Source organism: Abrus precatorius, unplaced genomic scaffold (genome assembly GCF_003935025.1).
Source record: "Abrus precatorius isolate BTA unplaced genomic scaffold, Abrus_2018 Scaffold2, whole genome shotgun sequence".
NCBI classification, from domain to species: domain Eukaryota; kingdom Viridiplantae; phylum Streptophyta; class Magnoliopsida; order Fabales; family Fabaceae; genus Abrus; species Abrus precatorius.
In genome coordinates this window covers 15,755,732-15,827,820 of record NW_020874362.1, presented here as the reverse complement: position 1 = coordinate 15,827,820, position 72,089 = coordinate 15,755,732, and the positions used below count along the sequence as shown (strand labels likewise).

General features: G+C 35.6%; 1 protein-coding gene and 3 non-coding genes across 4 annotated transcripts; all 4 read left to right on the top strand.

Moving 5' to 3' along the window:
* The first annotated feature begins 5,110 nt into the window (after positions 1 to 5,110).
* On the top strand, positions 5,111 to 5,217 carry LOC113860392. The gene has a single exon (XR_003503845.1). It is a non-coding gene; the product is annotated as a small nucleolar RNA R71 (small nucleolar RNA).
* A 25,446-nt stretch (positions 5,218 to 30,663) lies between these two features.
* On the top strand, positions 30,664 to 30,770 carry LOC113860482. Its single transcript, XR_003503934.1, has one exon. It is a non-coding gene; the product is annotated as a small nucleolar RNA R71 (small nucleolar RNA).
* An 8,830-nt stretch (positions 30,771 to 39,600) lies between these two features.
* Positions 39,601 to 40,590, top strand: LOC113859517 (uncharacterized protein K02A2.6-like). The gene is made up of 2 exons (XM_027492269.1): positions 39,601 to 39,939; positions 40,348 to 40,590. The coding sequence occupies exons 1-2, from the start codon at positions 39,601 to 39,603 to the stop codon at positions 40,588 to 40,590; spliced, it is 582 nt and encodes a 193-aa protein (XP_027348070.1).
* A 17,768-nt stretch (positions 40,591 to 58,358) lies between these two features.
* Positions 58,359 to 58,465, top strand: LOC113860503. Its single transcript, XR_003503955.1, has one exon. It is a non-coding gene; the product is annotated as a small nucleolar RNA R71 (small nucleolar RNA).
* Positions 58,466 to 72,089: the final 13,624 nt, after the last annotated feature.

The following is a 72,089-nucleotide window of genomic DNA, read 5'->3' as shown; positions in this document are numbered from 1 at the left end:
CCTGCGTGGCTACTTTAGGCATTTAAAGTAGCTACGCGCATCTGACCACATCTGTACGCTGCTACTCTACCCATTTGAAGTGGCTACGCGCACAGGTCAGTAGTTTACGTATTCACTTCAAACACTTAAAGTGGTCACGTGATTTACACATTTCCATTTAAGTAGACACTTTGAATGCTTAGAGTGAACACGCTCACGTTTGAATAATTACAAAATTTCCAGCGTGTCTACTTTCCCTATTTAAAGTGTCTACTCACTCTGCGTAGCCATTTAAACCTTTCAAAGTGATAATGCAGAGGCATCCAAACCCTAACCCTGAAACCCAGCTCTAAAAATTTGATTTTCCTACTCATTATTCACTGTATTTTTGTTGATTATTTGTTTCTTCATCATCTGCGAGTAGGATTACATCATTTCTACACTTCAAATTTAGGTAATTCTCCCTCTAATTTTGAAATTTCTGATTAGGGTTCTTCAGAGCGTGATGTTGGTTGGTTTCACTTCTTCTATGCCCAATTTCTTCATAATAGCTAAAGGCATCAAGTTAATGCTTGCTCCCAAGTCACACAATGTTCTTCCTATAGTAAATTGTCCTATTTCGCATGGTATGCTGAAGGATCCTGGATCTTTGAGTTTTTGAGGAAGTTTTCTCTTAAGAATGGCACTGCATTCTTCTGTCAATGGCACTGTCTTATCATGCTCTAGCTTCCTTTTTCTGGGGAGTAGTTCCTTTATAAACTTTTGATGAATCCATATTTTGACTGATATTTTAGCATAATTCTAACACAAATGATAAGAAAAATATATAAAGAAAGCAGAAAAACTTAAAAAAAGAGAAGGAATTGAATTTTGTTTACATATGTAGTTATTTTAGCAATCGTGAAATTTTTGCTTAGGAATTAAGTTTTTAATCTTGTTTTTGTAGGAATAAATTGAGCAAGGATCATATTCTTGGAAGTTTGATGACAAGGAAGAGGAAAGAAGCAAGTCTGGACTCCAAAAACTCAAGAATAAGAAATTGCAGACTGGGCGTGATCACTATTGTCAGTGAAAGTGATCACTTCAGAGCTCAAAGAAGAAGTGAAGTCTGGGCGTTACCACTTTTATCATTAAAAGTGATAGTTCCAGAGAGGCAAAATATCAGGAAAGCTCTGCGTAACCACTATTGTCATCAAAAGTGATCGTTCCAGAGAGTCTTCAACTTGGCGAACTGCGCGTAGTCACTTTTATCAGAAAAAGTGATAACGCGCAACTATCTTGGCTCTGCGTTGTCACTTTTATCATCAAGAGTGATAGTTCCAGAGAGCTCTCAATATCAGAAAAATGCGCGTGGCCACTATTTTTGGGAAAAGTGTTAACGCGCAACCAAAAACTCTCTGCGTAACTACTATTTCTCATAAAAGTGATAACGTGAAAATCTGGGAAATTTTATAAATACCAGAAGCGATCCGGAAAAAAAGGGATTCTGTTCATTTTTCAGTTTTTTTAGTTAGTTCCTGGTTAGAGGAAGTGAGAGAGAGGAGTGGGGATTCAGATCTTGGAGCTTCACGAAGAGGAATTGGAGTGGAGCAAGCTTCTATGGCGTTTCTGAGTTTCTTCTTCTCTTCTTCTCTTTCTTTTTCTTCTTCTGCTGCCATGGCTGTGTAATTCGTTCATAGTTAGGGATTGTAGATCTGAAATGAACATGTTGAATTGATTTGGATCTGGATTTCAAGCTTTGGAATAGATTGAGTGATTGATTCTGAACTTCACGTGTGAATTGAATGGAAATTTGATTAACTAAATTCAGAGGAACCTTTGTCAATGGAAATTGAATTTGTTCTTCAGATCTGAACCAATCACCGAGATTTTAGTTTTCTTAGGAATAAGGAACTTTGATCTTGCAATCTTTTGGTTTCTTACACTTAAAGCAACATTGAATTGAATTAGATCTAAGGAATTAGAATGGTTTAATTGAATGTTAGGTTCACTGAGTTAAGGAATTAACCTCTGAATAGTATAAAGTGAAACTGATTGTCATTCTTTCCAATTGCTTGTTAATTCAGAACTTTATTGATTAAACATTGGAGTTTTGGTGAAGCAATTCCCTAGCTATGGTTTCTCCCTCTGTTATCATATAACTGTGTGTTCATTGTCTTGTTTTCTGCAAGTTCATTTTACTTTTAATTGTTCTAGTTTGCTGCTGTTATATGTTACAAATCTCATTCCAAAATTCGTATGGCTCAAATGGTTATAATCCTGTGAAGTGGTACTTGAAACCTAAATTCCCTGTGGAGACGATATTTGGATCTTAAATTTACTCATCATGTCACGACCCCTTTTATAAGGAACCGAGAACATTGTTTCTACATCACAAACTTATTTGAAATAAAGTATAGAAAATGTAATTATGAAATTCTCTTCTCATTCAAAATAAAACAGAGTTTCTTACAACAAATATCCAACAGAACAACATAATATTACATTTAGTTCATAATATTCAAAAATACCCAAAATTATACTACGTAGCTCCCTCTACATGAGGTCTCAAAATATAGGAAAAAGGACTTTGATGCAATATTACTCGACCCCAGCTTCAATCATTTCTTCACTGGCCCCTCAGCCTGTGAAGTAGATGCAACACCTGCTACATCTGCTCACGTACCACCGTACGATCATCGCAGTACACACGCACACAACGACATAGAAAGAAATGCAAGGGTGAGCTTACAAAAATAAAATAAAATCATATATATAAAGTAAAATATTTCTCACAGCAATAGCCCCATGCATTTCCAGCCCATCTAATGCACAGCATGAAAACGGTTTCCAACTGGTTTCACAGCCTAAGTAATCCAGAAGGAACCGAGCCGGTCCGGGAGCGACCCATTCCGGTATCTGGATCCAGACAGCACAGCACAGCAGCTCAGCATGAACTTACCGTTACACGTCTACCCACCTAAACATGTAACTCGGCTCTATAATGATGCAAAACATATATCTCAGTATGATGCACACCGCCAAAATTATTTTAACAGCTCAGCTAAGGCAAGTTTAAGATAGATCAGCCAAAATCTCAGCATTTTAAATCAATTAACAGCAGTTACAGCTTAGAAAATAGCTTTTATTCAATAGATCTAACAAAATCATATCAAAACATCTTAAAATAGCATATTAAACCATTCAAAACGTAGTTCACAGGTTAAAGTAAACTCCCCTTACCTCAGAACGACGATTCACACTAGATCTACCGAATATTACTTGTTTTATAGCAAGATTCACCGAAGATTTGGCTTTAGAACGGAGTTTCTCTTAAAATCCTTCAGAATAGACGTAGGATCTCAGATCTGGCGAGAAATCTAAGTTTAGGAAGGTTTAGTATGAGAGAAATGGTAGTTTTTGGCCTTAGAACCTTTGAGAACCTTGGATAGGGGTGAAGAAATGAAAATTTCGTGTGAAGCCCCCTTTTTATAGAAAATTTTCAGAATTTACTATTTCACCGCCGGAATTTACTGTTCATCGCCGGAAACACTGTTCACCGCCTACTGTTCACGCACTGTACGCGTACTGTACACGTATGTACGCGCGTATGTGACGTCAGCCATGACGTCATGATGATGTCACTGATGACGTCAGCAGTCACTGTACATACGCAGTTTTCACTGTTCATACGCGGTTTGCACTGTTCATACACGGTTTGTACGCGGTTTGCATTGTTCATAGGCGGTTTTACTGTTCATCCGACACTGTTCATACGGTACTGTTCACTTTTTTTTTTTTTTTAAAAATAATTTCAAACTCCATCTAAATCTATTCCAATACCAAATAATCCTTCAATTAACATTGAACAAGTATAAAATATTATAGATTACTCAATAATAAATCTCTAGCCTGACACATCACTTGCTGCAATCCTAGTGCACTTGCTAGTATAGATTGCTAACAACAACTTTGCATATGATGGCATTTGCTCCAAAGCTTATGTAAAAGGAATATTAATTTATAATTTCTTAAAAAATTCAAAAATCTCTCAAATTGTTCCTCTTGTTTAGGATTTTTGACTCTTTGAGGATAAGGCAGCCTCTTGTATTTTTCTAGATCTATTGGCTTGCAAGCATCTTCAAAAAGTTGTTTCTTGGTCTACCTCTTAGAATTTATAGCAACTTCTACCTTTTCTTCTGAATGGTCTCTCTTCAATAATTTGAAATTTCCTTGTTGTAGATCTTGTTTAATTCTTCTTTCTTCTGCTACATCACTTGCTTTCTTTTCTGCGAATTTAGGACTTGCAACCACAGCTCCACTCCTTGTAGTTATGGCTTGACATTACTCTTTTGGATTTATTACTGTGTTGCTTGGAAATCTTCCTTCATCTCTGTTGGATAGTTGTTCAGCTAGCTGTCCAATTTGTGTTTCCAACTTCTTCATAGAAGCTTCTTGATTCTTGAAACTTGTTTGGGTTACTTTTATGAATTGCAGCATAGTTTCCTCCATCTCAGTCAACCTTTCAGTCATACGCTTGGAGAACTTCTGATTTCCTTGAGATTGAGTAGCTGTATTCCTTTGAAAATAAGGTTGTTATGCTGCTGGACCTGCATTAGAAAAAGGTAAAGTAGAGTTAGAATTCTTGGCAGCAGAATATTGATTATTCCAAGTAGAATACTACTGATTTATATTGTTTGAGAATTGAAATCCAGGTGGGAATAAAGGTTGTTGTCACTGAAAATTTCCCATATAATTCACTTGCTCTTGTGGTTCACTTGTAGATGCGTCACATGCACCATTGGCATAATTTCCTCCACAAAAATCATAACTTAGTTAATTTATTCCCACACTTCCAGATTGTAGATTGTTGATCTGTTGAGTCAAGGCAACTATTTGTTCTGAAAACATCTGGTTTTGCAGTTGATTCTGTGCAAGAAAAGTTTCTAAAATCTTGGCTTCATATCCAGTACTTCTCCCTGCATTTCTTCAGTTTGAGTTCTGGTACATTGATGATGCCATCATCTCAATGATTCTCTAAGCTTCTTCTAAAGATTTCATGTTTAAAAAGCCTCCTGCAGCTGCATCAACCATGGTTCTTGTTGCTGCATTCATCCCATTGTAGAAAGTCTCCAACTGCATCCAATCTGGAATACAGTGATGTGGACACCTTCTCAGTAGTTCCATATATCTTTCTCATGCTTTATACAATGATTCTCCTTCCTGCTGCACAAAAGATGTAATTTCTCCTCTCAATTTGGTTGCTTTGGATGGAGGGAAGTACTTGGTTAGAAATTTGTTCACAAGCTCTGTCCAAGTTGTAATACTTCCTTATGGTTGTGCTTGTAACCAGCATTTAGCCTTGTCTCTCAAAGAAAATGGAAACAATCTCAGTCTTATGGCATCTTCACTTACTCTATTCATTCTTATGGTATCACAAAACTGCAAAAATTTGAAATATGCAGCTTATGATCATCAGAAATTCCACCTGAAAATTGGTCTTGTTGCACTGTATGTAGCAAGGCTAGTTTAATTTCAAAGTGATTAACTTGAATGGTTGGCCTAACTATTGAAGAATTATAACCCTGCATGTTTGGAATTGCATAGTCTCCTAATGTTCTCATCCTATGTTGCTCTGCCATCTCTATTTCTGGAGTTAACTGTCCTTGAGGTGTAGGTGTTCCTTTTTGGATAGGAGTATTCTGAATCTCTAGAGATTGCATAACCTCTAATTCACTATCACTTCCTAAGAAATTTTCCACTCTAGCCTCTCTTCTTAATCTTCTCAAAGTTATATCTATATCAGGATCAAAGACCAAAGTTGATTTATTTTTATTTTTGCTACGCATATACCATTAAAAAAATTACAGATATAGTAGAGGAAAACAGAAAACTGTACTAATTCACAATATACAAATGCAAAGTAACTACTTACAACAATATAAAATCAATCAGAAATTAGAACTACACAAATACGAAATTAACTATTTCAACTGATTGCGAACAGAAAAATTCTAAATGTAATCTAATATTGCAGACACTTTAAAAGAATGAAAAATGCTTAATCTAATTACTTTCTTGTTACTAATGATATTGAAAACAATATTCCCCGGCAACGGCGCCAAAAATTTGTTAGACTTCTAAAGAGAAGTAGATTTGACTAGCAAGTGTACTAGTGTTGATTTAGCAAGTTATAAAAATGATAGAACTATATTATAGTCCCAAGTATCGATCTCAGGGAATAAAAGTGTTCAATTTTCACTTCAAAAGGCCACAATTAGTTGAGCTTCACTAATTTCAGAGAGTGTTTGGAATCAAAATTGGCAAATATTAAAATCAGAAGAAAAACAGAACACTAAACATACAAATGTGTGATGAACAGATATGGAAGACATAGATAGGGAGTTTTTTCACCAAAACATCAGTGTTGAATCAATAAAGTTCTGAACTTTCAAGAAATTAGAAAGAATGACAATCAGTTTCATGTTGTATTATTCAAAGGTTAATTCCGTAACTCAGTGAACCTAACATTCAATCAAATCATTCTAATTCCTTAGATCTGGTTCAATTCAATGTTGCTTTAAGTATAAGAAACCAGAAGATTGCAAGATCAAGTTCTCTTATCCCTAAGAAAGCTATAATCTTAGAAATTGATTTAGATCTGAAGAACAAATTCAATTTCCATTGATAAGAGTTATTCTGCAATTAGTTAATCAAACTTCTATTCAATTACTACGTAAAATGCAGAATCAACCACTCAATTCATTCCACTACTTGAAATCTAGATCCAGAATCAATTCAACACGTTCGTTTTGGATCCACAATCCCTAACTATGAAGAAATTACATAGCCATTATAGCAGACAAAGAAAAAGAAGGAGAAGAAGAGAAAGAACGCATAAGAAGTATCTTTAACCGATCTTCAATCCGATTCCTCTAGGTTAAAGCTCGGTGTTCGTCCCCAATCTTTCTCTCAGACTCTCTCCACACCATGAAACAAAGTGAAAATGAAAAATGAACAAAAGATCCAAAGTTTCTTCAATTTATAAATTTTCTGTCATGAGCGTGTTACTACTCTTCTTCACCAGAGTAGCCACGCAGAGGCTTATCTGGTGTTCTCTAAGACTAGAACGATCACTTTCCTTCATAAAAGTGGTCACGCTGGAAGTCAAGTTGTGCGCGTGTTCACTTTCATGAGTAAAAGTGGCCACGCGTAAGTTGCCTTGCTACATGTCTCTCTGAAACAATCACTCTTGTTAGCGAGAGTGATAACGCACTACTCGCTATGTATGGAGCTTCTCTGGAACATCCACTTTCACTAGCGAAAGTGGTAATGTGCAACTCTACTAAGATTGAAGTCCCTCTGGAACGCTTACTTTCACCAGCAAAAGTGTCAACGCACATCATGCAATGTTTGGAACTTGTCTGGAACGCTCACTTTCACTAGCGAAAGTGACAACGCGCACTGTGTTCTTTTGAGAAACTTCTCTGGAACACTCACTTTCACTGACAATAGTGATTACGCCCAGCTCAAACTCCATAAACCTTGTTCTTTGAGTCCAGACTTGCTACTTTTCTTCTATCTTTTCATTGATCTTCCATCTTCATGAAATTTGCTTAGAATTTTCTACAAAACCATGATTGAATTATTAATTCCTACCCATAAAATTCACAAATGCTAAAATAACTATATATTTAAAGAAAACCTTTAATCATTCTATTTTTATAATTTTTTTTGCTTTCTCCAACATATTTTCCTTACCAAATGGATTAAAACTATGGTAAAATACTAGTAAAAATATGGATTTATCATGAACATGTTGCTGCACTTGTGCTTGACTATGAGATCTGATTTTTGAAGCAAATTCTTGTGAAATTTCTGCATTTTAATATCTGAAATTGCTGGAAATATTCTGAAATATTTTTTTATTAATCAATTATGCAGAAAAGGGTTTTTAGAATGAATTTCATAAGTACTGAAGTGATTTTTAGCAGTGAAAATTTTTGAGCTGATTGTTCTGAAATTTTTCATCTAATGCACTACATTGATTGATTCTGAATTCCACATTTTTATCAATAAATGTTGATTCTGCACATGTTGCACATGAAAAATAGGGGTTGAGCTAAGCATGAACATACAATGTGCACCTATACATTGCTACAATTGTAATGAATTGTTGATGAATTGTTTAAATTGAATGTAGCCCTTGGACATAATATTCTCTATGCTACAAATTAGAAAAATTGTTGAGATTGCTGTAATACTTGTTACAATTTTATTAAGTTCTGAAATTCATATCTGTTATATTAATTTATGATTTCAGCAAAAAGGACATGGCAAGCACACCTAGAGGAACTCCAAGATCTAAGAGGGGAAGATTCTCAACTGGTCCTTTTTTAAGGACTATACCTAATCATGATCCTAGATTCAAGAGCATTACACATGAGAACTACTTTAAGGACAATATCTTGAGGAGGAAAAGAGTTTAAGATAGGAATTTTGATCTAGCTAAAAGAGAGCACCCTAAATTTTTTGAACAGATTCAGAAAAAAGGATGGGAGATTTTTACTACCTTAGCTGGAAAAGGGTCCAAGGATATTACACAAGAATTCTATGCTAATGCCTTTGTAAAAGTATGGAGTATTTTCATACTCAGTTCATTTATGCCAGTGATTCATAGCTCCACCATTGCTGTCAAGAGAGTTGAACTCATTTTTGCCATAGTGAGTGATTTTTACATCAATGTAGGAGAAGTGATCAACAGCTGCATGAAAACAATTTTGAAAACAAAAAGAGACTCATTGGGATTTCCAGGGCTGATTACTCTACTTTGTGAAGATGCTGGAGTAAATTTTGGGGAATATTATGAGAAGAGTAAGGTCAATCCTCCTATTACAACAACTATGGTAAAGGAAATTTATGCCACCACACTAGTCACTGTTGCCTCACCAATTCCTACAAAGTTTAAGAAGGATTCTCTTCTCAAACTCAAGCCTCAATTGCAAAAAAATTTGGACAAATAAGACTCCTTGGCTGAGAGGCAGAATGCCTGACAGGAGAGCAACAAGGCTGGAATTCTGTTGATGGAAAATATAATGTTGAACATTGGTAAAAAGATGGGCATGACAAAAGAGCAACTTTATGAGTTAAAAGTAGAAAATGTCCAATGCCTTAGAGCCACCACATTCAACAATCTACCTCTTTTCAACACCTGCTTCAACATTCCCCCAAGAGCTAAAATGTAAGAAAATAATAAGAGTGAAGAAGAAGATGATAAAGAGTTTTCAGATGAAGAGGATGCAGAAGAGTAGTTTAGGAATTTAGTTTTCACTAGCTTTCTTTTATTTTTCAGATTATGTAATTTTTAGCATTTCGGAACTTTAATTTCTGCACGTTAGTAGTTAATTCTCAATTGTTCAGAACTTATTTTAGTACTTTTTCAGTAGTAATGAAGTGTAAATTTCATTTACTTTTATATTTCTATATTTTAACTATTCTGTTTTTCTGTTTAACTATTCTGTTTGTGCAGAATATGTCACCATTACACAACACCCAAGCACTTGGATTTGACACTTGCACAAGCTGCCATGAAAGTGAGGTGAATTTTGTACCTCTTATTCATGAGTTTAGCTTCACATACACTGAAAAATTCCTAGAAAAAACACAAAAATATTATATTAGATCATGAACTGAGTTCTATGAATACACTATATTTGATTGCAATTTTGTGAATTCTGATTTTTATTTTTTTAAGTTGTTTTTCCCATTCTCACATGATTGTCACACTTGTAATTTTCAAAATGAGGTAATCTTGCTACTTTGTGCATATAGTTCTGAAAAAGTTGATTGTAAGCTTGATTGTTTGACATGTTCACTTTAAAGTACCTTGGTGAGATTTGAGCCTCATGAATAACAATTCTTGTTGTGTGAAATTAATCTCATTTGTTGTTGCACTTCTAGAACTTGCTTTGTTTCTTGATTAAATATGTAGGTTGCAGATCTCACATATATGATGGAGGTCTTCTTTGATCATGCTTAGCTAGCCTAAATGAACCTCCCTTTATGTTTAAGAAAATCCTAGTTCGCCCCATTGTGCCTTTAGCTTTTTCTTTGAAAAACCTCAATATAAGCCTTGCTGAAAAACCATGAGTCCTATCCAAATTAGAAAGAGACAATTTGCGTTTAATCAAAGATGAATTTTTAAAACTAAGTTTGGGGTGACATCTTGTTTTGCATTGCTTGAGGACAAGCAAAGTTCTAAGTTTGGGGTGGGTAGCAGCAAAGCTCTGAGTATTTGAAAAAGAAAAATGAAAAGCAAAGTGTTGAAAAGAAGAAATAATAAATATGAAAAACAGAAAAGAATTGAAAAAGAAACTCTTTGCATAATTGATGCAATGATAATTCTTTAAATATTGCATAAAGTTGAAAATTCTGTGCAAAAATTGGATGAATGAAAAAGATGAGGTAACCTCAATTTAAGTTTTGAACATTCATCCACTTGAATTGCTTCTTTTCTGTTTGGAAGTAACCACATTGTTTCCCTAAATTGATTGAACACCTACCTGTCCTTTAACCTCATTTTCACCTGAAAAAGTCCTCTTGATATGTGACTATGGTAGAGTGTAGTAAAAATGATGATTTTGAGAGCAAATATTAAGTCTAAACACTGCTGAGTGATGAGGGAAACACTACTTGTGAGCTGTGAATCATGTTTTTCAATTTTGCTTACATGAAACTTTGCTGAATTATTTTGAACTCAGATGACAAGTTTTTGTTGGTTATATAACTAATGCAATGTGATTGTCATGATGATTGAATGGATTAATAACTTGATTAAGAATGAGAAATCAGAAAACACAGAATTGGAAAATAGAAAATTGTTGAAAAAAGTCAGTTTTGTTGCTTGATTTCAATCTTAGAATTTTGCTTGTCCTCAAGAAAATCAAATCAAACAAAAGGGAAAAGGAATAATCCAATTGATAAGAATTCAATCATCAAACTGATTTTTCAACGCTTCTAATACCCAATTATGTATCTTTCTGATTTCTCATCCAAATCAAGTTATTCATCCATTGATCAACATGATCATTACACTGTTTTAACCACTTAATCAACAAAAGCATGCCATTTGAATTCATGTAATTCAGTAAAGTTTCATATGAGCAAAATTGAAAAATATATTCACAACTCACAAGTAGTGTTTCCCTCACCACTCAGTGTTTAGGCTCAGTGTTTGCTCTCAAAATCATCATTTTTACCACACTCTACCATAGGCTTGCAAATATTCTCAATCTCCTCTGCAAATATACAGCAAGTCACATATCAAGAGGACTTTTTCAGGTGAAATTGAGGTTAAAGAACAAATAGGTGTTCAATCAACTAGGGAAACAATGTGGTTACTTCCAAACAGAAAAGATGCAATTCAAGTAGATGAATGTTCAAAACTTAAATTGAGGTTACCTCATCTTTCTCATTCATCCAAATCTGCACATAATTTATAGAATTTTTGCAGTAGTTAAAGAACTATCATTGCATCAATTATACAGAGAATTTCTTTTTTTCAATTCTTTTCTGTTTTTCACACTTTTAACACTTTGCTTTTCATTTTTCTTTTCAAATAACTCAGAGCTTTGCTGCTGCCCAGCCCAAACTTAGAACTTTGCTTGTCCTCAAGCAATGCAAAACAAGAAGCCACCCCAAACTTATTTTAAAAATATTCATCTTTGATTAAACTCAAATTGCCTCTTTCTAATTTGGATAGGACTATGGTTTTTTATTAAGGCTTAAATTGAGGTTTTTCAAAGCAAAAGGTTAAAGGCACAAGAGGGGTGAACTAGGATTCTCAACATAAAAGGAGGTTTATTTAGGCTAGCTAAGCATGATCAAAGAAGGCCTCCATCATATATGTGAGATCTGCAAATTACATATTTAATTAAGAAACAAAGCAAGTTCTAGAGGTGCAGCAACAAATGAGATTAAATTTCACACATAAAAAATACTTAAGCATGAGGCTCAAATCTCACCAAGGAATTTTTAAGTGATAATGTCAATCAATTAAGCTCACAATCCACTTTTTTCAGAATTATGTGCACAAAATGGGAAGACTACCTCCTTTTGAAAATTACAAGTATAACAATCATGTGAGAATGGGAAAACAACTTATGAAGTTAAGAAAACAGAATTCACAGAAATGCAATCAAATATAGTGCATTCATAGAAGTCAGTTCATGATCTAATCTAATATTTTTATATTTTTCTGGGAGTATTTTCAGTGATAATGAAGCTAAACTCATGAAATAAGAGGTACAGAATTCACCCCCCTTTCATGGCAGCTGCGCAAGTGTTAATATCCAATGTGCTTAAGTTTTGAGTTATAATAGTATGGTCTGCACAAAACATCACAATTTCCATCAATTAATCAGAAAAATAAGCCAAATAAAACTGCAAAATTTTAAAGCAAATAAAATTGTAATTCATTACAACTAAAAATGAACCAAACTGTCTTTAACAACTTCAAAAGTAACTAATTGAAAATTGCAAAAAATAAAAGTCCTAATTACTAGAATTATACACTACTAAATTTAAAGAAAACAGAAATAAAAATAAAATCCTAAGCTAATCTTCTGCATTTTCCTCTTTTGTACTGTCCTCCTCATCTTCATCTTTTTCATCCATTTCTGAAAAATTCCTAGAGGAATGTTGACACAATTGTTGAAGAGAGGGAGGTTGTTGAAGGTAGTAGCTTTCAAACACTGGGCATTCTCCACCTTAAATTCATACAGCTGCTCCTTGGTCATACCCATTTTCTTTCCAAAATCAGAGAAGCCTTGGTGCCCAATTTCCTTCTTAACAGAAATTTGCAAAAATTTTTTGATGTTCATAGTAGAAAAATCCACCTTTACACCCCTAACCATGATGTAGTGGTAAGGTAATTGCTCTCCCTTAGTCTTTACTCTCTTCTGAATTTTCTCCACAAATTCAAGATGATCACTTTTCAGCTAGGTCAAGGTTCCTATCATGAACTATCTTCCTCCTCAGAATATTTGCCTTGAAATAGTTCTCATGAGCTTTTCTTTTAAATCTTGGATCATGATCAGGTATAGCCCTTGATAATGAGGCACCTGCAAATTTGCCCATCTTTGATCTAGGATTTCCTCTAGGTGTGCTTGCCATATTTTAGCTGAAATCACAAATTAAGTATGGAAAGAATGAGTTTTAGAATTTGTCAAAATTGCAACAAATATTTCAGCAAACTAAGCACTTTTTCTAACTCAAATTACAGAGAAAATGTTATCCTAAGACTATATGCATCATCAATCAAGTACAAATCATCAAATTTTAGCAATACAGAGTGCAGAATAGCATTCAGATTCAACTCAAATTTTTAATCAATCATGTGCAGTGTGGTAATGTAATGCACTGTGATCAGGCCATATTCCAATCAGATTTCAATGGTAAACATGTGAAATTTAGAGCAGTGAAGTGCAATTCAATAACTAGAAATTCAGAACATCATAATCAATCCATTATAGCAACCAAAACTTACATTAACACCCACTAAATTCACTATGACAACCTTTTCTGCACAGACAATTATCAAAAATTATTTTAGAATTATGCAGAGTGCATGTACACAATTTCTAACATGACAATGCAGTCCAATAACAATAAAATTCGTAGAGAATAAGCCTTATGTTCAAATACCAAACACAACATCATGTTCATGTGGAAAAACCCTAATTCAGTGTCAAATCTCAATTAAAAATGATATTTTCAGCATGGAATCAACTCTCTCACCCTTCAATTAACTATTCGAATCAACAATTTCACAGAATTTACCCTCAATCCAAATTTCCAAATTTTTTCCAATTCATTCCCTTCAAGAACCCTAATCAGAAAATTCAAAATTGGAGGAAGAATTACCTAGAATTGGAGTGCAATAATGAAGTAATCCTACTCGTAAGTAATGGTATTATAGATAATCAACACAAAGTTACCCAATGATAAGTAGGGAAATCAAATTTTAGGACTAGGGTTTTGAAAGCTTAGGGTTTTGTGGTTTTGCGTTATCACTCTTAGCACTTTAAGTAGCTACACAAACTAGGTAGAAACTTTAAATGGGGAAAGTGAACACGCTAGAGTCATGTAAATGAAATATAATGTGCGTAGCTACTTCAAATGGGTAGAGTAACTGCACCCTTGCTTTGTTCAGATGCGTATAGCTACTTCAAACAGGTAAAGTAGCTACGCAAACATGTGTGTAGCTACTTCAAATGCTTGAAGTAGCCACAGAGGAGCCTCTTCTTTAATTTTTCTCAGGTACCCTTGCGTGTGTTCACTTCAAGTAGCGAGAGTAGCAGTGCGCAGTTACGCGTGAACACTTTATGCACTTAAAGTGTTTACTTTAATGATCAAATTTCAGAAAACAGCCCCTATGCCTCAACTCTTCTTCCTCAAAGTGATTACTCAATTAATGAACATTCTTTTAAACACAATTACATCACTTTGTCTCATTCTTCTCTGCTTGAATTAACACCTGCAAAATCAAAACTCAGATTATACACATTTAATTCTATGAAAACTTAAAATTAACTACTCCATCATACTAAAAATTCGGAAGCATGCAGAATTCTAAAATTCAAAATTAACCAAAATTTAAAATTAATCTAAATTCTATCAAAATTTAATGGTAAAAAATTTAGAAAGGAACGGAGAAATAATCCTAAAGTATCTATGTTGTTATGCTGAGGAAACTGGATGTTCCAGCACTCCAACTCAGAAAACTCCTCTATAGGTTGACACTTTTACTCCTATAAAAAAAATTATTACCTATTACTAGAAATTCAGATCATGTAAAAAAAATGAAATAAAAAATAAAATTTAAGAAAATCTAAAAGGAAATAAGTGTGAGTTGCCTCTCACAAAGCGCTCTTTTAACGTCACTAGCTTGACGCCTATTGATCTTTGATTCTAAGAGATGATTTTGATAATAACGGCTCTTGCTTTATCTTTAAACGTTTTCCCTTTCTCTCACCAACTTGCAGCTCTTCATTTAATTTAAAACTTGAGAGAAATAAAAGTGGAGGGACTTCTAGCAGTTTGGTATGCTCATTAAGTTTCTTTCCCTCCTTTTCATTGTCTTCATATGTCACTGCAACAAGGACTTCTTTCATAACAGAATCATCCTTCTGTTTTTCCTGCTTGAAATTCTGCACTCCTTGAAAAAATTGAAGCTTTTTGTGTTTAGCTTCATCTATTGGCTTAGGTGCATCTTCAAACAACCACATTTTGGTTCTTTCTGGTTGTGTCTTGTTGTTGTTTAGTGGTTTTTCTTTATTTAAAATAGTTAACTGCACTCCTTTGCAATCCTCTTGTTGTTTATCTTGAATCTTGTTTTCTTCAAATTTATCTAATGCTCTCTCTTTCTCAGTAACTTTATGACTAGAAATTTCCACCTCATTCCTTGTGAAAGCAGCTTGGCATTGCTCTATTGGATTTACAATGGTGTTGCTAGACAATTTCTCATCATTCCTATTTAATAATTGTTCTGAAATTTGTCCTATTTGCATCTCCATCTTCCCCATGGATGCCTTTTGATTCTTGAAACTTGAGTAAATTCTATGAATTGGAGCAAAGTTTCTTCTAGTTCATTCATTCTTTTTGGAGAAGCCTCTGAAGGTTGTTGTCCTCTTTGAAGTTGAGAATATGATGCTTGAAAATAAGGTTGTGAATAATGAGCACTTGACAAAGGTGTTGTTGCAGCAGAAATTTGTTGATTCCAATCATAATATGGCTGACTCATGTTAGCTTGATATTGATATACAAAAGGAAAGGTAAATTCAGGTCTTTGAAAATTTCCTCCATAATTGATTTCTTCTTGAAATTCTGGTGCAGCCACATTATAGGTTTCATTCAAATCATTTTTGTTGTAAAAATCACACACTAAGGGGTTAGTTTGGGTAACTCCAGCTTTAAAATTATTAATTAAAGCTTCAAAAGCATCTGCTTCATAAGCTCTTGTTCTTGCAACTTGGCTTTGATGAAAATTCTGATACATGCTGGTTGCCATCAAACAATAGAGAAACTTATTTTTTTGGTTTTTCCTTGTATACAAAAAGAAAGTAAACAAAATTCAAATGAAATCAGTGACTAAGCAAAATGAAATCTAAAATTATGTAGAAAATTACAAAACAAAACATGTAGAAAACATAGAAATTTATGCAAAATGAAAATTATAACTATGCAGAAAAATTAGAAAGTTAGTAGAAAATTAGAAAGTAAAACAACAAAAGAAATGCTCAATCTAGCCATCTATCTGCTACTAATGATATTGAAAGTAAATAATCCCCGGCAACAGCGCTAAAAACTTGACACACATTTTGAGAACTAACTAGCAAGTGTACTAGGTAGTTGTAGCAAGTAATAAAATTTGGAAATCAATATGAGTCCTAAGTATTGTCCTCAGGGATTAAGTCTATCAATTACCACTTCACAAATTAATAACTAGTTGAGCCAAACAAATTTGGAGTGTTTTGAATCATTTAACAAACAAGAACAATAAAGTGCAGAAATCTGAAAAATACAGCAAAATAAAGGTACGAATTTAGAAATGAAATGATATGTAAATGAAGTTAGGATTGATTTCACCTCTTTATCAATTGCCAAACTGAAGTAGATCTGAACTCTAAGTTCCTTAACTGATTGATGATCAATTTCACTAGATTAATCAAAGGACAATTCCTTGCCTCATTGATCCTAATATCTAACTAAACTACCCTAATTCCTTAGGTGTAATTCAATCAAACATTGCATTAGGCATTAGAAATTAAGAGATCACAAGATCACAATTTCTTATCCCCAAGATATATATAACCTTGACATTTAATTCAGATCTGAGAAATAAACTCAATTTCCATTGATGAAGATTTCTCTAAGTTCAATTGAATGAATGATTAGTTCATAATTGCATTAAGAACAGAATTAAACATTCAATACAATCAAGATCTTAAAATCCAGATCCACAATCAATTTACAATATCAAAATCGGATCCATCAATCCATAACAAAAAGAAATCAGAACATGTTCCTAAAAGAAAAAGAGAAAGAAAGAGTAGGAGAAGAGGAGCAACAGAATTTCTTTATAAATCCAATCCCCAGCTTGATTCCTCAAGGTCCAGAGCTTGGAATCGCGCCCAATCTCCCTCTTTAACTCTCCTAAGGTGTGGAAATGAAAAGAAACCAAAAAAATACAAAAAGACCTCTTTTCTAAGTTCCTAATTCCGATTTATAGAGCTCCTCTAATTCTTTGACTTGACCCTTGAAATTCTGATAGTTAGTTGTTCCCAGGTGTTCTGGAATCTTCTAAAAGTGATGCAGAAGCTCCAAAAATGTCCAGAATTGTCAGAAAGAAGAAGTTGCAAAGTTGCAGAAATTTGCACCAAAACGCATAGTGGTTGGAGTGAAGGCGCGCAGTTACGTGCCTTGGCTGCAAGTGCTATGAGTTGCAACCCTTTGTTGTGCGCCTAGGCTTCAAGTGATGTACGTTTCAACGCACAACACTTCAATGAACGCTTCTTCTATATGCTCAGCTCTGCCTTTCTATGCCATCTGATATGAGTTGCCACTCTCTGTTGCGCGCCAAAGCTCCAGGTGATATGCATTTCAACGCAATGGCAGTTATCCAGTTACAGTTGGTGGAGTGTTAACGCGCATCACTCAGAGTAGCCACGCAGACCCAGTGCTGTATTTTGTTCTTTCCACGTTCAAACGCTAATCACTTGGAGTTGTAACGCCCAGCTCTTAGGATTTCTTCAAGCTTGATTCTTTGATTATTCTTCTTCAATTTCAGCTTCTAATCCTTCCTTTAAGCACTTTCAACAACTTTCTATCTTTTTGCATGAACTCCTACAAAAATCTAAACAATTTTTAATATTTTAACAAAACAACAATTTATACTAATTATTTATTTTTGTGATCTTTTCAAGTTTATTTTAGAACTATTTTCCTAATTATTAACCAAAAACTATACTAAAAACATGGTAAAATATGGATTTATCAGTGGATGACTATTTTCCCTTTATATGATTTAATTTGCTTGAGGACAAGGAAAATTCTAAGTTTGGGGTGGTGATAAATCCACATTTTACCATAATTTTTAGTATAGCTTTGTTAATAAATAAGTAGTAAAGTGCTAAGTAAACTTGGAAATATCATAAAAATTGCATCAATATTTATAAGTGTGTAAATAGTTTTGATTTTTAAATTTTAAAACTTAAAATGACTTAATCCTTGTGCAGAAGCTTAAGCTGAGAATTTGAGTTGAAGATTGAAGTGAAGAAAGTAGAGAAATTGAGCTTAAAAGATGAAGAATCAAGTGTTATGTGTAGGGCATAATCACTCTGAGTACATAGAGTGAACACTTTGAAGAAGAAAATTCATTCAAGAAGAAAATTCATGAAGATCAAGAGAGTAGCCACTTCAAGTGTTCAGAGTAGCTATGCCCAAGGCCAATTCAGAAATGCACAGTGCGCGTAGCTACTTCAAGTGCTCAAAGTAGCCACGCAATTAAGCATGTAGTCACTTCAAGTACTCAGAGTAGTTATGCAGTAAGCGCGTAGCCACTTCAAGCGCTGAGAGTAGCTATGCATGAGGATCTTTCTATGTAGAACACTTGCGTGTAGTGTTGTTTGCAATCTAAACACTAGCAAGTGCACTAGGATTGCAGCAAGTAATGAGTAAATTTAAGATCCGAGTATCGTCTCCACAGGGAATTAGGAACTCAATTATCACTTCATAGAAAAATAACCATTTGAGCCATACGAATTTGGGAAAAGAGTTGTATCATATAAAAGCAATAATCAGAGCAATCAAAAGTAAAGAACTTGCAGAAAAACAGAGTATAAGATTTGTGATAAAATGAAATAGCAATGAAGGATAGTTAGGAATTTACTTCACAAGAATATCAATATCAATCCAATTAAATCCTCTGAACATTCAAGCAATTGAATAATTGACAATCAGTTTCACATATACCTAGCCAAAGGTTAATTCCTTAACTCGTTGACCCTAACAATCCACTAAACCTCCCTAATCCCTTAGGTGAGATTCAATTTCAGGTTGCATTAAGAATTAGAACTATAAGATTGCAGAATTAGGTCTCCTTATCCCTAAGAAATTCCTAAACTCTGGTTGCCAATTCAGATCGGAGCAAACAATCCAATTCCCATTGGTAAAGATTCCTCTTGATTAATCAAATGAATTTCCATTCAAAGATTGCATGAAAAGCATAATTAACAACTTAATTAATCCAAGAACTTAAAGTTCAGAAGATAAAGTCGAATCAATACGTCAATTCGAGTTCCATAAACCCCTAACTATGGGAAATTAAGCACACATTGCAACAAAAACAAAGAAAGAAGAAGAAGAAGAAGAAGATGAAGAAGAATGCAGAGCAGCCATGGCCACGAGCTCCAATCCGATCCCTCTTCTTGGAGCTTCAAGCTTCGACCCCAATCTTCTCTCCACTCTCTCTCAACGAGAATCTAACTAACAAAACAGAAAATGAGCAAAAGACCCCTAGTTTTGCGCTTCAATCATGTATTTATAGAAACCCCAGTTCTGTGCGATGTCACTTTTCTTCACAAAAGTAACCACGCAGAAGCTTTACGTAGTGCGCGTGTTCACTTTCAAGAGCAAGAGTAACCACGTGCAACTTGCAGAGTTGAAGACTTCTCTAGAACATTCACTTTAATTCATAAAAGTGGCAACGCAGGAGGTCGAGGGCTGCGCGTGATTACTTTCGTGAGTAATAGTAACCACGCGCAAGCTGTCCTGATACAAGTGCCTCTAGAACGCTCACTTTCGTTGGCGAAAGTGACAACGCGCAGCTCATCAGGAATGAAGTCTCTCTGGAACGTTCACTTTCATTGGCGAAAGTGATAACGCACACTGGCAACGCTCACTCTTGTAAATAAAAGTGATTACGCACAGGCTCCTCTTCTCATTTAGGCTCTGGAATGATCACTTTCACTAACAATAGTGATCATGCCCAGCCTGCATCCCATAATTCTTGTATTTTAGAGTCCAACATTGCCATTCTTCCTCTTCCTTTCCATTGATAATCCATTTCCATGACTTTTGCTCAGATTATTCCTTCAAAAACAAGATAAATTCCTTAAGAACTAAGCATAAATTGTACAAATGCGAAAATAACTACAAATTGAAATAAAACTTTCAATCATTCTCTTTTTCTGAGTTTTTCTGCTTTCTTCATATATTTTCCTTATTAAATGAGCTAGAATTATGCTAAAATATCAGTAAAAATATGGATTCATCACCACCCCAAACTTGAATTTTTGCTTGTCCTCAAGCAAATCAAACTAAACCAAGGGTAAGTTCCTCCATTTTCAAATTCAGTTCATAAACTGCTTATTTCAGATTTTTCTAATTTCTAATTTTGTGTTTTCTGCAAAATTTTCAATCAAGTTGTTCATCCAAATACTCATCATGATATTCCTACTGCATAATCATTATTGAGTAAGAATTGCTACCTAAGTTCATATTTTTCATCAAAATTCATGTGAGTACAATTAATCAACATGATCACAGCTCACTTGGAAGTGTTTCTCTCATCACTCAACAGTGTTTAGGTGCTGTTTTCACTCTAAATCATCAATTTCACTGCACTCTACCATATGCTTGCCCAATTTCTCCATCTCCTCTGCTTAGTACAATTAATCACACATCTAGAGGACTTTTTCAGGTTATAACAAGGCTAAGGTTAAGGTAGGTAACAAAGAAAATAGAAAACAATACATGCAATTTCAAAAGATCAGAGGCATTTTGAGTGATTTGTTTTAAAACTATCCTGGATCTGCATTATTCCTCCTTAATTCTCTCACTTATGCAGCAAACAAAATTTTTCTTGCAGCAGAATTTTCATCTCTTTTCTTCTTCTTTTTTTTTTTTAATCTTTTTCTGCAGCACTTTTGTTCTTTCTTTCTGGCTTGTTGAACTCAAACTTAGATAGCATGCTATTTCCCACCCCCAAACTTAGAACATTGCTTGTCCTCAAGCAATTAAAATTTGGATACCACCCCAAACTTAGTTTTAAAACTCATTCTTGATTAAACTCATTATGCCTCTGATCTTTTGAATGGTAAAAATTGGTTTTTCAGCAAGGCTTATAATGAGGTAATTTCAAGAAAAGGGATATTAAGCTCAAAAGGGTGAACTAAGACATTTAATCATAAAGGAAGGCATTTAGGCTGACTAGGATATCAATCATGGCCTCTATCATGTGGGTGAAAACTGTAACATGCATATTCAATTTAAGAACAAGGGCAAGTTCTAGAGAATGCAGCCAAATATGATTAATCACACAAGAAAAAGAATTAGACAGCTCAAATCTCACTAGGTATTTATAAGTGATCATGTGGATTAATGAAAACACAATGCACTTTTCAGAAATATATGCACCTAGTGGCAACTGCCTCATTTTTTAAAATACAAGTGTGATCTCATTTTGAGAATGGGAAAAACAACTTAAAAAGAAATTCACACAGAATTCACAAAATTGTCAATCATTTTTATTTGATTAACAGCCAGCAATTTATTATCTATTCTAGTATTTTGGTGTTTTTCAAGAATAATTCAGTGTAATGTGAAGCTAACTCATGAATAAGAGGTAGAGAATGAAACCCCCCTTTTATGGCAGCTTGTGCAAGTGTCAGCTTCCATGGTGTGTGAGTGTTGTGTGGTTGTGACATTTTCTGCACAAAACACCAAAAATTCCGTCAATTATCAAGTGAAGAGGGATTGAATTCTGCAGAATTAATGTGTGTTCAAAACATAATTGTTCAGAATTAGCATGAAACCAAAATATACCAAGTGTGCAAATTACAAACCCAAATTCTAAAATGAAACCAAAAAGTTTGAAACTTAATTACAAGACCGTCAAGAGAAAATTCGAATTAACAGAAAAGAAAACAAAAATCCTAAACTAGTCATCTTGGGCATCCTCCTCATCAGAAATTTCATCTTCATCTTCTTCCTCATCCTCCTCATCTTCTTCTTCCTTCACCACTTCTTCAGTTGGCTGTGGAAAATGAGTCTTGTAGATTGGCAAGTCTTTAAAGACTGATGAGCGTAAACATTGAGCATTCTCTGCCAAATCTGGTGTGTGATAGAGTTCATCTTTGGTCATTCCCATCTTCTGACCAAGATTCATCAACACACATTCCAATAGCGTAGTTCCTGCCTTCAAACTGCTGTGGAGCTCAGTTTGTCGTTCAGCCAATTGATTTTTCCTTTCAACCAAAAGATGTAGGATGTCCTTCATCTTCATTGGTTTCTCCTTTCTGAACTGGGTGGGGATAGGTGCAGCTGAAGTGCAGGAGGTGGTGGCATAGATTTCCTTTACCATTGAGACAGAGATAGAGGGAGCAGATCTGATTTTCTCTTGGTATTCTCCAACTTCAACCCCTACATCCTCACAAAGTAAAGTGATTAATGAGGGAAAGGCTAGTGAATCTCTTTTTGTTTTCAAAATATTTAAGATACATTCACTAATTACTTCCCCCACATCAATGTACATATCATTAACGATAGCAAACAATAATTCAGCCCTCTTTACTGCCAGGGTTGAACTATGCTTGACTGGCATGAAAGAGTTCAACAGAAAAGTACTCCAGACTTTAGCAAATGGTAGCAGGTTCTTGGTAGTGATACACTTGGGTTTTTGGACGAGGTTCAGCTGCCAAGTTGTGCCTGGCCTTCCAATTCTGTGCAGGATTTCAATATAATTCTTGTCTGGACTATTCTTAAAGTCAGTGAAGTCCATCTGCCCAGGTTGCCTTTCAGTGTAAATTTCCAACACTCGATTGATGTTGGCAGCAGTGAAATCCACCCTCATACCCTTGACCATTGTGTGAAATTTGGGAATTTGGTCTCCCTTGAACCGCATTGCATTTGCATAAAACTCCTGTGTAATTTCTCTCTAACCATTATCAGCCAAGGAGCAGAAGTTGTCCCATCCCCTTTTCTGAATTTCTTCTGGGTACTCAGGGTAGTTGCCTTCAGCAATTTCAAAGGCTCTATCTGGGACAATCTTCCTCCTCAGAATATTTGCCTTGAAATAGTTTTCATGAGCAATACTCCTAAACCTTGGATCATGATCAGTAGGGGTAGAGGTAGAAGGAGCATTTCTTCTGGTCGGCTGAGGTGGTGAAGAGGTTGCAGGTGCGGTTACTCTTGGCCGAGGAGGGTCAGCGATTTCAATGGGTGAGGTAGGTGAGACACCATCATTTCTTGCTCTTTTTGTGGTTGGAGAATTCCTGGCTGTTCCAGCTTGAATATTCCTGATAGATTTCCTTCTTGGAGTGTTGCTGGCAGATCCAGCTTTGGTCTTCTTAGAAGGTCCAACTGGTGTATTCAAAGAAGTTCTGACCATTTTGAAGTGGCTGCCAAAAAAAAAAACAAGCAAGTAATTTGACAGTTTAAAATTCATGACACAGAATTGTGACAGTATACATCTCTTTACTAGACAAATTCAATCAATCCATGTGCAGAATTCCAATTTGCAGTATGGATCTTTTTACAATCAGTTGCTGTCATGAGGATGTAATCATATAAACACACAAGCAATATTACAAATTACTAAGCAATCACAGTCAAAATTGGTTAAACCTTTAAATTTGTAGTTTATAGTGCACACTCTCAAAGCACATCAGGTTAACGCAGAGATGCTATTATAGGTCATCAACATATTTTTTTACATGCTCTCTTATGTAAGCACAAAAGTTATTTATCAGAGCAAAATTTTCACTTTTCAGATATACCAGCACTTAGGTACAAAATTAATCAAACCATATTAAGGGGATTTTAGATTGGCCTTCCTAATTTGTTCCCTCAGAGTTCACAATTTCACCAAGAATGTAGAAAAAGAATCACAATTTTCAACCAAATTTCAACTACTAATGCACTTTCATCCTGCCCACTAGAAGTGCAATACATGCTCGAATGGTTCCTAAAAGAAATTATCTTCTGACAGTAAAATTCCATCCAGAATATTGCCTATTGTTTCTTTGAATCACATACAATTAGAACAGTGCACTCATTCATTATCATCAAAGACTAAATATCAGCTTAATGCAGGACTTATCAGTATGGTATCTGTACAATCATGCAGTGCAATATACAGCAGTAACTCGTTCCATACAACTCAGTTCAGACATCAGCATTCAAATATTGCATGCAAAGAGTATTTTCGTTGATGGCAACTGGAATATTTCTATTTCTTTCAAAGTCATGTTCAGGTTTTTTGCATAATGCAGATGTGAATATTTTAACAGAGGATATTGAATGACTTTGAAAACCTATTCACAGTATTTAAAGTTCCTTAAATTGAATACGCTCAAGATATTTCCCCACTTGCCATTTTTGACATTTTTCCAGAGTTGCAACAAAGAAAGACCCTAAATACAATTTCGTAGAATGCAGAGAACGTACCTTGAGCTTCAGAAATGTGAATGACAGTGAAAAAGAGGGAGCAATTGCTTGCTGGTTGCTTCACGAAAGATTGAAAGTCAGAGGAATTTCAGAGGGAAATAGGGATTTAGGTTTAAATGGATGTGAGCGTGGTTCCTTTATATTGAGTCTGGGGTCACGCATTTGCACGTGACCACTTTTTAAGTGAAAAGTGAACGTTCCCTTATTAATAAAATTCTGCGTTATCACTCTTGTCGAACAGAGTGAGTGTTCCAGAGAGCTTGGAAATTTTGAATGCAATGCGCGTTATCACTATTGCTGGGCAAAGTGATAACGCGCAAGCTTATTGCTTGAGCGTGGTTACTTTTATCAGTAAAAGGAGTAATGCGCTATGAAATATTTCATACTTACCTGTGCGTGGTCACTCTTGACAAGGAAAGGAAGTGATTCAGAAAGTGTGTTTTTCTCATCTGCCTCTGCGTTATCACTCTCATCAGCGAGAGTGATTGTTCCAGAGAGTTGTGTTTCCCAGTCAGTTTCTGCGTTATCACTCTCATCAGCGAGAGTGATTATTCCAAAGGGGAAATCTTAGAATTCCATCTCTGCGTGATTGCTTTCCTGCAAAAGAGTGATTCCTTTCATCAATCCAAGTTCTCCAAACTTTAATTGGCTCACTTAACAAATCATAATCATTCCAATACACACTCACCATATAAAATACCTATTTCCCTCATCATGTTCACCCTTAATTACATATGCAACATTCGTCCAAGGCTGAATTCTGCAGAACATGTATTCACTCCCTACTTATGCAGTTTTGACTTTTACATTACACACTCCTATCATGAACTCTCAATTCATTCATCATTTTCGCTCCAAATTACAGATGCAACAAACATCACAGTTGAATTCTGCAGAATTTCTGCTTAACATATTCACAATGCAATTCTGACTTTTCCATAACACATTATAGCATGAAGTCCAATTGCATTTATCAGATTCGCTACAAATGACAGATTTAGCATGCTTCAAAATTTACCTTTTGCATCACAATTATAGAATATGATGAGTATGATGCAGAACTTTGTATTTTGCAGAAAATTTGCAGAATTTGATAACTATTATTCAGACTGTACAAGAACTTTAAGCATTCTAATTAATTCCAATCTGCATTCTTGTTTCAGCCACCAGATTTATTCCAAACATCAGATTCAGCAAGGTAACCAAGATGAAAAGTTCAGACTTTGACTTCTATGAATACTATTAATTCAAAAATAATGCAGAAAACTTAAATTGGGTTAGAAATGTGAGTTGCCTCTCACAAAGCGCTTCTTTAATGTCATTAGCTTGACATTAAATGTTTCTCACTCAAGAGAAACCAGTTTCATCCATGATATGTTCCTTGTAAACTCCTCTCCATGATAGATCTTCAATCTTTGGCCACTGACCTTGAATTCTCTCCCTGTTTTCAGATCTTCTATAAGAATTGCTCCAAAGGGAGAAGTTTCCTTAATTAAAAACGGTCCAGACCATCTAGATTTCAGTTTCCTTGGAAACAATTTTAATCTTGAATTGAATAATAGTACTTGCTGGCCAGGTCTGAAATCTTTTTGCAGAATAAATTTGTCATGGATCCTCTTGGTTCTTTCTTTGTACAACTTTGCATTCTCATAAGCTTGTTGTCTGAATTCTTCCAATTCATGCAACTGTAAAACTCTTTTCTTTCCAGCACTTGACAAATCAAAGTTAAGCCACTTGCTAGTCCAATATGCTCTGTGCTCCAGCTCTAGAGGTAAGTGACAGGCCTTTCCAAATACTAGCCGATATAGAGACATATCAATTGGAGTTTTAAAAGCAGTTCTATATGCCCACAGTGAGTCATCCAGTTTCTTTGACCAATCCTTCCTTGAACTGTTCACTACTTTCTCTAGAATTTGCTTGATCTCTCTATTTGAAACCTCCACTTGTCCACTTGTTTGTGGATGGTATGGAGTAGCAACCTTATGCTTCACACCATATTTCATTAATACAGCTTCAAGATACTTGTTGCAGAAGTGAGTACCTCCATCACTTATCAGCACTCTAGGCACACCAAATCTTGAAAAAATGTTCTTTTTTATAAAAGAAATCACTACCTTTGCATCATTTGATCTGGTGGGAATTGCTTCTACCCATTTAGACACATAATCCACTGCAACTAGAATGTATTCGTGTGAGAATGATGGGGGAAATGGTCCCATGAAATCAATCCCCCATACATCAAATGGTTCCACTTCTAGGATGTTGGTTAACGGCAGCTCATGTCTTCTTGAAATACTTCCAGTTCTTTAACATTTATCAGAGTTTTCCACATACTTCTTGGCATCTTTGAAGAGTGTAGGCCAAAAGAAACCTGCTTGCAAGACTTTTGCAGCAGTCCTTGAACTTGCATGGTGGCCTCCATATTCTGAATTGTGACAATGCCATAGTATCTCAGCTTGCTCACTTTGTGGAATGCATCTTCTAATTAACGCATCTATTCCAATTTTGAACAGATATGGGTCTTCCCACACATAGAATTTGCTGTCATATAAGAACTTCTTCTTTTGCTGCCAAGTAAACCTCTTTGGAATGAATTGAGTGGCTTTAAAATTTGCAATGTTAGCAAACCAAGGCATGTTTTCCACTGCAAACAGCTTTTCATCTGGAAATTCTTCATTTATTTCCAATGATTCAATGGCTAAACTTTCCAAAGGAAGTCTGGACAAGTGGTCTGCTACACAATTTTCTTTTCCTTTCTTGTCTTTGATTTCTAGCTCAAATTCTTGGAGTAGCAAAATCCATCTTAATAACCTGGGTTTTGTATCCTGTTTTGTCAAAAGGTATTTAAGAGCAGCATGATCAGTGTATATAATCACTTTTGAACCCATTAAATATGGTCTAAACTTATCAAAAGCATGTACAACAGCTAAAAGTTCTTTTTCTGTTGTTGTGTAATTCACTTGTGCAGGATCTAACACTTTGCTTGAATAATAGATAGCATGTAATTTCCTATCTTTTCTCTGTCCTAACACAGCACCCACTGCACTATCACTTGCATCACACATGAGTTCAAAAGGTAATTTCCAATCTGGTTTTGCAAGAATAGGTGCAGAAATCAGTTTCTCTTTTAAAACAGAAAATGCATGCAAACAATTATCATCAAATATGAAATCTACATCTTTTATAAGTAAATTACTCAAGGGTTTAGCAATCTTAGAAAAATCTTTTATAAATCTTCTATAAAAACCAGCATGTCCTAAAAAACTTCTAACTCCCTTAACATTGATAGGTGGAGGCAATTTACTAATGATTTCTATCTTAGCTTGGTCCACCTCCATTCCTTTCTCTGAAATTTTGTGACCAAGGACAATGCCTTCTTGAACCATGAAATGGCACTTCTCCCAATTCAACACAAGGTTAGTATCTTGACATCTCTGCAAAACAGTGGATAGATTAGCTAAACAATCATCAAAAGAATCACCAAAAACAGAGAAATCGTCCATGAACACTTCTATGATGTTTTCTACCAAATCACTACGATGTTTACTACCAAATCAGAAAAAATAGAAAGCATGCATCTTTGGAAAGTGGCAGGGGCATTACACAGACCAAATGGCATTCTCCTATATGCAAAGACTCCAAATGGACATGTAAATGCAGTTTTCTCTTGATCCAAAGGATCCACAGCTATTTGATTATATCCTGAATACCCATCAAGAAAACAATAAAATGAATGTCCAGCAAGTCTTTCTAGCATTTGATCTGCAAATGGTAGTGGGAAATGGTCTTTTCTGGTTGCATTATTTAATTTCCTATAGTCTATGCACATTCTCCATCCAGTCACAGTCCTAGTAGGGACAAGTTCATTCTTTTCATTAGGTACAACTGTCATACCACCTTTCTTTGGAACAACTTGGACTGGACTTACCCAATTGCTGTCAGAAATAGGGTATATTATTCCTGCATCTAACAGCTTCATGACCTCTTTTTTAACTACCTCTTTCATGGCTGGGTTTAACCTCCTTTGTGGCTGCACAACAGGTTTAAAATTCTCTTCAAATAAAATTCTGTGCTTACAAAATGAGGGATTTATACCTTTCAGATCTGCAATACTCCAGCCAATTGCAGATTTGTGTTCTCTTAAGATTCTTAACAATTTTTCCTCTTGTTCTTCCTTAAGTTCATTGTTGATGATGACTGGATTTTCATGTTTCTCATCCAGAAATGCATACCGCAGGTGTGAAGGAAGTTGTTTCAGTTCTAGCTTCTGCTTTTCTTCTTCTTTAGCGTCCTTTTTAAGCTCTTCTTTCACTAAATTTTCTGCAGGTTTTTGCATCGGCAGAGCTTCCAATTGCTGCTGCATTTCCATGATATCTTCTTCATTCAGAGTTTCAGATTTGTCATTCCCTGCAGATATTATTTCTTCTAACACAGCAGTTTCATCAAATTCTTTCATATGGTGTTGTGTAATAAAAGCATCCAGTATATCTACCTTCATACATGTATTATCTTCAACTGGATATTTTAAAGCTTCAAACACATTAAATATTACCTTCTCATCTTGAACTCGAAGCATAAGTTCACCTTTTTGCACATCTATTAAAGCTCTCCCGGTTGCAAGAAATGGCCTCCCTAGGATCAAAGGAATGTTAGAATCCACTTCCATGTCCAGAATTACAAAATCTGCAGGAAAAATGAACTTGTCAACTTTAACTAATAAATCTTCAACAACTCCATATGGATAAGTGTATGATCTATCAGCTAGCTGCAGTGTAATGTTGGTAGGCTTCACTTCCTCTATGCCAAGTTTCTGTAGAACAGCTAATGGCATCAGATTTATGCTTGCTCCCAAGTCACACAATGCTCTTCCCACAGTGCAGTTTCCTATTTCACAAGGAATGCTAAATGATCCAGGATCTTTGAACTTTTGAGGAAGTTTTCTCTTAAGAATGGCACTGCACTCCTCTGTCAAAGGTACTGTTTTGTCATGCTCTAGCTTCTTTTTTCTGGAAAGTAGTTCTTTCATGAACTTTGCATATGAAGGCATTTGCTCCAAAGGTTCTGCAAAAGGAATGTTAATTTGTAATTTCTTAAAGACATTCATAAACCTTTCGAATTGTTCCTCTTGTTTAGGATTTTGGACTCTTTGAGGATAAGGCAGCCTCCTGTATTTTTCTGGGTCTATTGGCTTACAAGCTTCCTCAAAGAGTTGCTTTTTTGTTTTCCTTTCAGAATTCATGGGAACTTTTTCTTTTTCTTCTAAATGGTCTTTCTTCAATAGTTTAAAATTTCCTTGTTGCAGATCTTGTTCAATTTTCCTCTCTACTACATCATTTACTTTCTTTTCTTCAGGTTTAAGACTTGCAACTACAGCTCCACTTCTTGTAGTTATAGCCTGACATTGCTCCTTAGGATTGATTACTGTATTGCTTGGAAATCTTCCTTCATCCCTGCTGGATAGTTATTCAGCTAATTGTCCAATTTGTGTCTCTAGTTTCTTCATGGAAGCTTCTTGGTTTTTGAAGCTTGTTTGAGTCACCTTCATGAATTGCAGCATAGTTTCTTCCATCTCAGTCAACCTCTCATTCATAGGTCTGGAAAATTTCTGATTTCCTTGAGGTTGAGTGGATGAATTCCTCTGAAAATAAGACTGTTGTGTTGCTGGACCTGCATTAGAAAAAGGAAAATTTGAGTTAGAATTCTTTGCAGCAGAATATTGATTATTCCAATTAGAATACTGCTGAGTTCTATTATTCGAAAATTGAAATCCAAGGGGATATGATGGTTGTTGTCTCTGAAAATTATTCATATAATTCACTTGCTCTTGTGGATGCCTCACATGCACCATTTACATGGTTTCCTCCACAAAAATCACAACTTAGCTGACTGGTAGGCATACTCCCTGTTTGCAGATTGTTGATTTGTTGTGTTAAGCCAGCTAATTGTTCTGAAAACATTTGATTTTGTAGCTGATTTTGTGCAAGAAAAGTTTCCAGAACCTTAGCTTCATGACCAGAGTTTCTTCCTTGATTCCTTGAGTTTGAATTCTGATACATTGAAGATGCCATCATGTCAATAATCCTCTGAGCTTCTTCCAAGGACTTTGTATTTAATGAACCTCCAGCAGCAGCATCAACCATTGTTCTTGTTACTGCATTCATCCTATTATAAAAAGTTTCCAATTGCATCCAATCTGGAATACAATGATGTGGACACCTTCTTAGCAATTCTTTGTATCTTTCCCAAGCTTCATACAATGATTCTCCATCTTGCTGAACAAAGGATGTAATTTCTCCTCTCAGCTTAGCAGCTTTGGATGGATGGAAGTACTTGGTTAGAAACCTGTTCACAAGTTCTGTCAAAGTTGTAATGCTTCCTTGTGGTTGAGCTTGTAACCAGCATTTTGCTCTATCTCTCAAGGAAAAAGGAAATAGTCTCAGTCTGATGGCTTCTTCACTAACCCCATTTATTCTTATGGTGTCACATAGCTGTAGAAAATTTGAAATATGTAGGTTAGGATCATCAGAATTTCCACCAGAAAACTGATCTTGTTGGACTAAGTGTAATAAGGCAGGTTTAATCTCAAAATGGTTGGCTTGAATAGTTGGCCTGATTATAGAATAGTTAAAACCTTGTATGTTAGGAATTGCATAGTCCCTTAATGTTCTAATTCTATTTTGTTTTGCCATCTCTATTTCTGAATTTAGTTGTCTCAAAAATGTAGGTGTTCTTTTCACTCTAGGATTGTTCTGAAATTCTGGAGAATGGACAGCTTCTAATTCACTATCACTCCCTATGACTTTTTCTGCTCTAGACTCTTTTCTCAATCTCCTTAAGGTTATGTCTATGTCAGGATCAAAGACTAGAGTTGATTTGTTTTTGTTTTTGCCACGCATATACAAATCAAAATGAAGCAAAAGTAAACTACAAGTTAGTATTCAGAACTGTACCACGAAAATTATGCACCAAATATCAGTAAAAGTAATTGAAACACAAGTTTAAAAGCTGCAGAATTATGCAGAATGGACAAAATGTCTAACTACAGACTAATACTACAGAAATTCAGAGAAACAAAATACTCAATCTAGCTATTCTTATGTTACTAATGATATTGAAACTCAAATTCCCCGACAACGGCGCCAAAAACTTGTTGTTTGCAATCTAAACACTAGCAAGTGCACTAGGATTGCAACAAGTAATGAGTAAATTTAAGATCCGAGTATCGTCTCCACAGGGAATTAGGAACTCAATTATCACTTCACAGAAAAATAACCATTTGAGCCATATGAATTTGGGAAGAGAGTTGTATCATATAAAAGCAATAATCAGAGCAATCAAAAGTAAAGAACTTGCAGAAAAACAGAGTATAAGATTTGTGATGAAATGAAATAGCAATGAAGGATAGTTAGGAATTTACTTCACAAGAATATCAATATCAATCCAATTAAATCCTCTGAACATTCAAGCAATTGAATAATTGACAATCAGTTTCACATATACCTAGCCAAAGGTTAATTCCTTAACTCATTGACCCTAACAATCCACTAAACCTCCCTAATCCCTTAGGTGAGATTCAATTTCAGGTTGCATTAAGAATTAGAACTATAAGATTGCAGAATTAGGTCTCCTTATCCCTAAGAAATCCCTAAACTCTGGTTGCCAATTCAGATCGGAGCAAACAATCCAATTCCTATTGGTAAAGATTCCTCTTGATTAATCAAATGAATTTCCATTCAAAGATTGCATGAAAAGCAGAATTAACAACTTAATTAATCCAAGAACTTAAAGTTCAGAAGATAAAGTCAAATCAATACATCAATTCGAGTTCCATAAACCCCTAACTATGGGAAATTAAGCACACATTGCAACAAAAACAGAGAAAGAAGAAGAAGAAGATGATGAAGAAGAATGCAGAGCAGCCATGGCCACGAGCTCCAATCTGATCCCTCTTCTTGGAGCTTCAAGCTTCGACCCCAATCTTCTCTCCACTCTCTCTCAATGAGAATCTAACTAACAAAACAGAAAATGAGCAAAAGACCCCTAGTTTCGCGCTTCAATCATGTATTTCTAGAAACCCCAGTTCTGCGCGTTGTCACTTTTCTTCACAAAAGTAACCACGCAGAAGCTTTATGTAGTGCGCGTGTTCACTTTCAAGAGCAAGAGTAACCACGCGCAACTTGCAGAGTTGAAGGCTTCTCTGGAACATTCACTTTAATTCATAAGAGTGGCAACGCAGGAGGTCGAGGGCTGCGCGTGATTACTTTCGTGAGTAATAGTAACCACGCGCAAGCTGTCCTAATACAAGTGCCTCTGGAACGCTCACTTTCGTTGGCGAAAGTGACAACGCGCAACTCATCAGGAATGAAGTCTCTCTGGAACGTTCACTTTCATTGGCGAAAGTGATAACGCACACTGGCAACGCTCACTCTTGTAAATAAAAGTGATTACGCACAGGCTCCTCTCTCATTTAGGCTCTGGAATGATCACTTTCACTAACAATAGTGATCACGCCCAGCCTGCATCCCATAATTCTTGTATTTTGGAGTCCAACATTGCCATTCTTCCTCTTCCTTTCCATTGATAATCCATTTCCATGACTTTTGCTCAGATTATTCCTTCAAAAACAAGATAAATTCCTTAAGAACTAAGCATAAATTCTACAAATGCGAAAATAACTACAAATTGAAATAAAACTTTCAATCATTCTCTTTTTCTGCGTTTTTCTGCTTTCTTCATATATTTTCCTTATTAAATGAGCTAGAATTATGCTAAAATATCAGTAAAAATTTGGATTCATCATGTAGACACTTCAACCACTTAAAGTGTCTACGCAAAAGTAACTGAATTTTAAATATCACTTCTAAGTGTCAACTTTGGACAATTTGAGTTTCTAATTCAGTTATAGAAGCTTCTAGAAGACCTTTTATGCTAGAATTCTCAGAGATTAATGTGTGGAAAGGAAAAAAAGCAAGAAAAACATTATAAATAGAAGTTAGAGGTTCAGAAAATGGGACTTTGGTTCATTTTTGTTATTTTTCACTTCGTAACTGTTTTAACTTCCAAGGGAAATTAGAGAGAGAGTGGGGAGCAACTTTCAAGCTTTATTGCTAGAGGAATCAGTGTGAAGATTGGGTCTTGGAAGATGTTCTTCTGCTTCTTGTCTTCTTCTTCTCTTACTTCTCCTTCTTCCATTGTAATGTTGTTCTAAACCTTTTTGGTTAGGGATCTATGGATCCAGATTTGATGTTGTTATGTAATTGTGGATTGGATCTTGAGATTTTAATTGAATTGAGTATATGATTCTGTTCTTAATGCAGTTGTGAACTAATCCTTCATTCAATTGAATTTAGAGGAATTTTCATTAATGAAAATTGAGTTTATTTCTCATATCTTAATCATATGTCTAGGTTATTAAGATCTTAGGAATAAGTATCATGATCTAGTAATCCTATAATTTCCAAAACTTAATGCAGTATTTGATTAAATTTCACCTAAGGAATTAGGGAGGTTTAATTAGGTATTAGGATCAATGAGGCAAGGAATTGTCCTTTGGTTAAAAAAGTGAAATTGATTATCAATCAATTAAAATTCTCAAAAGTTTAGAACATGACTACATTGCAATTGAAAATTTGGTGAAGTGATTCCTAACTATTTTCCATATAGAATTCTTAATACAAAAATTCATACTCTATTTTTGCAGCAAGTTTATTACCTTTTATTGTTTCTATTTCTTACTTTTACATGTCACAAACTTCTCAAATGAATTGTTTTGCTCAACTAATTGTTAAATTGTGAAGTGGTAATTGAAATAAGATCCTTATGGACGATACTTGGGGCTTATATTGAATTCTCAATTTTATTACTTGCTACAACTACTTAGTGCACTTGCTAGTTAGTATCTCTCTCAGATTTTGCGTAACATTTATAAAAAAATGAAACAATTTTTTTGAACAAATTTTTTTGTCTATAAATTATAAACAAATTTGTTTGTTTGTAATTATTTATTGACGCGCATATTATAGATGAACTGTAACCGTCTATAAATCTGTCTGTAATGCTAAAAGTCGTCTGTAATAATAAAAAAATCTGTCTATAAATTTGTCTATATTTGCAGGTTTTCTAGTAGTGCAACAGCAATCACTACATGGGATGACATGAAGAGGAGATTCTTAGAGAAATTCTTTCCTGCATCCAAAACTGCAGCAATAAGAAAAAAAATTAGTGGCATTAGACAACTGCAAGGAGAGACCTTATATGAGTACTGGGAGAGGTTCAACAAACTTTGTTCAACCTGTCTAAATCATCAGATAAATGAGCAGCTGCTGATTCAATACTTCTATGAAAGGTTGATGCCTATGGAGCGCAACATGATTAATGTAGCTAGTGGAGATGCTTTAATGGACAAAACTCTTGCAGCTGCAAGATATTTGATCTCCAACATGGCAGAGAACTCTCAACAATTCAGTTCTAGAAACATGACCACCAGAGCTGTACATGAGGCAACCACAAGTAGTGTTGCTGCAGTTGATAACCAGAGGTTGGAGAATAAGCTTACTGAATTAACTTCCTTGGTAAGGCAATTGGCTATGGGCTAGGCAGTGCCACAGATCCAGCAAACATGTGGTATTTGTATAGGTGATCATTATACAGATGTTTATTCTCAGCTGCAGGAGACTCACTTGGTAGCAGGCATACACCTTCCTTATCAGGGCCACCAGCAGAAGTACACTTATCACCAGCAACAGCAGCCTACACATCCTCCATACCACCACCCAGTACAACACCCTGTGCAACAACCAAAGCAAGTAGTGGACCTTCCTTGGAGGAGTTGGTCAGTCAGATGGCTACTCAGAGTCTACAGTTTCAGCAGAACGTTTTAGCCGCCATTCAAGATTTACAGACCCAAATTGGGCAGCTAGCTACCTTAGTGAATAATTTGCAGCAGTAAGGGTCTGGAGCACTTCCTTCTCAGCTTGTGGTTAATCCTTAAGGTAATGTGAGTGCTATTACTTTGAGAAGTGGCAAGGAACTGACCAAATGTCCAATGCAGGCCAAAATAGTTCCAGATAAATATGTGTAGTCCAATGACGGTAGTGGAGGTGAAGAGGGAGTCCTAGATAATTCTATGCAGCAGCAGCAGATTCCCTTTCCTTTTCTATGCAGAGCTCCTACAGTAAGGAGAGTAGAGATTGATCAAGAGTTGCTGGATACCTCCAAAAAGGTGGAGATTAAAATTCCCTTGTTGGATGCTATTAAACAGATTCCTCGGTATGCAAAATTCTTGAAGGAGCTTTATACTTATAAGAGGAACTTGAAGAAGAGGAAAGTCCAGACAATTTCATCCTTGTCCCAGTCTAGCCTTCCACAGAAATATGGTGATTCAGGAACATTCTCCATTTCCTGCACAATTGGACAGTCCTCTTTTGCTAGCGCTTTGCTGGACTTGGGAGCTTCTATTAATGTCATGCCATCAGTTGTGTATAAAATGTTGCATTTGGGAGACTTGAAGCCAACCAATGTGATCATTCAGTTAGCAAACCGAAGCACAGCTCAGCCTTTGGGAGTGCTTGAAGACGTGTTGGTAAAAGTTAACAATTGATTTTTCCAGTTGACTTTTACATTCGTGATATGCAGGATGAGAACTGAACTTTGATTCTGGGTAGACCATTTTTGTTGACTGCAAAGAACAAGATTGATGTTGATACAGGCACATTGTCCATGGAGTTCGAAGATGACACAGTTCACTTTAATTTTTTTTATGCCATGAGACATCCAGCTGAGAGCATTCTATGTTTTCTGACCATTCTATTTTTCTAGTTGATGTTGTAAGGGTAGATAGAGATTTTGATGATGTATTTACTGATGTAGATTTAGATATAGATGTAGTTGATGTTAATGTTGATGTTGTAGTAGATAGAGATGCTGATATTGATGTTGATATTGATGTTATAGGTTTTGATGTTGCTGTAAATGTAGATTTGGATTCAGATTCAAACTTTGATTTTTCTCAGTTTTCAGATTTAAACTTTGATGTTTTATCAGGATGCACCTGTGATAGTGGCATATGTTCCATTTGTGTTGAGATTGATACTGCCATATCTTCTGTTGTTTTACCTTCCGTTGCAGGTGCAGGTCTAGATTCTGTTATATCCATGGCTGCTGCAGCCCCACAGCCTCCATTATCATTTGTTCAGTAGTCGCCTTCATTAGATTTGAGTCCTCTGCCAGACCACCTAAAATATGCCTATCTGGATGCAAAGCAGAGGTTCTTAGTGATTATTTCCAGCAGCCTTCTAGAGGATCAGGAGGAGAAGCTGGTGCATGTCTTAAAGGTGCACAAGAAAGCCATTGGTTGGACCTTGACTAACATTCCTAGAATCAATCCAGCTATATGTATGCACAAGATTCACTTAGAGGATGAGTCTAGACCAGTGAGACAGCCCCAAAGAAGACTCAATCCTACCATTCTTGATGTAGTAAAGAAAGAGGTGACCAAGCTACTGATGGCTGGGATCATCTACCCCATTTCTGAAAGTACATGGGTTTCACCTGTACAAGTGGTGCCTAAGAAGTCTGGGATTACTATTGTGTAGAACCAGGAGAATGAGATGGTTCCCGCCAGAGTTGCTATTGTTACAATTCTAAACACTAGCAAGTGCACTAGGAATTGCAGCAAGTAATAAGTAATTTTTAAGATCAAAGTATCGTATCCACAGGGAATTAGGAAATCAATTATCAATTCACAGAACAATAACTAGTTGAGCTATAAGAATTTGCAAGAGTTGTAACATTCAGAAAATAAGAAACAAGAACAATTAAAAGGTAAAGAATTTACAGAAAACATAGTACAAATTTAATGTTGATATTATAAATGGATGAATGATAGTTAGGAATTTATTTCACAAGAATGTCAATATCAATTCAATTATGCCGCTAAACATTCAAGCAATTGGTTAATTGACAATCAGTTTCTCTTATTAATAGTCAAAGTTTAATTCCTTAAATCATTGACCTTAACGAGTAACTAAACCACCCTAATCCCTTAGGTGAAGTTCAATTTCAAGTTGCATTAAGACTTAGAGCTGTAGGATTGCAGGATTAGGTTCCCTTATCCTTAAGAAATCCCTAATTCTAGTTGCTAATTCAGATCAGAGAAGCAAATCCAACTTCCATTGGCAAATGTTCCTCTTTGATTAATCATACGAATTCCCATTCAAAGATTGGAATGACAGCAGAATTAACAACTCAATTAATCCAAGAACTCAAATTTCAGAAGCAAGAAGTGAATCAATACATCAATTCAAGGTCCATAAACTCTTAACTACAAAAAATTAAGCAAACATTGTAACAGAGTAAGAGAAAGAAGGAGAAGAAGAGAAGAAACGCAGAGAAGCCATCTTTATGAGCTCCAATCCAATTCCTTTTCTTGGAGCTTCGAGGTTCAACCCCAATCTTCTCTCTCACTCTCTCTCAACGAGAATCTAACAGAAAAAATGGAAAATGAACAAAAGACCCCAAGTTCTGAGCTTATTCAGGTATTTATAGAATTTCCCTCCTCTGCGTGTAGTCACTTTTCTTCATAAGAGTGGCCACGCAGAAGCTCATGTGATTCTGGAAGACTGAAACTATCACTTTTAATGATAAGAGTTGCAATGCAGAAGGTCGAGTGGTTGCGCGTGTTCACTTTCATGAGTAAAAGTGGGCACGCACAACTTCCCAAGTTAAGGTTTTTCTGGAACATCCACTTTCACTGGTAAAAGTGGTTACGCAGAGCTTGCTAAAATTTAGTCTCTCTGGAACACTCACTTTCGCCGACGAGAGTGTTAATGCACAACATGTTCTTCTGAGAAACTCTCTGGAACACTCACTTTCGCTAGTAAGAGTGACCACGCCCAGACTCCCTTCTTTGTTTAAGCTCTGGAACAATCACTTTTACTAGCAATAGTGATCATGCCCAGCTTGCATTCCAGAATTCTTGTGTTTTGATTCATGTTTGCATAACTTGACCAGAGTTTTGGAAAGATGTGTTGAGATTAACCTTGTCCTTAATTATGAGAAATGCCATTTTATAGTAAGAGAAGGTGTAGTCTTAGGGCATCTTGTTTCTAAGAGAGGAATATAGGTTAATAAAGAAATAAATTGATGTTATTTCCTCTCTATCTTACCCTGTGTCTGTGCGAGAGGTGCGTTCTTTCCTTAGACATGCAAGTTTTTATAGGAGATTTATCAGAAATTTCCGCACGATTGCTCTGCCACTATCCAGTCTTTTGCAGAAGGATGTACCATTTTTATTCACTGATTCATTTAAGGAGGCGTTTGAGGACTTGAGGAGGAGACTCACCACAGCACCTATCATACAACCACCAGATTGGGAGCTCTCCTTTGAGTTGAAGTGTGATGCCTTTGACTATGCACTTGGAGCTGTATTATCTCAAAGGGTTGGTGAATTTTCACATGTTATTGCTTATGCCTCTAGAACTCTTGATGCAGCTCAGATAATGCTGCATGAAATTCCTATTGAAATTCCTATTGAAGAACTGTCTTTACAGATCATGCTGCACTGAAATTCCTATTGAAGAAGCCCGATGCTAAACCCAAATTGATCAGATGGATGCTTCTTCTGTAGAAGTTTAATATTGATATAAAAGACAGGAGTAATGTGTTGAATCAGGTTGCTGATCACCTGAGTTGTATTGAAGGGACCATTGACCTTTTACCTATTTGTGACAGTTTTCCTGATGATTATTTATTTGCTTTGTATTCTATAGACTCTGTACCCTAGTTTGGTGATATTGTAAATTATTTGGTTACTTTGTTATACCTCCTGATGGATCTAGATCCCACGTTTATAAGCTTAAAAGTGATGCTAAATATTATGTCTAGGATTATCCATATCTATGGAAATTTTGTAATGACCAGGTTATTTGTCATTGTGTTCCTGACCATGAGTTTCAGGATATTTTACATTTTTGTCATGGAACATCTGTTGGAGGCCATTTTGGACCACAGAGGACAACTAGGAGGGTATTGGACAGCAAATTTTATTGGCCCACCATATTCAGGGACACAGCTAGGTTTTCTGAGAGCTGTGAGATATGTTAAAAGGCAGGAGGGACTATCACTAGGAGGCATAAGATGCCTCAACAGCCCATTATTTTCTGTGAAGTTTTTGATGTTTGGGGCATTGATTTTATGGGTCTTTTTCCTGTTTCTGCTGGATATTCTTACATCTTACTTGCTGTTGATTATGTGTCCAGATGGATGGAAGCAAAGGCCACCAGAACTAATGATTCTAAAGTTGTTTCGAATTTTCTCTGTACCTATATATTTTGCAAGTTCAATGTGCCTAAGGCTATCATCAGTGATCAGGGAAGTCACTTCTGTAACAGGACCATAGCAGCATTGTTCCAGAAGTATGGGGTTACACACAAAGTTGCTACACCATATCATCCCCAGACTAATGGGCAAGCTGAGGTATTCAACAGGGAAGTCAAACACCTATTGCAAAAGTTGGTTCACCCTAACAGGAAGGACTAGAGTAAGGTTCTGGATGATGCTCTCTGGGCTCAGAGGATAACTTTTTGAACACCATTAGGCATGTCTCCATTTTGAGTGGTGTTTGGTAAAGCATGCCACCTTTCGGTGGAAATTGAGCATAGATCATATTGGGCTGTAAAGAGCTGTAACTTGACACTTGAGCAGGCTGGAATTGAAAGGAAGCTCCAACTTCAAGAGCTTGATAAGATACGCTTGCAAGCCTATGAAATTCTAAATTGTATAAATAGAAAGTTAGGAGATTTCATGATACACATATTCTGAGGACAGAGTTCTCTGTAGGCCAGAAGGTGTAATTGTTTAACTCTCGGTTGAAATTGATTGCAGGTAAGCTTCGATCTACATAGAATGAAAGTTAAGCTTCGATCTACATGGGATGGAACTTTTGTGATTACTCATGTTTTTCCTCATAGTGCAGTTCAGATTCAGGATGAAGTTACCGACAGGACTTTTAAAGTTAATGGTCATCAGTTGAAACTATTCCAAGAAAAGAAACCAGTGAAACTGGCTCAGAACATAGTTGATTTATCCTTGGTGGAGCCTACTTTGATGGAGGATGTGTCTACATAGGCACTTGGAGCATTGTTTTCTTTGACTTTGTTTCATTTCACTATAATTTTCTTTACTTTTTCATGTATATATTTGCACTTTATTCTTAGACTACATGCATATGTTTTGCATTTTCTATTTTTTTTCCCATATTGTGGACACTGTTTGATTTAAGTGTGGGGTAAGGGAGTATTCCTTAGCATATTTTTCATTGGATTCCCTTGCTTTTAGATTTCATTTATGTGAACAACTTTTCATTGTCATTCTTAGTTGAAAGTTTCATAACTTGATAGATGTGTTTCTTGCATTTTGAGTTTAGCTAGTTTTTCATGATAATTAGGTTTTGGATCAATGATTGGTAGAATGCACGCCTTAGTGAGATTTGAGCTTATCTTCTTTCTTGTGTGATCCACTCATGTTTGTAAGTATTCTAGAACTTGACTTGATTCTTTTTTATGTTATTTGTTCACATGCACTTTTGATATGATTTAGGCCCTCTTTTGATTTTTAGCAATTTAGCCAAATTGACTTACCTTGCATTTATTCCATTGGTTTACCCCCTTTGAGCCTTATTAACACCTCTTTCTTGATGATTTTGCAGCTCAGTCCAAGCCATGTAACTTGAAAAACCATGATGCACCCAACCTTTGGGAATAGATGAGCTTTGGAATTGTTTTGGGAATTGGTTGGAAATAAGTGTAGGGGTGTTATGTACCTTATGCTTTGTTCATAAAATTTTGAGAGAATTTTGATGCTTTGAAAGTTGATTGAAAAAAAAAATGGATTGTATAGAAATAGTGAAGTTATTGCAAAATAGAAAAATAAATATATATATATATATATATATATATATATATATAAAATAAAATAATAATAATAAAGAAATAAAAAAAATATAATAAATGTGTGTTGCTAGTTTTTAGGTATTTTTACTTGTTTTTCAATTCATTCCCCATTGCTCTTCTTTTCTCTTTGGTTTTTAGCTTTGTACATTTTCTTTTATCTTACCTTTACCTTAGCCACATTACAAGCTTAATACAAGTCCTATTGATCTTTGGTGCATGTGTTTTAAATGATAGAAATTAGAGACTCTTCAAGCCTATGGTAATGCTTACTTTCATAGTGTACTTTGAGTGAAATTACTTGCCTAAACACTTGGGAGAATGAGTGATACACATCCGTGTGAGAATTTTACTGATTGTGATCCATAATTTAATTAGATTGAAACTCTTCTTTACTTTTAATGTTTGGAGCACATTCTTGATTGTTTCTATTGATTCTTTCATACTTTGATTGATGGATTCATTTTTCTTGCTCGCATTACTTACACTTAGGGATCCATTGGAAAATTTTGCTTTACGTTGATTCCTTCTCTTTTCTTTTGCTTGGGGGTGCAAAAGCTTAAGTGTGGGGGTATTTAATGACTCATATTTTGTTCCCACATTTACAGTCTTGTTGCATCCTTTAGATGTCTTTTCATTCCCTTATTTCTTACATTAACGTGTCTTTGCATTTCTCACATTAATTAAGAACTTTTGTAAATACTCATTTTTTTTTTGTTCATGTTTTCTATTTTGACCTTTGTTCACTAATTTGGCCATAACTTTTTCTGTAGATATCCTTTTTAGCTGATTCTTTTTGCATTGGATTCCTTACTTCTGGGGCTTCAATTTAGGCACATGGATATTGCTTTTTGGAGTTCAGAGATATTTTCTATGAATTTTAAAAGATCAGACTTTTAGCTTGACTTTTGTATTGATTTTGTATTGCTTTTGTTTTTGCGGTTTTGTTGTATTTATTTTCGGCCTAGCCCTGGCCCATTCATTTTTATTCATTTAGGACTACTATTTATAGAGGTTAGGGGATGATTTGGAAGCACACTTAATTCATTTTTTTGTTTTTTAGTTTTGTAAAACTTTCCCGCTTCTAAAAAACCTCGCATTTTTTACCCATTCTCTTATTCTCTTGCACCTTTTAGAATTCCATTGCATCTTGCTTTGCATTTATGGTTGAAAGATGTTTAGAATTCTGCAATTCTGAGTCGTTTCCTTTTGCATTTTGATCTCAATTGCATCACTGAGTTCTGGATTGCACTTGCTCAAACAAGAATTGGAAAATCGATTAATGCTCTAAGTTTGTTTTCTGACCTTATATTTTGCGATTGCATAGGAAGTATAGTTTGATTGAGTTGTGCCTTCTTTTCTTGATTGTATAACAAACAATTGATTAGCTGATTTGTTGTGCATAAGAGATTTAAGCAAACTTGGTATAATCAATTCACGTTTGTGTTTGTGTTCTGGATCTTAGATTGTGTGTTTCAATTTTTCAGTTTTCATTCTCAGTTTCTCATTTTCGGTTTAATTGCAATTGATTTTACTTGCATTGCAATTTACATTTCGTTATTAATTCGATTTGCATTTATTGTTCACAATTTAATTCTCAGCAATTTTCATTTGAATTAATCACAAAACTCTCCAAACATATAACCTTTTCAACATAATTGATATTGAAACCATGTGCATTTGCATCCTTGTGAGAGATGACCTAGGTTGCTCCCTAAACTGCATGTTTGTTTGAGTAATCTAGCTTACTTTTGATACCATTACGATGTGGATGTCAAGATGTTATTGGATGCAGCAGCTGGTGGTACTATGATGTATGTAGGTCTAGATGAAGCTACTCAAATTATAGAATCCTTAGCATCTTCTGATCAGCAAACTCAACATGGAAGACACCAATCTCAAAGAAGAGGAGTTATAGATTTGAGCACTAATGATGCAATTCTGGCTCAGAACAAGTTGTTATCTTAATAGATTGAGGCTTTGACAAAATAAATGGCCAAAATACCACAATAACTCCATGCCATAAATTTTCCTTAAGCTCAATCAAACCCTCCACTTAGGTGTGATTTTTGTGAAGAAGATCACCCAAACAATTTTTGTGCAGAAACTACTCAAGAAGAGGTAGTTAACTACATGAGAAACCAATCAAAAAGAGATAAATTTAATTCCTACAATTATAATGCTAACAATTTCATGTAGGGAAATCAAGGTTGGAGGAATAATGCCATCGCCAATCAATGCTATGGATGGGCATTGTGAAAGACACAATGGAATCTGAAGAATTTGCCATGATATATCTAATCCATGCATAATATCATGAAAAATGGATACAAAATTTTGGCTGCTACTTAGTATCGGCAATAGGTCTGAAAAAGTATCTAAAAATATGAAATCTATATATTTGTACCCTGTCGACGTAAGGAACCATGGTATATATGTACTTTCAATAGACCTCCACAACAACAACAACAACAATAAGTTTCTTATCCTTATATGCATAAGTGTCACTTTTTACAACTACTGTTGCAATGAAGGTAAACTGACTAGCAAGTGTACTAGTGTTGTTGTAGCAAGTTATAAAAAATCTTAGAATCAAATTGAGTTCCAAGTATTGTCCTCAGGGAATAAAGTTCTCAATTACCACTTCACAAGATCACAATTAGTTGAGCTTTACAAATTTCAGATGGAATTGGTATGAATGTATCAAAAACGAAATTAGAAAGTAAAACAGAACAGTTAGTACAAAAGTATATAGTAAACAGATGTAGAAAGAGTAGTTAGGAATTTGTTTCACCAAAACTTCAACATTGAATCAATAAAGTTCTGAACTTTCAAGCATTTAGATGGAATGACAATCAGTTTCACGTTGTATTAATCAAAGGATAATCCCTTGCCTCAATGAATCTAGCATCTAATCAAATCACTCCAATCCGTTAGATCTAATCCAATCAAATGCTGCATTAAGTTTGAGAAACCAAAAGATTGCAAGATTAAGATATCTTATCCCTAAGAAACCAATAACCTTGGTAATTAATTCAGATCTGAGAAACAAATTCAATTCCCATTGATAAGAGTTCCTCTATGATTAGTTGATCAAATTTCCATTCAATCACTACTTTAACAGCAGAATCAATCACTCAATCCAATCCAAAACTCAAAGTTCAGATCCAAAATCAATTCAACATTTCCATTTCAGATTCACAATTCTTAACCACAAAGAGTTTAAGCAAACATTACAAAAAGAGAAGAGAAGAGAAGAGAAGAGTAGAAGAGAATGAACAAAGAAGAAACATCTTCAAGCCAATCTCCAATCTGATCCCTCAAGAAATGAAGCTTGGTGTTCGTCCTCAATCTCCCCCTTTGACTCTCTCAACAACAAAAACAAATGGAAAATAAAAAATGAACAAAAAACTCCTAGAATTCCTGAGCTAACTGCCTTTTATAGAATTCCCGCTCTGCTGGCGTGATCACTTTTTCCAGCAATAGTAATCACGCAGAGGCTAATTCTTCATTTCCACTTGTGCGTGTTCACTTTTGCTGGTGATAGTAGCCACGCGTACTTCAAAGTGTTCACTTTTGTTGAAAATAGTAGCCACGCAGAAGCTTCCTTTGCTAATGTCATGCGCGTGTTCATTTCTGCTAGAAATAGTGAACACGCAGAAGCTGCTTTCTTGCGCGTGTTCACTTTTGCTGATAATAGTGAACACGCGCAGCTATTCTTCTTGGAGGATTCTCTGGAACGCTCACTTTTACCAGCAAAAGTGATTACGCAGAAGTTCTTCTTCATTTTATGGTTCTGGAGTGATCACTTTCACCAGCGAAAGTGATCACTCAGAGGCTGTTTTTCAATTATCAACTTCTTTCCTCCATTTTTTGCTACTTTTGTTCTATTTTTCCTTGATCATCCAATTCTCATGAACTTAGCTCAAAATTCCCTACAAAAGCATACTTGAAATGTCACTTTTTACATAGAAAATCAATGAATTTTAAAATAACTATGTTTAAAAGTGACATGCAACATTTTATTATTTTTTTAAGGGTTTTCTACTATTTCTAGCATGTTTTCTTTATTAATTGCACTAAAAACTATTGTAAAATACTAGTAAAATATGGATTCATCACTACCCCAAACTTGAATTTTTGCTTGTCCTCAAGCAAATTAGAACATATCAAGGGTGTAAATTCTTATTAATTGGAATCCAAAAACTTTTTACATTTTTCAGAAAAATTCAGATTAAAAAATCATTTTACTTCAATGCCTTCTAATTGTTTTCTCACTAAGTCATTCACCAATTCTTCATCATGATAGTCACACTTGACTTATCTGTTTGCTGCACAATCTCATTCATTTCAATCAAGCAAATCATTAAAGCTACATGCAAACAGAGTTGAGAAACATTATCACAGCTCTCAGAAAGTGTTTCTCTAACTCAATTAGTGTTTAAGCTTGTGTTTGCTCTCAGCATCACCAAATTCATCAAACTCTGCCATAAGCTTGCCTATATTCTCTACCTCCTTTGGAAATTTACAATTAATCACATATCAAGAGGACTTTTTAGGTAATATTAAGGCTCAAGGACATGTATGATTTCAATGAATTCAGGATATCAATGCAGCTAATTTCAAACAGAAAAAGATGCAAATTGAGTAGATAAGCTTTTAAACTTAGTAAGGGCTGCATCAACTGTTTCTATTCTTAATCAATTTTCAATCACAGTTTAAATTTTTGCAGAATTATCTACCAATTTCCTTTTCCTTTTTGATTTGCTGATTTCTTTTTATTTCTTTTTCATTTTTCTATTTTTACTTGCAGCTTTTTACTTCTTTTTCATATTTTCTCTGCATGACTTTTTCTAACTTTCTTAATTCATTTCAATCCTTTTCTCAATCCTTTTCTATCCCAAACTTAGAACATTGCTTGTCCTCAAGTAATGCACTAGAAACATGATGTTACCCCAAACTTAGTTTTAAAACTTATCTTTGATTCAACTCAATTTGCCTCTTTTCTATTTGAATAGGTAAAATGGTTTTTCTAGGAAAGCTTGTATTGAGGTTAATCAAAGAAAGGCTATCAGCTCAAAGGGGCTAACTAGGACATTCAAGAATGAAAGGCAGTCTTTTTGGCTCACTAGGTAAATCTGAATAATGGCCTCCATCCTTTATGTGATTAGTGCAAAACAACATATTCAGTTAAGAAACAAAGCAAGTTCTAGAGAGTAAATTAGAATTTGAGATCAGTCACACATCAATGAATGAAAAGGTTCAAGTCTTGATGAAACGATATTTTAGCTATTCGTCATGCAAAAGATTGTCGTTAATCCTCATCAAATATGCAAAGAAATGAATGCAGTACTAGGGTGTTATCCTAGGTCGTCTCCAAGGAATTTTTGGTTGGGAACATACATCAAACAAGTGTAAACATGTATTTTAAAGCAAGTAAATTGGGGGGAGTTTTGTCAATTTCCAGGTTTTAATCAAGAACGAAATGTAAATTTAATGAAATTCAATCAATTAAAATGAGTAATCCCTAGTCAAGCAATGGGTTCTATCATTATTCTTCCAAATGATTCAATAATCCCCTTTCTTTCCCTTAAATTAAGTTAATCTAACAAGCGAAGACTAACTTTAACATCCCAATTAAAATTAAGCATCTTAATGGGCTCCAATCTCTATCCCTAAGAATAAGCAACCTCAAGGATTAACCAAAATTAAGCAATTTTGAATTAGAATTTCGTTAGGTAAATTAGGGTTCATTAAGCAATGTTCCCTTCATGCAAATTCCATTTCATTCAGAGATTGGGGTTAATAAATTCAAGGAAAGAAAGATTTGTATTGCAATTAATCCCAAGAATTCAAGATTCATGTGCATTGACTAGGAATTACAAGGAAGTTTAGCCCTCCATGTGGATGGGCTTCACAAAAGAGAGAAAGAAATGCAAGAACGTAAACATCATTAATGTAAATTCAACAAAAATCAAAGGAGAAATTGGAAATTAAAACCTATAGAGGACCCTTGGCTGTCACCCAAGACTCCAATGTCATAAGAAATTATCCCAATTTGGCAAAGAAAATTGTGTAAAGTGTCAAAAGTTCCTAAAATCTATTTATAGTGGATGACATGTCACCAAAGTGTCCACTTTAGCCTTTGAAAGTGTCCACTTTGGGCCTTGAAAGTGTCCACACGCAGGATGGAAGGATTGCCGCTTCTCTGGAGTTGCCACTATTTGTGCTGAAAGTAGCTACTTTGGTGCGCGTGGTTACTTTGAGAGCCCATAGTAACCACGCGCAGGAAGGCTTCAAAATTAGCATCCCTGGAGCTTCTGGAGTTGTCACTTTTGGGCTTGATAGTAGCTACTTTGGTGCGCGTGGTTACTTTGAGAGCCCATAGTAACCACGCGCATCATGCTTCCAATTTAGCGTCCCTGGAGCTTCTGGAGTTGTCACTTTTGGTCTTGAAAGTGGCTACTTTGGAACTTTTAATGCCCAGACTTGCTGTAGTTGCCACTTTTGCTCCCAAAAGTGGCTACTTTGGGGGCAACTTTCATCCAAGGACCAAGATTTCTCAAATTTAACTTGGGCATTCTGCAAAATCATCAAGATAATTAAAATTGCAATCTATATCTATGTAATTAAATGCAAATTAACCAAAAATTGATAAACCTATGATATTTACTCAAAATGTAATTTCTATATTATTTGCACTATCTAAGTCCATTTCTTCTATTAAGGAGCACCAAAAAGGCAAGTAAAAATATAATAAAAAGTGAATTCATCAAGTCTCACCAAGGAAGTAAATGGATAATATTCATCAATTCAGTTCACTATTTACTTCAAGAATTTGCATGAATAAAATGGCAAGACTGCTTTATTTTTTAAAAAATACAAGTATGACAATCATGTTAAGAATGAGAAAAACAACTTATGTAATTCAACAATCAGAATTTCAATCAGGTGAAAATCAGGTTTATTTATCAAGAAAACAAAATCTAATGCAGTTTAATATTTTTCTAACTTGTGAAAAATTTATGCAAAATGTAAGTTGTACACATGAAAATAGAGGTATAGAATTAAACCCCCCTTTCATGGTAGCTGTGCATATTTTAATCATTCCATGCGCTTCTTGTTCAGAGTTTGAGAGCATGGTCTGCACAAAAACATCACAAGTTGTTCATCAATTATCAGATAAAAAACTCAATAAAATTCAAAGCTAGTAGATATTTAAAACAGAATTGTTCATAACCAAAATAAAACTAAAATGTAATTACAACACTCAAAAGTCTGAAATTCTAATTACAATCTGTTTACAAAAATTAAACTAATGACAGAAATTTAAATTCCTAATCTACTCTTCATCTTCATTCTCATCCTTATCTTCCAAATCATCCTCTTCTTCATCATCTTCTTCCTCTTCTACAGCAGCTGTTGGTGGAGGAAAATGAGTTCTGTAGATGGAGAGGTCTTTGAAGACAGTTGACCTCAGGCATTGGGCATTCTCTGCTTGATCTGGAGTGTGGTACAAGTCTTCTTTGGTCATGCCCATCTTTTGACCAATGTTCATGAGAACACCTTCCAGGAGCATGATGCCAGCCGTCATACTGTTGTGCAACTCATTCTGCCTCTCAGCTAAGGAGTTTTGTCTTTCAACCATGAAGGCTATCTTCTCCTTCATTGTGGTTGATTCTCTCTTTTATATTGGGAGGGAATTGGGGCTGCTGATGTGCAAGAGACAGTAGCATAAATCTCCTTCACCACAGCTACTGTAATTGGAGGTGCAACTCTAATTTTGATTTGATAATCTCCAATTTCAATACCTACATCCTCACAAAGAACAGTTATTAACGAAGGGAAAGTTAAAGAATCTCTTTTCCTCTTAAGGATGTCTAGAATGCATCCACTAATCACTTCTCCTACATCTATATAAAAATCATTAACTATAGCATATAGGAGTTCTGCTCTCTTCACTGCTATAGTGGAGCTATGCCTAACAGGCATGAATGAACTTAAAATAAATGTGCTCCACACTTTTGCAAAGGGCAAAAGGTTCTTGGTTGTGATGCATTTGGGCTTTTCTGATAGATTTAGCTCCCAAGTAGTCCCTGGTTTCCCAATCCTCTCAAGGACTTGAACAAAGTCCTTATCTTTAGCATCCCTGAATGCTTTAAAGTCTTGCTGCCCAGGTTGCTTTTGAGTTTTAATGTTGAGGACTCTATTGATGTTAGCAGCAGAAAAATCAACTATTGTCCCCTTGACCATTGAATGGTATTTAGGCAGCTGATCTCCCTTGAATCTCATGGCATTGGCATAAAATTATTGTGTAATGTCTCTCCAGCCAATGCCAGCCATCATGCAGAAGGATTCCCATTCTCTTTTCTAAATTTCCTCCTTGCATTCTAGATAATGGTCTTCAGCTATCTCAATTGCTCTATCTTGGACAATCTTTCTTCTCAGGATATTAGCTCTGAAATAATTCTCATGAGCTATGCTCCTGAATCTTGGATCATGTTGAGGATTTGGCCTTGATGAAGAGGCTCCTGCTAATCTTCCTCTTCCTCTCTTTGTTCTAGGAGTACCTCTAGAAGAGCAAACTGTAACATCCTATATTTTGATTTAAATAAAATGAGGTTTGTTAAAGTATAATTGGAATAGATTTGGATAGAATTTATTATTAAAAAAAAAAAAAAAAAGTGAACAGTAAAACCGCCTATGAACAGTGTCGATGAACAGTAAACTGTGTATGAACAGTGAAACCGCCTTTGTACAGTGACGATGACGTCATCAATGACATCAGCATGACGTCATCAATGACATCAACATGACGTCATGGCTGACGTCACATCCGCGTACAATCCGTGTACAGTACGTGTGTACAGTGTTTCCGGCGTGAACAGTTACCGCAAACAGTGTTTCCGGCATGAACAGTAAGGCGGTGAACAGTGTTCCGGCGGTGAACAGTAACTTCAAAAATTTTCTATAAAAAGGGGGTTGCAGACGAAATTTTCATTTCTTCGCTCCTATCCAAGGTTCTCAAAGGTTCTAAAGTCATATCTCGCCATTTTCTCCCATACTAAACCTCCTAAACTTAGATTTTTCTTCAGATCTGTGATTCTACGTTTGAAGTTAGATTTTTCTAAGTTTTTCTAAGTTTTTCTAAGTTTGAAGTTAGATTTACCGTTCATTTCTCTTCTTCTTCTTCTTCTTATAGATGTTCATGATGTTCTTAGGAAAACCTCCGTTCTAGAGTTAAACCTTCGGTTAAATCCTTGTAAAAGCTCTATTTTGAGGTAAGGGGGGCTCTACTTTATCATTTTGTTATGTTTATTACTTGTATTCTCATAGATCTTGTCATGTATGTGATTATATGTGGAATAATCCTTGCTTTATGAAAAATAATCGGTGAATAGTGAGAATAATTGGCTGTTTATGTGATTTATGATGAATACATGGTGAAAATGTGATATTATGTCCAAATAAGGCATGATAAGGTATATTGAAGATGGTTGATATGATTATATGATTTTGTGATATGAAATATACAAAGAGATGGAAGTTTTATGTTTGAATATATTGTGTTTCATGTAAAAATGATGTGTATTGTTAATATGCCATGGTTTGATGTATATGATGAAAAGTATGTGGAAATATGATGAAAAATATGTGTGAACATGAGAAATGGCATATGTGAACATATGAATATACTCGAAAGAGTATGAGATGGAAAAAGATATGATGTAAATAGTTACAGAGATACACTGGGGAGTGGAAGATGGAGACGATATGGGATATCTTGGGGAAATGCAGGGTGGTGAGTGACATTCGGGATTGTGCACGAAATATTGTGTTCGAATGCACCACATGGCCACACACTCATTTCTCGACTTGACTCCTGACCATTACCTTTGCTAAGGGGCTGTCTATTGCATGCGTTGTATCCGTATTGCATTGGGCCATCCGGCGACTATTTACATGGATGTGTAAGACCTCGGGATAGAGGCATCGGATAACTGTGGCCACAGGGCGCGGTAAGCGCGGATAAAAGTAAAAGAAATTGTGAATCTGTGTAAAGTAATGCGCGTTGAGATGAGAATATGCTTTATATAACCTTGTGATATGTAATGCCATGATGTTTTCTTTAATCGTGATAAGATGTGTTTTGTGAAGAATGTATATGTTATGTATGAGTGGTAGGGTAGAGACTCACCCTTACACAACATTTTTCAGGAAACCAGGTTGAATAGTACCAGGCTCACAGTGCATGGATGGATGAGAACTGCTATAGGACTTAGTTATTTTGAGTTATGTAATGAATATTTTCAGTTCTATAGCATTCTTTTGAAACAGTTGTAAAACTACTATTTCTTTTTATTGCTGATGAAAATTCTAGAATCTTTGTTTTTCTAAAGTACTTATGAATTAATGAAATTTTACTCTATGAACCTTATGTCATTTCCATGTCTGTTTCTATTTAGAGAGTTTTTGAAAGAAAAATTTACTCTACTATTTAACTTTTTATGAAAATTTATTATATATTGAGAAAAGAAATATAAGGCGTTACACCAACTGGAGTGTTGTCTGATGTCCTTACCATTTTTTTTTAAATTTCCTGCATAAAAAGAATATTTCAATACACTGAAAGACATGAATGCAATGAAATGCAGGACATTTTCAATTTCAGAATAGCAGAATATGAATAATGCAGAACATAAGAATATCATAACAATGCAGAATATGGTTCCTTGAAGCATTTAAACTCAGATATTCATGATTTTGAATGCAAAATGCTAGAGTTCAAGAGTTACATTTATGCAGAAATTTCTTCCTAACTATTTTTCACTTTAAGTCCTAAGGTTAACTCATGCAATCTGTCAATGTAGGTCTTTTTCCATCTAAAAATCTATCAATTGAAGTGAGAATTACTCTACATTGCCTTGTAATTGCATGTTCAGATTAGTTATTAACAAGAAAATTTCTATTTTTCCATTACTCAGTGTTTTCCCCAATTCTGCAAAATGAAGAACCCTAATTTCTAAATCAGAGAAGTAAAATACTGACCTGAATTTGGAGAAATGTGCAGAATGAACTTCAATTGATTGCTTAGAAACAAATTTCGTTCAGCAAAAGCTCAGAAAGATCAAGAATTTGAGAAATGAGATGAAGAAATTAAGATTTGAGATTCTGAAAATGGCTCTGCGTGGTTCCTTTTATGCATTTTAATGGACACGCTTATTGCACGTGGCCACTTTTTTCAGAAAAAATGGAAGTTGTAGAGATGATGCTGTGTGCGTGTTCACTTTTTCTGGCAAAAGTGAACACTTTGAGGGTAAATAGCATGTGCGTGTTCACTATTACTAGAAATAGTGAACGTTCCAGAGGGCTTTGCATTGAGTAATTTGAAATGAGTTGCGCGTGTTCACTTTTTCCAGAAAAAGTGATCACGCACAGGTAATATCCTTCTGCGTGATTACTATTACTAGAAAAAGTGGTAACGCGCATCAACCTTAACTTGTAACTACACATAACTCATGCGCGTGATCACTATTATTAGAAAAAGTAACTACGCGCATTACATTACCTCTATTTAAGCCTGGGGAAAATTGATTGTTCTAGAGAAGGGTGTCTTCCAAAGGGTTCTGCTGTTCACTTTCATCAGCAAAAGTGATTGTTCTAGAGAAGGGTGTCGTTCCTTGCTCCTCTGCGTGATCACTTTCATTAGTAAAAGTGATTGTTCAAAATGGAACCCTGTAATTGAAGCTCTGCGTGATCACTTTTCTGCAAAATAGTGAATCCTTTTGTTATTCAAAGCTCCTTAGAAACTTAATTGCCTCATGCATTCAATTTCAATCATCTCATTTATGCATCCACAGCATGAGCCTTCATTGAATCAACACATTATTCCTAAAACACATATGAAATAGAATCTAAAATCAGAAAATTGCTGAAATTGAAATAAAGAATTAACAAAAGTTTAAGTAAATTGCAAATAGAGTAAAAATGGTTCAGAAATGTGAGTTGCCTCTCACAAAGCGCTCTTTTAACGTCACTAGCTTGACGTTAAATGTTCCTCACTGCTGAGAAACCAAGTTAATGCAAAAAGTGTTCCTATTAAATTCTCCTCCATTGTAAATCTTCAGTCTTTGGCCATTGACTTTAAACTTTCTCCCTTCTCTTTGATCTTCAAGTAACACAGCACCAAAGAGAGATACTTCTTTTACCATAAAAGGTCCTGACCATCTAGACTTGAGTTTTCCAAGAAACAACTTCAATCTAGAATTGAATAGTAGAACTAACTGCCCTGGTCTGAATTCTCTCTGCAAGATGAATCTGTCATGTATTCTTTTAGTCCTTTCTTTATACAGTTTTGCATTTTCATATGCAATTTGTGTGAATTCCTCCAGTTCATGTAGGTGTAACACTCTTTTTTCTCCAGCCTTGGTTGAATCAAAATTCAGCCATTTAGTAGCCCAATATGCTCTATGTTCAAGTTCCACAGGAAGATGACATGATTTCCCAAACACTAATTGATATGGTGACATACCAATTGGTGTTTTGAATGCAGTTCTGTATGCCCATAATGTATCATCAAGCTTCCTTGACCAATCTTTTCTTGAGTTACTGACTACTTTCTCTAAGATCTTCTTGATTTCTCTGTTTGAAATTTCCACTTGTCCACTTGTTTGAGGATGATAAGGAGTTGCTACTTTGTGTTTTACTCCATACTTATCCAGAACATTATCAAGGTATTTATTGCAGAAGTGTGATCCTCCATCACTAATCAGAATTCTTGGCACTCCAAATCTTGAAAAAATGTTTTTCTTTATAAAGGAAATCACCACTTTGGCTTCGTTTGTTCTGGTTGGTATAGCTTCCACCTATTTAGACACACAATCCACTGCCACAAGTATGTATTCATGAGAAAAAGAAGTTAGAAATGGTCCCATAAAGTCTATTCCCCATACATTAAACAGTTCCATCTCCAAGATATTGTTCAAAGGCATCTCATGTCTTCTAGAAATGTTACCAACTCTTTGGCATTTATCACAGTTTTCTACATAAATTTTTGCATCTCTGAACAATGTAGGCCAGAAAAATCCAGCTTGTAATACTTTGGCAGCTGTTCTTGATCCACAATGATGGCCTCCATAATCTAAATTGTGGCAATGCCATAGGATATCAGCTTGTTCTTTCTGTGAAATACATCTTCTCAAAATGCCATCTACTCCAATTTTGAATAGATGAGGATCTTCCCAAATATAGAACTTACTGTCATGAAGAAATTTCTTTCTTTGCTGCCAATTCATTCTCTTTGGAATGTGCTGAGTGGCCTTAAAATTTGCTATATCAGCAAACCAAGGTACTTCATCCACAGTTAGCAGCCTTTCATCAGGAAATTCTTCATTAATATCCAAGTAATCTGATGACATTGTATCCAATGGAATTCTGGATAGATGGTCTACAACACCATTCTCTTTTCCTTTCTTATCTCGAATTTCTAACTCAAATTCTTGAAGTAGTAGAATCCATCTCAGCAGTCTTAGTTTAGCATCCTGCTTAGAAAACAAATATTTCAGAGCAGCATGGTCAGTATATACCACAACCTTGGACCCTACTAAATAAGACCTGAATTTATCAAAAGCAAATACTATAGCAAGCAACTCTTTTTCAGTGGTTGTTTAATTAATCTGTGCAGAGTTTAGGACTCTACTAGCATAGTAAATCACATGTAGTCTTTTATCTTTTCTTTGTCCTAATACAACACCCACTGCATTGTCACTTGCATCACACATTAACTCAAATGGTATAGTCCAGTCAGGTTTAACAAGAATTGGAGCAGAAATCAGTTTTTCTTTTAAGATAGTAAAAGCATGCATACAAGATTCATCAAATACAAATGCTGCATCCTTTACAAGCAAGTCACTCAGAGGTTTGGCAATTTTAGAAAAATCTTTAATGAACCTCCTATAAAACCCAGCATGGCCTAAGAAACTTCTAATTCCTTTCACATTCACAGGTGGAGGTAATTTACTAATCACTTCTATTTTAGCTTGATCAACCTCCATCCCTCTAATTGAAATCTTATGGCCAAGCACTATTCCTTCTTGCACCATAAAGTGACATTTCTCCCAATTTAACACCAAGTTGGTGTCTTGACATCTCTGCAAAACAATGGACAAGTTAGATAAACAATCATCAAATGAATTCCCAAAAACAGAAAAATCGTCCATGAATACCTCAATTATTTTCTCAACCAAGTCAGAAAAAATAGCTAACATGCACCTTTGAAATGTAGCTGGAGCATTACACAGCCCAAAAGGCATTCTTCTATATGGAAATATTCCAAAGGGACAAGTAAAAGCAGTTTTTTCTTGATCAATTGGATCTACAGCAATTTGGTTATAGCCAAAATATCCATCTAAAAAGCAGCAAAATGCATGTCCAACTAACCTTTCTAGCATTTGGTCTGCAAAAGGTAGAGGAAAATGATCTTTTCTGGTTGCATCATTCAGCTTTCTATAATCTATACACATCCTCCATCCTATTAGAGTCCTTGTGGGTATCAACTCATTCTTTTCATTTGGTACTACAGTCATTCCACCCTTTTTAGGTACCACTTGCACAAGACTTACCCAATTGCTGTCTGAAATAGGATATATGATCCCTGCATCTAATAGTTTAATGACTTCCTTCCTTACCACTTCCTTCATGGCAGGGTTTAATCTTCTTTGAGGCTGCACAACTGGTTTAAAATTTTCTTCAAATAAAATTCTGTGCTTACAAAAGGATGGATTTATACCTTTCAAATCTGAGATGTTCCACCCTATTGCTGATTTATGGGTTCTCAAAATTCTCAGCAACTTCTCCTCCTCTTCTTCCTTGAGTTCATTGCTTATGATAACTGGATTTTCATGTTTATGATCTAAGAATGCATATCTCAAGTAAGATGGAAGTTGCTTTAATTCCAGCTTCTGACTTTTCTCTTCTTCTCCTTCATTTTTCAACTCCTCTTTGATTGATTCTTCTGCAGGTATTAAAATAGGTAGAGTTTCCAATTGCTGCTCCATTTCAAATACGTTTTCATCTTCAAAATGCAGAGATTTAGTATTTCCTGTAGCTATGGTTTCTCTCAACACAGAAATTTCGTCAAATCCATTTAAAGAATAAGGAGTGATCATAGAATCCAATGTATCTACTCTCATACATGTGTTATCATCAATTGGATATTTCAAAGCTTCAAATACATTAAATATTACCTTTTCCTCTTGAACTCTAAGCATTAACTCTCCTTTTTGCACATCAATGAGAGCTCGTCCAGTTGCAAGGAAAGGTCTGCCCAAGATTAATGGTATGTTTGCATCTACCTCCATGTCTAATATGACAAAATCTGCAGGAAAAATAAATTTGTCAACCTTAACCAACAAATCCTCTACTACTCCATATGGATAAGTATATGATCTATCAGCTAATTGCAATGTAATGTTGGTTGGTTTCACTTCCTCTATCCCCAATTTCTTCATAATGGCTAATGGTATCAAATTAATGCTTGCCCCCAAATCACACAATGCTTTTCCCACAGTACAATTTCCTATTTCACAAGGTATGCTAAAGGATCCTGGGTCTTTTAATTTTTGAGGAAGTTTTCTTCTAAGAATAGCACTGCACTCCTCTGTCAAGGGTATCGTCTTATCATGTTCTAACTACCTTTTCTTGTAGATTAGTTCCTTCATGAATTTGGCATAAGATGGCATTTGCTCCAAAGCTTCAGCAAATGGAATGTTAATTTGCAGCTTTTTGAACACATTTAGAAACCTCTCAAACTGCTCCTCTTGCTTAGGATTTTGCACTCTTTGAGGATAAGGCAGTCTCTTATATTTTTTCGGATCAATTGGCTTGTAAGTGTCCTCAAATAATTGCTTCTTTGTCTTTCTTTCAGGACTTTTATGAACTTCTTCATTCATTTCTGAATGTTCTCTCTTTAGTAGCTTGATGTTTCCTTGCTGCAATTCTTCTTTTAAATTTCTTTCCTCTGCTGCATTTTCTACTTGCTTTTCTGCTGCAACATTATTCAGTTTCTTTTCAGCTGGTTTTGGACTGGCTACAATAGCTCCACTTCTTGTAACTATAGCTTGACATTGTTCCTTTGGATTCACCACTGTGTTACTTGGAAATCTTCCTTCCTCTCTGCTTGTTAATTGTTCAGCCAGCTGTCCAATTTGAGTTTCTAACTTCTTCATAGAAGCTTCTTGATTCTTGATGCTGGATTGAGTGACTTTCATGAATTGTAACATTGTTTCCTCAATCTCGTTCATTCTTTCACTCATTGGTCTAGCTGAATGTTGACTCCTTTGAGGTTGAGTAGAAGAATTTCCTTGAAAGTACTGCTTTTGTTGGTGATTTCCTGCATTTGAAAATGGAAGAGATGTATTAGTGCTTTTCATTGCAGAATTCTGAGGATTCCAATTATAAAATTGTTGATTCCTATTATTAGAATACTGAAATCCAGGAGAAAATGATTGTTGAGGATAAGATTGTTGCTGTCTTTGATAATTCCCTATATAATTGACTTCCTCTTGTGGTTCAGGGGTAGGTACATCACATGCACCATTAGCATGATTCCCTACACAAAAATCGCATGTCAACTGACTTGTTACCACATTTCCAGTCTGCAAATTATTAATCTGCTGAGTCAAAGCTGCTATTTGATCAGAAAATAATTGGTTCTGCAGCTGATTCTGTGCAAGAAAAGTTTCCATCATCTTTGCTTCGTATTCATTGCCTCTTCTTATATTCCTCAAGTTGGAATTTTGATACATGGATGAAGCCATCATCTCAATGATTCTTTGGGCTTCTTCCAAGGATTTCATGCTCAAAGATCCTCTTGCAGCTGCATCAATCATAGTTCTAGTTACTACATTCATTCCATTATAAAAAGTTTCCAGCTGCATCCATTCTGGAATACAATGATGTGGACATCTTCTCAGCAACCCTTTATATCTTTCCCATGCTTCATAAAGTGATTCTCCTTCCTGCTGCACAAAAGATGTTATTTCTCCTCTCAGCTTAGCAGCTTTTGAGGGAGGAAAATATTTTGTTAGAAATTTATTCACAAGTTCAGTCCATGTGGTGATACTTCCCTGAGGCTGTGCTTGTAACCAACATTTGGCTTTGTCTCTTAAAGAAAATGGAAATAGCCTCAGTCTTATAGCATCTTCACTTACTCCATTCATCCTTATAGTATCACACAACTGCAGAAAATTAGAAATATGCAGATTAGGATCATCAGAAATTCCACCAGAAAATTGCTCCTGCTGCACTAGGTGAAGTAAGGCTGGTTTTATCTCAAAATGATTGGCTTGAATGGTTGGTCTAACAATTGAAGAATTATAGCCTTGCATATCTGGAATTGCATAATCTCCTAGTGTTCTCATTCTATGTTGTTCTGCCATTTCAACTTTTGGAGTTGGTTGTCTAAAAGGTGAATGTTTCCTATTTGCAAAAGGAGTGACTTGAAATTCTGGAGAATGTATAACCTCTAGATCACTGTCACTTCCTATAGATCTCTCTGCTCTAGTCTCTTCTCTTAATCTCCTAAGAGTTCTATCAATGTCAGGATCAAAGACAAGAGTAGATTTATTTTTGTTTTTCCCACGCATATACAACTAAACACAGATATAGTATAATGAAAACAGAAAACTGCACATGTAATGTAATATTTGAAGAAAATTTAAAGAAACAAATGCTCAATCTAGTTATTTTCCTGTTACTAATGATATTGAAACAAATTATTCCCTGGCAACGGCGCCAAAAACTTGTCACACTTTTTACAACTGCTGTTGCAATGAAGGTAAACTGACTAGCAAGTGAACTAGTGTTGTTGTAGCAAGTTATAAAAAATCTTAGAATCAAATTGAGTTCCAAGTATCGTCCTCAGGGAATAAAGTTCTCAATTACCACTTCACAAGATCACAATTAGTTGAGCTTTACAAATTTCAGATGGAATTGGTATGAATGTATCAAAAATGAAATTAGAAAGTAAAACAGAACAGTTAGTACAAAAGTATATAGTAAACAGATGTAGAAAGAGTAGTTAGGAATTTGTTTCACCAAAACTTCAACATTGAATCAATAAAGTTCTGAACTTTCAAGCATTCAGATGGAATGACAATCAGTTTCACGTTGTATTAATCAAAGGACAATCCCTTTCCTCAATGAATCTAGCATCTAATCAAATCACTCCAATCCCTTAGATCTAATCCAATCAAATGCTGCATTAAGTTTGAGAAACCAAAAGATTGCAAGATTAAGATATCTTATCCCTAAGAAACCAATAACCTTGGTAATTAATTCAGATCTGAGAAACAAATTCAATTCCCATTGATAAGAGTTCCTCTATGATTAGTTGATCAAATTTCCATTCAATCACTACTTTAACAGCAGAATCAATCACTCAATCCAATCCAAAACTCAAAGTTCAGATCCAAAATCAATTCAACATTTCCATTTCAGATTCACAATTCTTAACAACAAAGAGTTTAAGAAAACATTACAAAAAGAGAAGAGAAGAGAAGAGTAGAAGAGAATGAACAAAGAAGAAACATCTTCAAGCCAATCTCCAATCTGATCCCTCAAGAAATGAAGCTTGATGTTCGTCCTCAATCTCCCTCTCTGACTCTCTCAACAACAAAAACAAATGGAAAATAAAAAATGAACAAAAAACTCCTAGAATTCCTGAGCTAACTGCCTTTTATAGAATTCCCGCTCTGCTGGCATGATCACTTTTTCCAGCAATAGTAATCACGCAGAGGCTAATTCTTCATTTCCACTTGTGCGTGTTCACTTTTGCTGGTGATAGTAGCCACGCGCACTTCAAAGTGTTCACTTTTGTTGAAAATAGTAGCCACGCAGAAGCTTCCTTTGCTAATGTCATGCGCGTGTTCACTTCTGCTAGAAATAGTGAACACGCAGAAGCTGCTTTCTTGCGCGTGTTCACTTTTGCTGATAATAGTGAACACGCGCAACTACTCTTCTTAGAGGATTCTCTGGAACGCTCACTTTTTCCAGCAAAAGTGATTACGCAGAAGTTCTTCTTCATTTTATGGTTCTGGAGTGATCACTTTCACCAGCAAAAGTGATCACTCAGAGGCTGTTTTTCAATTATCAACTTCTTTCCTCCAATTTTTGCTACTTTTTTTCTATTTTTCCTTGATCATCCAATTCTCATGAACTTAGCTCAGAATTCCCTACAAAAGCATACTTGAAATGTCACTTTTTACATAGAAAATCAATAAATTTTAAAATAACTATGTTTAAAAGTGACATGCAACATTTTATTATTTTTTAAGGGTTTTCTACTATTTCTAGCATGTTTTCTTTATTAATTGCACTAAAAACTATTGTAAAAATAAGAGGACCAGTTATGCAGCTATCCATCACAAACCAAAAGAATACAGAGACTTCTATTAAAAATCTGGAAGTACAGGTGGGTCAGCTTACCAAACAATTGGCTGACAAGTCTGTAGGTCCATTTTCAGCAAACACTAAAACCAACCCCAAGGAGCAATGCCAATCCATCACCATAAGGAGTAAAAAGGTGGTAGGAAGTGATGTTGGTATGGGTGAGAAAAAGTTGAGTGAGGAGGAAGAAGAAAATGAGAAGAGTGGTGAGGTTGATAAAGAGATTGAGAGGAAAGATGGAGAAAGCGATAAAGGTAAGGATGTAAATAATAAGAGTGAGAGTGAAAAACAAAATGAAAAAGAGGAAGTAAAAGAAAAGAGTGGAGTAGAAAAAGAAAAGAGTAAGAAGAAGGGCAAGAAGGTAATTTCTACAATTCTTTTCAAAAACCAACCTTACCCTCATGATCCATCAAAGAAAGAAAAAGAAAGACAGTTTGTAAGGTTTCTGGATATCGTGAAAAAGCTCCAGATCAACATTCCTTTCACTGAAGCCATGGAACAAATGCCTACATATGCTAGATTCATGAAGGATTTGTTAACCAAGAAGAGAAGGATTCATGAAGAAGAAACTATGGAGCTTGAAGCAGGGTGCAGTGCTATACAGAAATCTTTACCTGAAAAATCTAGAGATTCGGGCAATTTCACTCTTCTAGTGTCGATTGGGAATTTAGCAGTGGGTAAGGCACTTCTAGATCTTGGAGCTAGTATCAATTTGATGCTTTATCCGTGCTGAAGAAGATTGGAGATGTGGAGGTACGCCCAACAAGGATGACCTTACAGCTAGCAGATAGATCAGTTGTAACACCTTAAATTTTACTTCAAAATAATAAATTTCACAAAATATGAATAATAAAATTTTTCATTTAAATAGAATTTTCCAACACAGGGTTTCATCAAAGTATTTCAAAATAATAAAGGATTACAAGTTTATATCAATAACTGCTACAGGACCTATTTAATTACATCAAAGTTTCAAAATAAAATCTAAGTCCTATAGCAATTTCATCCATCCCTTCACTGAGCCTGGTGCTGATCGTTTTGGTTACCTTAAAAAATAAATGTAAGGGTGAGTGATAGTCATATTTTAGTACATCTTTCTCTCCATGTTTTTGGTTTAATTGAGCTTCATTAGTGCATATTGTTCGCAATCTAACACTAGCAAGTGCACTAGGATTGCAGCAAGTAATGAGTAAATTTAAGATCCAAATATCGTCTCCACAGGGAATTTAGGTTTCAAATACCACTTCATAGAATTATAACCATTTAAGCTTTTTTGAAATTGGAAGGAGAGTAGTAACATGTAATAACAGCAAACTAGAACAATTAAAAGTATAATGAACTTGCAAAAAATAGAACAATGAACAAACAATTATGTGATAACAGAGAAAGAAACCATAGCTAGGGGAATTGCTTCACCAAAACTCCAATGTTTAATCAATAAAGTTCTGAATTAACAAGCATTTGGAAAGAAAGACAATCAATTTCACATTCTATTATTCAGAGGTTAATTCCTTAACTCGGTGAACCTAACATTCAGTTAAAACATTCTAATTCCTTAGATCTGATTTAATTCAACATTGCTTTAAGTATAAGAAACCAAAAGATTGCAAGATCAAAGTTCCTTATCCCTAGGAAAACTATAATCTTGGTGATTGGTTCAGATCTGAAGAACAAATTCAATTTCCATTGACAAGAGTTCCTCTGAAATTAGTTAATCAAATTTCCATTCAGTTCTTACGTAAAGTGCAGAATCAATCACTCAATCTATTCCAAAGCTTGAAATCCAGATCCAAAATCAATTCAACATATTCGTTTCAGATCTACAATCCCTAGCTATCATCAAAGTACACAGCCATGGCAGCAGAGAAAAGAAAAGAAAGAGAAGAAGAAAATCAGAATCGTCATCGAAGCTTGCTCCACTCCAATTCCTCTTCATGAAGTTCTGAGATTCGAATCCCCACTCCTCTCTCTCACTTCCTCTAACAAAAGTCTAACTAAAAAAACTAAAAATGAACAGAATCCCCTCTTTTCCGGATCGTTTCTGGTATTTATAGAATTTCCCAGATTTTCACGGCATAGCTTTTATGAGAAATAGTAGTTACGCAAAGGGTTTATGGTTGCGCGTTAACACTTTTCCCAGTAATAGTGGCCACGCGCAACTTCCTGTTATTGAGAGCTCTCTGGAACTATCACTCTTGCTGATAAAAGTGACAACGCAGAGCCAAAGTAGTTGCGCGTTATCACTCTTACAGATAAAAGTGACTACGCGCAACTCGCCAAGTTGAAGACTCTCTGGAACGATCACTTTTGATGACAATAGTGGTTACGCAGAGCTTTCCTGATATTTTGCCTCTCTGCAACTATCACTTTTAATGATAAAAGTGGTAACGCCCAAGCTTCACTTCTTCTTTGAGCTCTGAAGTGATCACTTTCACTGACAATAGTGATCACGCCCAGTCTGCATTTTCTTATTCTTGTGTTTTTGGAGTCCAGACTTGCTTCTTTCCTCTTCCTTGTCATCAAACCTCCATGGATATGATCCTTGCTCAAATTATTCCTTCAAAAACAAGATTAAAAACTTAATTCCTAAGCAAAAATTTCACAATTGCTAAAATAACTACAAATTTAAACAAAACTTCAATTCCTTCTCTTTTTCTGAGTTTTCTTGCTTTCTTTATATATTTTTATTATCAAATGTGTTAGAATTATGCTAAAATATCAGTCAAAATATAGATTCATCACTACCCCAAACTTGAATTTTTGCTTGTCCTCAAGTAAATCAAACTAAACTAAGGGTAATTCTTCCACTTTTCAAAAACTAATTCACAAACTTCTATATCAGAATTTTCCAATTTGTAATTCTGTGTTTTCTACATAGTTTTCATTTAAGATGTTCTTCCAATTACTCAGCATGGCAATCACAATATATTCCTCAAGTTTTAAGCAATAATTACTATCTAAGTGAATATATATCAGCCAAGTTCATGTGAGAAACATTAAAAATCATGATCGCTTCTCACTGGACAGTGTTTCCCTCATTTCTCAGCAGTGTTTAGGTACTGTTTTCTCTCTTTAATCATCAATTCAACTACACTCTACCATATGTTTGCCCAATTTCTCCATCTCCTCTGGTTAGTACAGCCAATCACACATCAAGAGAACTTTTTACAGTTTATAACAGGGCTTAGGTTAAGGTAGATACTGAACAAAATAAGAAACAAGTTGCAATTTCAAAAGATCAGAGGCATTTTGAGTGAATGACTTTAAAACTAGTCTGGTTTAGCATCAATTCACATTAAATCCCTCAATTATGCAGCAAACAAATTATTTTTGTGTAGCAGAATTTTCATTTTCCTTTTTCTCTTCTCTTGCTTCCATTTACTCTTTTCTTTTCCTTGAATTTCTTTTTCTTTTCTCTACAACAGTTTGCTGCGAATTTCTTCTTTTTGATCTCCATTTTGCTCTTTTCAACTCAGATTCTATTTTTGAACTCATGTTTTACTCTTTCCACAGTTTTGCTGCATAATTTTTCATTTTTTTGCAGCACTTTTGTTCTTTCTTTCTGACTTTTTGAACTCAAAGTTAGATAGCTTGCTATTCCCCACCCCAAACTTAGAACCTCGCTTGTCCTCAAGCAATTAAAATGTGGATGCCACCCCAAACTTAGTTTTAAAACTCATTCTTGATTAAACTCACTATGCCTCTTTTCCTTTGAATGGTAAAATTGGTTTTTCAGCAAGGCTTGTAGTGAGATAATTTCAAGAAAAGGGATATTAAGCTCAAAGGGGTGAACTAAGACAAATAATCATAAGGGAAGGCATTTTTGGCTAACTAAGGATATCAATCATGGCCTCTATCATGTGGGTGAAAACTGTAACATGCATATTCAATTAAGAACAGGGGCAAGTTCTAGAGAATGCAGCCAAATATGATTAATCACACAAGAAAAAGAATTAGACAGCTCAAATCTCACTAGGTATTTATAAGTGATCATGTGGATTAATGAAAACACAATGAACTTTTCAGAAATATATGAACCTAGTGGCAAGACTGCCTCATTTTGAAAATACAAGTGTGATTTCATTTTGAGAATGGGAAAAACAACTTAAAAAGAAATTCACATAGAATTCACAGCCAGCAGTTTATTATTTATTCTAGTATTTTAGTGTTTTTCAAAAACAATTCAGTGTAATGTGAGGCTAACACATGAATAAGAGGTAGAGAATGAAACCCCCCTTTCATGGAAGCTTGTGCAAGAGTCACCATCCAATGTGTGTGAGTGTTGTGTGTGTGACATTCTCTGCACAAAAACACCAGAATTCCATCAATTTACAGCAAGAGAAAGGTAATTAGTTAGAAAACTAATATAAATGCAGAACAAGTATGTGAAATTTAACCCAAATTGTACCAATTAGTGATTACAACCCAAAAAGTTTAAAACTACCAAAAATTTACAAACTCCTAATAACAGAAAATAAATTCCTAAACTAGTCTTCTGCTGCATCTTCTTCCTCTGAGCTTTCCTCTTCAGAACCTTCTTCCTCTTCTTCTTCTTCCACTACATCTTCAAATGGTGGCTGAGGAAAGTGGGTTCTGTATATTGGCATATTCTTGAAAACAGAAGAATGAAGGCACTAGGCATTCTCTGCCAAGTCTGGAGTATGATACATTTCATCTTTGGTCATTCCCAATTTCTGACCAATATTCAGCATAATACATTCCATTAACATAACTCCAGCTTTGAGGCTATTGTGCAGCTCAGTCTGCCTTTCAGCCAATTGGTTCTGCCCTTCAGCTAGCTGCTTCAGAGTGTCCTTCATCATCATCGGTTTCTCTTTCTTGAATTGTTAAGGAATTGGGGCTGCAGAGGTGCAGGAAACAGTTGCATAAGTCTCTTTTATCAGAGCTGCAGAAATGGATGGTGCAACTATGATTTTCTCTTGGTAATCACCAAACTCTACTCCTGCGTCTTCACAAAGTAATGTAATTACTGAAGGGAAGGCTAATGAATCCTTTTTTGTCTTTAGTATTCCCAAAATGCATTCATTTCTTACTTCTCCCACATCTATGTAGATGTCGGAGACTATGGCAAAAAGCAGAGCAGCCCTCTTCACAGCTAGTGTGGAGCTATGTTTGACAGGCATGAAAGAATTTAAGATAACATGCTCCATACTTTGGTAAAGGGCAGAAGATTTTTGGTGAAAATGTGCTTGGGCTTCTTAGACTGGTTAAGCTCCCATGTGGTGCCTGGTTTCCCAATCCTTTCCAGAATTTGCACAAAATCAATATCTGGACTTTCCTTAAATGTTTTGAAGTCTAGTTGTGCAGCATCTTGTGCAGAATTAATTTCCAGCACCTTGTTGATGTTTGCTGGAGAGAAGTCAATCCTCATGCCTTTGACCATGGAGCTGAACTTAGGGATTCCTTTTCCTTTAAACCTCATGGCGTTGGCATAGAATTCCTGAGTGATTTCCCTCCAACCCAGGCCAGCTGTTGTGTCACGACCCTTTTTTATAAGGAACCGAGAACATTGTTTCTACATCACAAACTTATTTAAAATAAATAAAGTATAGAGAATATAAATATGAAATTCTCTTCTCATTCAAAATAAAATAGAGTTTCTTACAACAAATATCTAATAAAACAACACAATATTACATTTAGTTCATAATATTCAAAATACCCAAAATTATACTACGTAGCTCCCTCTACATAAGGTCTCAAAATATAAGGAAAAAGGACTTTGATGCAATATTACTCGACCCCAGCTTCAATCATTTCTTTACTGGCCCCTCAGCCTGTGAAGTAGATGCAACACCTACTACATCTACTCATGTACCACAGTACGATCATCGCAGTACACACGCACACAACGACATAGAAAGAAATGTAAGGGTGAGCTTACCAAACTTAAAATAAAATCATATATATAGAGCAAAATATTTCTCACAGCAATAATCTCATGCATTTCCAGCCCATCTAATGCTCAGCATGAAAACGGTTTCCAACTAGTTTCACAGCCTAAGTAATCCAGAAGGAACCGAGCCGGTCTGGGAGCGACCCATTCCGGTATCTGGATCCAGACAGCACAGCACAGCAGCTCAGCATGAACTTACCGTTACATGTCTACCCACCTAAACATGTAACTCGGCTCTATAATGATGCAAAATATATATCTCAGCATGATGCACATCGCCAAAGTTATTTTAACAGCTCAACTAAAGCAAGTTTATAATAGATCAGCCAAAATCTCAGCATTTTAAATCAATTAACAGCAGTTACAGCTTAGAAAATAGCTTTTATTCAAAAGATCTAACAAAATCATATAAAAACATCTTGAAATAGCATATTAAACTGTTCAAAATGTAGTTCATAGGTTAAAGTAAACTCCCCTTACCTCAGAAAGATGATTCACACTAGATCTACCGAATATTACTTGTTTTAATGCAAGATTCACCGAAGATTCAGCTTTAGAACGAAGTTTCTCCTAAGAACACCATGAACTTCTATGAGATAGAGAAGGAGAAGAGAAACGAACGGTAAATCTAGCTTCAAACTTAAATAAACTTACTTCAAATCCTTCAGAATAGACGTAGAATCTCAGATCTGACAAGAAATCTAAGTTTAGGAAGGTTTAGTATGAGAGAAATGGTGGTATTTGGCCTTAGAACCTTTGAGAACCTTGGATAGGGGTGAAGAAATGAAAATTTCGTGTGAAGCCCCCTTTTTATAGAAAATTTTTGAAATTTACTGTTCACCGCCGGAATTTACTGTTCATCGCAGGAAACACTGTTAATCACCTTACTGTTCACGCCGGAAACACTGTTCAGGGCACTATTCACGCCAGAAAATACTGTGCACGCGTACTGTACGCGTTTGTGACGTCAGCCATGACGTCAGCAGTAACTGTACATACGCGGTTTTCACTGTTCATACGCGGTTTGTACGTAGTTTGCACTGTTCATAGGCAGTTTTACTGTTCATCTGACACTGTTCATACGGTACTGTTCACTTTTTTTTTTTTTTTAATAAATAATTTCAAACTCCATCTAAATCTATTCCAATACCAAATAATCCTTCAATTAACATTGAACAAGTATAAAATATTATAGATTACTCAATAATAAATCTCTAGCCTGACAATTCTCTCCCCAAAAATAAATTTTCGTCCTCGAAAATTTTATCACTCAGAGAAAATATGAGGGTACAACTTTCTCATTCTTTCCTCTAACTCCCATGTGGCATCACCAGTTACTGGGTCCCAAACAACTTTTACTAACCGAATAGATTTGCCTCTAAGTTCCTTAACTCTAGTTTCCTCAATACGAGCAGCTGGGACCTCCACAGACAAATCATCTCGTAACTCCACAACATCAGGCTCGATTACATGAGACGTATCATGAACATACTTCCTTAACTGCGACACATGGAAAACATTATGTATTCCAGACAACTGAGGTGGTAGCGCTAATTCATAAGCTACTGGTCCTCTACGATGTAATATCTGATATGGTCCTATGAACTTAGGTGTTAACTTCTTAGCTCTTAAGGCTCGCCCCACACCTGTAGTGCGTGATACTCTCAAGAATACGTGATCACCAACCTCAAATTCTAGAGGTCTTCTGCGTCGGTCAGCATAAGATTTCTGTCGACTATGGGTGGCTCTAAGCTTTTCTCTAATAAGTTTAATTTTCTCCTTAGTTTCTTGCAGCATTTCAGGTCCAACCATCAAATGTACTCCATCTTGGAACCAACAGATAGGGGTTCTACACCTTCTACCATACAGAGCTTCAAATGATGCCATATCTATACTCGAATGGTAGCTATTATTATAAGTAAATTCTACCAAAGGAAGCATATCCTACCAATTACTCTTCTGCTCTACAATACAAGTCCGCAATAAGTCCTCTAAGGTCTGAATAGTACATTCAGATTGACCATCTGTCTGCAGATGATATGCAGAACTCAACCTCAACTATGTGCCCATAGCTTCTTGGAAACTCTGCCAAAACTGGGAAGTGAATCGAGGATCCCTATCAGAGATAATACTAGAAGGTACTCCGTGTAACCTGACAATCTCTCTAATGTACAATTTTGCTAATTTCTCCAAGCTAAAGGTCATGTTAATTGGCAAGAAATGCGCACTCTTGGTTAGCCTATCAACTATGACCCACACGGCATCATGATTTTTAATTGTTCTAGGTAGATGGGACACAAAGTCCATAGTCACATGGTCCCACTTCCACTCTGGAATTTCCATTGTCTGCAACTCTCCTGGAGGGCTCTGGTGCTCCGCCTTTGCCTTCTGGCAAGTCAAACAAGCTTTAACAAATTCAGCTATCTCTCGCTTTATGCCTGGCCACCAAAACATCTGCTTTAAATCTTGATACATCTTGGTAACACCAGGATGAATGTTGAGACTACCCTTATGTCCTTCTTCTAGAATTGCTCTCTTTAATTCAGTATCTCTAGGGACACAAACTCGACCTTGGCATTTGAGAATACCATCAGTACCTTTACGAAAACCTTTTGCTTTATCTGTCCCTAAGAGAAATACAATCCGACATAACATCGGATCCCACAGTTGTTTGTCTTTAATTTCCTGTAAGAAATTATTAGTCACCACAATTCGGCTACAACTAATCTTTTCAGGTGATAAGTCTACATGTATGTTCAGGTCTTGGAATTGTTAAGGAATTGGGGCTGCAGAGGTGCAGGAAACAGTTGCATAAGTCTCTTTTATCAGAGCTGCAGAAATGGATGGTGCAGCTCTGATTTTCTCTTGGTAATCACCAAACTCTACTCCTGCGTCTTCACAAAGTAATGTAATTACTGAAGGGAAGGCTAATGAATCCTTTTTTGTCTTTAGTATTCCCAAAATGCATTCACTTCTTACTTCTCCCACATCTATGTAGATGTCGGAGACTATGGCAAAAAGCAGAGCAGCCCTCTTCACAGCTAGTGTGGAGCTATGTTTGACAAGCATGAAAGAATTTAAGATAACATGCTCCATACTTTGGTAAAGGGCAGAAGATTTTTGGTGAAAATGTGCTTGGGCTTCTTAGACTGGTTAAGCTCCCATGTGGTGCCTGGTTTCCCAATCCTTTCCAGAATTTGCACAAAATCAATATCTAGACTTTCCTTAAATGTTTTGAAGTCTAGTTGTGCAGCATCTTGTGCAGAATTAATTTCCAGCACCTTGTTGATGTTTGCTGGAGAGAAGTCAATCCTCATGCCTTTGACCATGGAGCTGAACTTAGGGATTCCTTTTCCTTTAAACCTCATGGCGTTGGCATAGAATTCCTGAGTGATTTCCCTCCAACCCAGGCCAGCTGTTGTGTCACGACCCTTTTTTATAAGAAACCGAGAACATTGTTTCTACATCACAAACTTATTTAAAATAAATAAAGTATAGAGAATATAAATATGAAATTCTCTTCTCATTCAAAATAAAATAGAGTTTCTTACAACAAATATATAATAAAACAACACAATATTACATTTAGTTCATAATATTCAAAATACCCAAAATTATACTACGTAGCTCCCTCTACATAAGGTCTCAAAATATAAGGAAAAAGGACTTTGATGCAATATTACTCGACCCCAGCTTCAATCATTTCTTTACTGGCCCCTCAGCCTGTGAAGTAGATGCAACACCTACTACATCTGCTCATGTACCACCGTACGATCATCGCAGTACACACGCACACAACGACATAGAAAGAAATGTAAGGGTGAGCTTACCAAACTTAAAATAAAATCATATATATAGAGCAAAATATTTCTCACAGCAATAATCCCATGCATTTCCAGCCCATCTAATGCTCAGCATGAAAACGGTTTCCAACTAGTTTCACAGCCTAAGTAATCCAGAAGGAACCGAGCCGGTCTGGGAGTGACCCATTCCGGTATCTGGATCCAGACAGCACAGCACAGCAGCTCAGCATGAACTTACCGTTACATGTCTACCCACCTAAACATGTAACTCGGCTCTATAATGATGCAAAATATATATCTCAACATGATGCACATCGCCAAAGTTATTTTAACAGCTCAACTAAAGCAAGTTTATAATAGATCAGCCAAAATCTCAGCATTTTAAATCAATTAACAGCAGTTACAGCTTAGAAAATAGCTTTTATTCAAAAGATCTAACAAAATCATATAAAAACATCTTGAAATAGCATATTAAACTGTTCAAAATGTAGTTCATAGGTTAAAGTAAACTCCCCTTACCTCAGAAAGATGATTCACACTAGATCTACCGAATATTACTTGTTTTAATGCAAGATTCACCGAAGATTCAGCTTTAGAACGAAGTTTCTCCTAAGAACACCATGAACTTCTATGAGATAGAGAAAGAGAAGAGAAACGAACGGTAAATCTAGCTTCAAACTTAAATAAACTTACTTCAAATCCTTCAGAATAGACGTAGAATCTCAGATCTGACAAGAAATCTAAGTTTAGGAAGGTTTAGTATGAGAGAAATGGTGGTATTTGGCCTTAGAACCTTTGAGAACCTTGGATAGGGGTGAAGAAATGAAAATTTCGTGTGAAGCCCCCTTTTTATAGAAAATTTTTGAAAATTTTCACTGCCAGAATTTACTGTTCATCGCCGAAAACACTGTTCATCACCTTACTGTTCACGCCGGAAACACTGTTCAGGGCACTATTCACGCCAGAAAATACTGTGCACGCGTTGCAGTAACTGTACATACGCGGTTTGTACGCGGTTTGCACTGTTCATAGGCGGTTTTACTGTTCATCTGACACTGTTCATACGGTACTGTTCACTTTTTTTTTTCTTTTTAAAATAAATAATTTCAAACTCCATCTAAATCTATTCCAATACCAAATAATCCTTCAATTAGCATTGAACAAGTATAAAATATTATAGATTACTCAATAATAAATCTCTAGCCTGACATGTTGCACAGAAGAATTCCCAGCCTCTTCTCTGGGTTTCCCCCTTGAATTCAGGGTAATTATTCCCAGCTATTTGGAATGCTCTGTCAGGAACAATTTTTCTTCTTAGAATGTTGGCTCTGAAAATGTTTTCATGAGCCAAACTTCTGAATCTTGGATCATGTGTGGCAGGTGGTGAAGATCCTGAGGGTGCAGCTGTTCTTGGTGGGGGTGATGGTGTAGGTGAAGGTGCAGGGGATCGTGTTTGAGGTGGTGGAGAAGGTGAAGGTTCAGATGCAAGTACGAAGGACCTTGTCTGAGGTG

What these genes read in the sequence shown, in the direction of transcription:
- LOC113859517 (XM_027492269.1), top strand. Translation starts at nt 39,601, where the DNA reads ATGCCTCAACAGCCCATTATTTTCTGTGAAGTTTTTGATGTTTGGGGC. An exon ending in AGACTAATGGGCAAGCTGAG is followed by an intron (nt 39,940 to 40,347) that starts GTATTCAACAGG and finishes AATTGATTGCAG; the next exon opens with GTAAGCTTCGATCTACATAG.